The following is a 72,089-nucleotide window of genomic DNA, read 5'->3' on the forward strand; positions in this document are numbered from 1 at the left end:
TTGTTTTTGCAGGAATTACCTATGCTTGGCAAATGTTGTTTTTGCAGGAATTACCTATGTTGGGCAGATATTTTATTTCCGGGACTTTATGTCAGCAAATAGGAAGATCAAAAGATGGGGTCGAAAAATCAAACGACTATTGGACAATCTGGGAGACTTGGCATGCATGATATATATCTTCAACAGCTCATGGTATTTAAAAAATATATTTTGGCAAGCTCTTTGATAATTTCTCTTCCAAAATCAGGATAAATCAGGTTACAAAACTGGATACACAACACTGTTACAATAATTAAGGCCCCAAAGGCCAGAGGGGCCTTTTGATTGATTGAAGTAAAGAATATTTCCCTTCTCATATACCTGAGGTATGGATCCAGTTGTTTTGTAATCTCCCTTGGAACAGATCCGTTCTGATTCTGTTCCTCCACTTGGCTCTGTGAAATGACCTGACATAAAGAAAGAATGACCATGGTTTTATCAGGGATAAAATCTTGGAATCAAGAACATTCTATAACTATTTTACTGCTAAGGATTCATTTTCCATATTTTATGACTTCTTATTCTCTCTCTCTCTTTCTCTCTCTCTCTCTCAGGAATTCTGAAATTCTATTGACTCTTGCTTGGCATTGTTCCTATAAATTAGTATGGCGGACATATATTTGTGAAATTTAAGAGAAAAAGATTCATATCATATACAATAATCTGTGACAAAAATAAAATAAAAAGCATTTACCTTTGACTTATTTGCAAGGTCAATTAGGCTAAGTGTTTGAACTCCTTCAAAAATGTCAGATTTTCAAGGTGGTCCCTGTCATGGATATATATATATATATATATATATATATATATATATATATATATATATATATATATATATATATATATATTTCATTTAAAACCAATTATACCTTGTGATGAGTGTGAATGTGTGTGTACAGTTTCATGGCAACTTTCTCAGTAGTCTGGGCATGTGGAAGGAGTAACAATAATAAATTTGTACTACTGGACCATCACATAACTTCTTGTGTTCTCTGACAGGTAGAATTACTATGAGTTGACTGCAATAAAGTTGGTGCAGGATTTTTTTCAAATATCTCTGCTTGAAAAATATTAATTTATTAGCAAATATAATTAAAACCAAGAAGCTGTCAGAATAATTTAGTTTTAATTGATAGTGATGTTGGAAGGAATGTTTAGTTTCACATGAAAGAATGCTATAATGACAATGTTTCCCTTAATTTTTCATTCTTCCATACCATGGCTGGTCATGGGGGTGTCACTGATAACTGCAACAATCTCTCAATTTTGCCCTGTTCTCCGCTGCTTTTTGGGTATTTGCAAAGTCCATGCTTGTCTACTCAATGATGTTATCTCTTCTTCTGTCTGCCTCATTTTCTGAATGTGCCCTGTAGGATTATCTTTTTTGTGCAGGCATGAGAGGTGACCATACCATCTTAGTTTGAGCAGATCTTCATAACATCCAACCGCACCTTGTATTCTAATGTGCACCTCCTCGTTAGAGACATGGTCTAAGTATGAGATTTTCAGGATCTTCAACAACATCTCATCTCTAAGTCACTGATTTTTCTCTCTAGCTCTGCTGTCAGAGTCAATGTTTCACATGCACACAGGAATATGGACATGGCGAGGGAGCACATAAGCTTGATCTTGGACCAAATCATGATGTTGCAATCCTTTCAAACAGGCTTCAGCCAAGCCAGTGCAATTGTTGCCTGTACAATCCTGGAAAAGAAAATCTGGTTTTGAGCCTTGATTAGAGGTGATAGCACCTAGGTACTTGAAGCTGATTACTGTGCTCATCTTCTGTGCATTCACACTTATTTCCTTTAGGATGCCACTTGGATTCTTTGTCATTAGCTTGATCTTTTCTGCGCTGATCTCCATCCCATACTTTAGTAATACTTATTTGATATGGTTTACTAAGGTTTCCAGTTCTTGTTCATCTCCTGTTAAGTCATCATCATCAGCAAAGTGCAGGCTGGTGATTGCTCTGCCTCCAACACTGACACTGCCCTCATGGTCTTTCACGGTAGATGTTGAAAACAGTGAGCAAGCGAAGGCACCCCTGTTTGACTCTGTTGTTCTGAACCAATCTCCTATGTTACCATTAATGAGAACTTTGCTAGTCGCCTTGTTATACAGGTTTTCTATGATGCTGATTAGTTCTGCATTTATGTTGTATGCCTGCATGGTGGACAACAAAGCTGCATGCCAAAAGTTTTCAATTCTCTGAAGTCAATGAAGATATGATATAGGGCCTGTTGATGCTGCAGATATTTTTCACAGAGGATTTTAAGACTGAAGATCTGTTCTGTAGTGCAGTTATATGGTGCTAGAATCCTGCTCTTAAACCTGCCTGTTCTTCAGCAATGATGTGCTCTGCATGGGGTTTAAGTCAGTTGATGATAACCTTAAACATAACCTTGCATGGATGACTGATGAGGCTGATTGTTTGGTAGTTCTAGCATAGCTGTTGATTCCTCTTCTTAGGAATAGATACATGAGGTGTTTGCCAGATCTTATTGCAGATTGTTGTGAGACATCTATCATGGCAGTTCCTCCTGCTAGAACAAGTTGTGCTGGCATATTGTCTAACCCAGCTGACTTCCCTTTCTATAGTGCCTTTCCTGTAGCCTCTACTTCTTCCCTGATGATCAACCTCTGTTGTGGTCAGTGGTAAGTTTAATACAGCTAGGTCTCTATAAGTCTCAAGGTTGTAAAACTCTGAACATTATTCTGTTCATCTATTAAGAATCTTTGATCTTCTGGGAGACTCTTACAAGCTTTCTCCTTAATCATGGTTGATCTCCCCTGTTTCTCTGTTGTCAGGTCTTTCACCAACTGGTATGCCATTTTACTGTTATTCTAGTTAAGGCTTTTCTTGACTTCCTTACAAGGTCCTCTAACCTAAGCTTTTCTTAATCCTGTTGTTAATCTCCCTGTATTTTTTTTCCTGCTCCTTCAAGGTCTCTCCACTTCCTCTCTGGTGTAATTCTCATACAACAGAGATCAAGAAAAGAACTTATTTGATATGGCTTATGAATGCATCTTGGTCTGATGGCCTCGGTGTATTCCTACACCATATCAAATGCATTCAGCTGTGACCCAGGGCTACTTAATCCTTGTTGGCTGCACCTATTACTGACATGTTTAAGGTTATTGTTGTTGTTGTAGGGTTTAATGCCATTTTTCAGCACATGATAGGCTATACATGGCGGCCAGAATTAATGGTGGAGGAAGAACCCGGGAAAACCCCGGAAAGAACCACTGACCCACAAGAAGCTACTGGCAAGGCAATGACTTTGATTGTCCACTTGATTATATAATAAACTAATTCTATTATTTAAAACAGATCGGCTATTTAGACAAATATATTTGTGTATGAAATTCGGTGAAAGAATTTTTCCAAAAAGAAATGTATCTTCCTAATGTAATGTATTATCCCAGTTGTTTATGTAACTGAGTAAATGTTTTTGTTTTCCATGTATGGGGGCTCATGTCATTCTGTTCTATATATCTGCTCAGATTTCTATTCCATCTTTAATTTCACACTTTATTTTAATATTTACTCGATCTGGGCAACAATAACGAGGGCGATCACCCACTAGATAACGATAGCCAAATAAAGTGGACACCTTATAAGAAGGTACAACCTCATAATACCATACCACCAGTAGCACCGCTACACTTACAATGGCTCGGCCAGGAATTAAACCCAGGACCTCTTGCACATGAGGCCAATGATCTAGCTATTACACCAATGGACAGTGTTTGGTGACTTACAAATTTCACATTAGGTCTATAGTTGTATTCTATGCTGCATGCTGGTAAAATAAAAGCCTTATACTTCAACAAAATATATGACACCTTTTTTTATAATACATATTTTGGGCATCAACTGACTGTTAGAGTAATGGTTTCTTACTTCTTATTGTTGATGATGATGACACTCAATTCAGTTATCAGAAACTGGAAGTAGAGAGGGGCAACTCAAAAGTACTTTTGGTGGCTCAAATAGCTTATCTTTATCAAAATTAATCTCTCATCCTTTGTTGGGCACAGTAGTTTACTTTAGTCCTGAAATTGTTCTCTCTATAGCAGAGTGCTGCATTTGCAAGATACGAAAACTTGGGTTTAACTGTACTTCCTGTAGGTTTGCATGATTATAGACAAGAAGAATTTGAAAAATACATGTAAATTTAATGTTTGAGTCATCTGTGTGGAACTGTAAAATAATATCTATTGAGAACAATTTAAAAATTCAACATGGTGAGTACAATGCAGATCATTAAATATGAAGTAGAAATTTATAATATCTAAGCTATAACAATGTATGACAAAGAGAAGTATGACATTACTGAAAAACACTATTTTAATTCGTGAAATGTTTCATTTTGGTATATTAGCTACATACAAATTACTGGCTGATTAAAATATATAAGTGTAATCAACAGTGGCCATTATAAACACTAATTATCATTCAAACAACACATTCGTAAGAAAGTGATCTTGACAATAAGATGTTACAGTGTATAAAAGACATAACACAATATAACAAAATGTTCTTTTTTATAGAATCTCAAAGCTGAGTTAATACAATGAGTTGGTGCATGAATATGGTGAATGGCACATTACACTAGTCCATTGTTTAACAGTCCTCTACATGTATGTTGGTAACTGAATTTTTGTGCAGAAACCATTTTTCTTCTTTCAATCCATTCATCAAGTTTCATTATTCTAACATAAAGAGCACTCAATAAGTGGCCTTTAAATGCTTCCAAGGAAAACAAACATACTTACAAAACAGGGACTGAGATTAGCTGCATGCTACAAACCTAATTTACCAAAACTGTGCCAGAAATTTGGTACAGCTGTTTGCCACAGCCTTGCCACAAACAGTGTGTTGGAAGCAAAGAATGACATAATTAAAATTGCAAGTCTGCCGCATTTTCATGCTGATGTTTACTTTTCAGTAAGAGTTTTCTTCAATTCTTTTGAGCTTTTCGAATTTTTCTGAAAATCAGTTATCATAAGGTTTTCTATTTTACAAACAGCAGTCATATGGGATTGCAAAACATTATCAATGTTCAAACCTAAAATGCATTCATGACGTAATTCTGTCAAACATTGTTACAGTTTAAGCCATTTAAATATTTTATGTTATCAAACCATGTTGGATAGTACAGTTGCAAAGACTTGTAAGGCCTTTATGACAGGATGCTCTCTGACAAATTTGGTTTTTGAAAACATGATGTAAATAGTAAATGATGGTGGATGACACAGTACACATGATGATGCAGAACATGTATTGAAAGCTGCACATGTTCATTCTGCCTCATGGCTTGATGAGCTAAAATCTGGACTCCTCATTCCAGGATGAAATAAATATTCCAGAAAATCAAGATATGTAAAATGTGCCTCATGTTAAATGTGGCATGCAGTATTAGGGCTGAAAAGAACTGCTTTGGAATAAACTTTTATAAGAAATTCTAAATAGTATTGTTATCAATTTACATTTCACAGTGTTTCTTGCAGACGTTTAGGACAAACATTACAAGAATTGCTTGGAAATGTTACAAATACTAAAGGATTCTTTTAGGTACATACTTATAGTATAATAAACTATTCCTCTTTAAGATATTAATTTCTGTGATATCAGTTGTTCGAATATACTAAATTCAGGGTTTTCAATAAATGTGTACCCTCGGGTTTTGACTTGTGGAATTTAAACATGACCCATTTTTGACATGTTGAAATGAAGACGTGCATCATTCTAACGCACGTAGATTTGGGCTGAAGCATCAATCTTAACTAACCTTGATTTGCCTCCAGCTAAAGTTTCTTACTAAAAGTGTGCTGTCCCTAACAAATTTACTGTAGGAGACACTGATTGACATCTGCTCGATAACAGTTAACACCTTGATGGCCAATGATATCGCTCCATTGGAAGATATACATGAACTGGGTGGAACTAATGCTTGGGTGCAACTGAATTAGGTTGGATTGTTTTGAGATCACATTTGAAGAGCATAATATAGGAAGAGGAAATTATTAGTCAAACATTATCACTGGTATCTTTGGACATCAAATTATAATCAACTGGCCAGAATTGAAGAATATGGTGGCTCTCGAAGCCAGTTGTTAAGCGAAGTGGACCAACTTGAATAGTTTGATTGGGAATTAATTTGCTTAATTTGGTGGAATGCTTAAAAATTTTGAATCATTTATGACGTCACTGGGTTCTGATAAAATATTGGAGTTTGTTTGATTGCGCTTTTAATTATAATCAGTTAGACAAAACTGGAATATGTCTTCTCATGAAGCCAGTTTTCAGCATGGGATATTGTTTTATAGACAATTAATATGCTTCGGCAAAACATTTAAAACCTTGAGCATTTTAATTAATGGATCATTGAGAAAAAATTGAACTTTAAAGTCACAATTGCACAAATGTATAGTTTCTTTTCTATCTCTGTCTTGGAAATGACCTGCCAGTGATGAATTTTCTGAAACTTGAAACTGTAATAAAGTATAAACTAATCCTCTGTCTGTTTCATGTACAAAGTATACACACAGTAACTCAAAGAAAGAAATAGAAACACTTTTAAAAAATGAGATTGTATTTTTCTTACAAAATAAGGTACAAGTATTTCTCATTATTCAGCAAGAGACAAGAAATCTTAAGCATCATTTGTTTCCACCAATAACAAGGCATCACAGCTATGGGCTCATGACTGTTCAAAAGAATTGACTCTTGAGGTTTCAGTTTTGACTACTGAGATTTTAAAAAATTTTGGAGTCAAGGATCAACTGATTCTTCAGTTATGAAATCTATTGAGAACCCTGAAATAATCACTGACGACGTCATCTGCATTATATACTTGCATGACATCACAGAGGCTACATATACAGTTAGTTGTGATGACATTTACTTCCATGCTGAAAATAGCAAATTCCTTTTAATGTTATCACCAGACAGAGCATGCTTTATCTGTTTTCAAGTCAGAGTTCCAGTGAATTCATTTTCAACTGAAATCGTGAGAAACCTGACATACCTCTTGGTGCAAAAAATTGCATGGGTGAATTAAAAGCAAGCACAACTCATGGTCTGGATACAGTAGGTTATGTTTTGATTTTATGAAAATATCTAATGATAAAAAAGTCTTAGATATAGAGTACAGTGGTCCCGCTCATGTAAGTCCCCCTCCCCACATGGGGCCATCCACTTTTTACAGCCAGAATCCCTTGGCGCAGACGAGTATGTAGTCAAAAGTACCCATCAAAAAAGGCCACCCTTCCATCAAGAGCAGCGGCTAACATAGTAGCGCAAAAATGTAATATCTACCCCTCACCCCTCAACAAGCAACCACATTTTATTATTAACTTGTCCAGAAGCAGTATTTAAATCATGCAGTTAAGTAATCCGATTATCTTTCCTGTTGTGTGTTTCCCAATGTCAGATTTTTATTACTGAAAGAGATGTTGGGTAAAGTACATGTACCACTAATGTTAATATTATGTCATTAATGATGACGTTACAGGAAATGGGGTCAGCACTGTCTTGATAGAATTTCAGGCCTTACATGGGGCTTGAGTCTCTTTCTTTGATGATTATGACTGGATGTAATTATCAAGATCATAACATGGTCAGCATAGGCTAAATATAAATTTTGTCGATTAACCTTGAACAAAATAGGGTACTGGACAAAAAGGCTAAAAAAGCAGGTGAAAGTACATTTATAACTTCCTTTATAAATGAGACATTTTGTCTATTCTACAAAATTTTTGTCTGCATAATTAAATTGCAGTACTGTATGATTAGTAACATAGGAATAAATCATTACAAAACTTAACATATCATCACATAAGAGAATTAATACTTTAGAAGAAAAAGTAAAAGTTATTCAACTTGACGACAATGGGGAGAGTTCAATAGTTTTTGCCAAAAAGTTTTATGATGGGAAAACTTAAATAAAGATAACTGTAAATGGAGAATATTCTGCAGCAGTGGGAAAATGAAGTAAATGGAAAGAGAATTATTTATTTTAAATGGCAAACAATGTATGTATCAAAATTTAAATAATGTTTCTGAATGGTTTTGTAATGAGCATGCCAACAATACCCCAATGACATTTCAAGCTTAAGAATGGGAACTATTAATTTAGGATATCTTGAAAAGAACGTTCTTACAACAAGAACTTTTTAACAGTTAATGTTACTTTTAAATTAAGTTATTAAATGCTTTAAGTTATATGTAGCTTTCTTACTATATATACATACATATACATACAATTCTCACAAATACAGTCCCCCTCTGAAAAGGCCACCCATCTTATATGGCCACTTTCCTGGTGCAGAATGGGTGACCTACAAGAGGGGGACCACTGTATATAGTTTTGTGGTAAACACAAACTGAACTGATTTTCTAATGCTTTCCTATAATACTTACATTTTACCTCTGCAATATGATGGTGCCAAACAAAGTGGATCCACAAGATTTTGTAGAAAAAATTATATTTTTTCCCCAAAAGTTGGATGTTTCTTTACTTCATTTACATTCTCCATTGTTGATTCCTATCAAGGTATAGTTTCCATACTTTATATGCAGTGATCTAAAGACATTCCTTTTTAATCCCATGTCAATATTTGCAGGTAAAAACTAAAATCATGATAAAATCTGACTAAATTACTATCTGATTTTATCAAGATAATTCACAGTTTAATTTTCTCATTTCATTTCTCACCTTAGTGCCAGAGGCTTTGAGCTCCATGAGTGGTTCTTCCAAGGGAAGCCAATTAGCAGGTATTTCCTCTTTCAAATTTGAAGCAAATTCTAAAATCATTTTTTGCAGGTTCTTTAACTGAGGGTCAAAATGGGTGTTATCAACACCAATAAAATCCACCAAGTGAAGTTGGGTTGGTTTATCAACCAGAAAGTAACAAATATCTTCAAAACACTTGTTCATAATTTTTTCACGATCAGCCTAAAAAGAAAATGACATAATCTGGATAACAATGTACATCAAATTAATCCAGTCTGTTTCCTGGATATGAGTATACAACTGTTGCTGCCATTTTTTCTGTTGCTTAATATGCATCAAACAAATTAAAAATGCATCATTTATCATGATGTTTGGTAGTGTGACCCTGCTATAGCATGCTCTATTAAAACACCAGTTCGGATATAACATGAACGTAGCATGGCTCCTGATATTTCATATATATGGTGTGACCCTGCTACAACAGTAAATGGGAGCCATAGAACAGGACCATGTTATGGACCGAACCATATTATAAGCAACCAGGTCAATTAGCTGAAGAAAATGATGCATGTACCCCAAAAGATTTCCAGGGGTGGGTAATATATGTGGGTGCAAAAATATGTGCTACAGTTACCATCTTTAATCAATGCATATTAAATGAGAAATACACCTGTAGTGAAAACAGAGAAGGCTTATATAATATTTTACTTTATTCAGAGAACCACGTATTGGTACATATACATGTATACTGTTTATATATACATACCTAATGTATAGCATGAGTATATTATCAACACCATGTACTTACCCAGGAATCTCATCACATAGATTGAATCCACAGTACAAGTAATTCCATCGAAAATATGCAGATGCACAGATTTAAAATATCAAATTATTTTGTCACAGGTCATATTGGTCTGAATTCAGTGGGAAAAATAGCATAATCATGTAACGAATGATGAAGCACATTTACTTTTCAGTAAGTCCCAAGTCAAACTTTTCATCAAAGGAAGTCAGTACCAAACTTAAATAAAAGCAAAGGAATCTGATGGATTGCTGCATTTTCCAATGTGACTGAAACACGTTTATTGTGCTGTGAAATGTTCATTTTTGCAGGAAAAAATTATGCTTACTATTAGTTACCAATGGTGGCATAAAACGCAGATAAAATTTCTGATCTTTTGAATCCATAGATATCTGGCCGTCAGGTTAATTTTTGATGGGGTATCTTGCAAAGATATTAAACCTTTTAATTTGTACACTTTGCATTTCCTTAAGAACAGCTTCAATCCCCTGGGTAGCCTCAGCAAGATGATAGGTGTCTCCAGCTGACCAAAATTTAGGACAATTTAAGTACATGTATATGTAGCAAGTAAATGACTATAGCCATGTGCTACTTGCGAAAATTATTGTGAATTGTTTAGTGACAACCAGATAAAGATCAAAACGAGGACTACTATTTCTTACATATATGCTATTTATTTTTTCTAATGGGATGTGAGTCACACATAAAATTTATAACGTAATCTATATGTAAGTTGCCAATATACAGGTGTTTTTCAGACTAATTTTTCTTCATTTAATTAAGAAACACATGTTTTTGAGCTCATGTTCATTACACCCTCCCCATATTTTAGGTAAATGCATCATTTTCTTCAGCTGACTTGGTTTCCTATAACACGGTTTGGTCTTTAACACAGTTGGGTTTTATGGACCTCAACCACAGTGTTATAACAAGGTCACACTATACTAGGAGTAACTACAAGTAAAACCCCTTCTGCTTTACTTCACTGACAATCATGAGAAACTTAACCTAAATTGTTGATTTACTTCAAATGAATTATATAGCAATGAATTTTCCCCTCATAATATAACAAACTAAGAGCAAGACTCCATAACAATTAAAAAGTGAATGTGTATGTTGTTAACACTCACTCCATGCTTAGAACATTCAACAGTTACTAATTAATTCCTTAAGCATGGGACAGCATGATACAGTCTGTCTATACAAGTAGGCAAGTACATTTGTAAGATCCATGAACTGTAACCAAGTTAAAACTAAAAACATTAAACATAAGTCAATAATGTTCAATTTTACCTTGGATTTCCTTCTGATACGTGAAGTGTCTCCCTTGCATCCCATTTCTCAATTAAATCTCCCACAAGCTCAAAATTATTATTGCTTCCAATGTAGTATATTTACGGTGAAGATTTCTTGTGATCTTGTGACTGAACATTAATAACATACATGCATTTGGCCCAAAATATTTATCGAAGATCTTGATAACTTATGCCAAGATTGGTCAAAACTGGATCGGGGGCCCCAAGTGGCCAAGTGGTCTAACGTGCTCACCATTCCGAATCACTGCCATCTCACCTCTGTCTGCGTGGGTTTGAGTCTCAGGCTCAGCTAATGTGGGTATGTGAGAAAGCTTGCCAGTAGCTTCTCGTGGGTCGGTGGTTCTTCCTCCACCAGTTATACTGGCCACCATGTATAGCCTATCTTATGCCGAAAAATGGTGTTAAATACAGATCTTAAAGTGGTAACAAGTTCAACTAATCCCATGCTAGATCACCTTATTAACATGATCTCCTGCATTATGAAAATTATGTGAGATCTTGATCGCATAAGCCTATATTCCAAGTTGTATCACAATAAGATAACAAAAAGTTGGTTTCTAGAGTGGAATCAATTACAGTTAATCACCTCATTGATAACTGGTTTATGCTGCTTGAAATCAGCAAATGAATCATCTTGTCTTGTTTAAGCTGGTTTACAGTCACAGGCAGTGTTACCTTCAATATACACCTCTCCCTTGATAACTTGTGCAGTGTGGTCCAAAAACATAAACCACATTATAGGTGAGGTCACAAGTTAATGAGGAACCTCTAACAAAAGAAGGGGATGCCATCTCAGTTAGACATCAAAAACATGGTGGAGGGGTATAAGTGCTGTTTAATGGCTGAATGCTCATTTTGTAATCATGATGGGAATTGTTGTCAGTAAACAGCTTTATCTCATGAAATTGTTCACTTTTCAGTATAAATTACATTTATCTTCATGATGACCAATCTCTGAAAAATTTTGAAAAACAACTTGAAGAGGTTTCAACACACTATGTGTGGCCTCATTGTTTACCTGCAAAATGTTGTGTATTACATCCCTAACTTTTGTACAACAAAACAACATTCATTTTGTTCAAAAAGTAGAGACATTTACAGACCTGCCAACCCTAAAATGATCATCTCAGTAAGGCAGCTGATTTTTTTTCCCTGTTAGTTGACCAGTTAGGTGTAACAAAATATCATGTACTGCCATTGTCAAGTTGTAAAATGTGTACATGTCTGGTATTCCAAACTGAAGCATCAACAGTAAACATTATATTCAACAGAAAAGTTTGTAAAGTACACATATATCTTATTTACCACTACTACAGTTGCACAAACTCTAGTTCCAAACCCTATGCAGCTCAATGGCTTGCTGCTATCTCTCAACCTGACATAATTCTTGGAAACGTTTTCTTCATTTAACATGACAACAGCATTCATATCTCCTGCCATGTGACATACTCAAATCGACACATAATGTCCAACTAACGTAATTGTGGCCATTCCTGATTGTATTTGGAACAATCTGAATATTCCTTGATTATTCTTCTGATTATTAAACTTTTTAAGAGGCTTATTGTTTCCTTGAGCATATATTCATATCTGGACGCCAAACTTTTTAAAAATTCTATAATCAACACTTTGATCAAACAGACACTTTGCATGAAAAAAATATGTGCAGTTTAAAGTGTCTGCGGTACTAATGTAAAGTTAGTCTGGTTCAATCACTAATTATACTAATGCTTATATGAAACCCAGATCCAAATCAAACATGGATAAGCAAGTTATTGAGGGAGCAGTATACCACACTGGAAGCAAGGTTTGAAAATGAAGGAAAAGATATAAATTTAAATAATAATTTTGCAAACATGTAAGATTTCAGCGAGTTATGGGAGGCATGTATGTATCAACAATGTCTAAGATTTGGATCATGTAAGTTCAGTATTCCAAATCTGGTTGAAACTGGATTACTCCACAGTGGTAAAAAGCAATTGTTGATGGAGAGAAATAGGACAAAACACACGGAACCCAAGGCCATATCATATGCTGACTTTGTCTTATGGTCAGGTGCAAATATCTTAACCTGTTTACTGAAGAGGATTCAATCATGACTGATTATCAGCTTCCATTTCCTCTGTTCATCTATAAAGGGATCTAAATTCCTCATGCAAGAGTAGTGATATTCCTCTTAAATTTATTTTTGACAGCTTACAATGAACACTGGTGGCATGCATAATTTGGAATAACAAATGAAGGTTTTAAACACTACATCTTAGTAATTAATTTCTCATTATGTGCACCAAAATGAACCCCAAAATGTTTTCCTCTGAGAACTTCTGTATTTCAGCACACATGTTTATGTCTTATTTATCCTATGATAACAATTCTATGAAATTACACCACTGTATTGTGTGCTGTATGTAATTTACTTAGTAATTAAAACTCAAGAATATGAAGTCATTCATGGGAAATGATCAATCATTTGTATACCAAATTAATAAATAACTGAACTTTAAATGTTATATTACAGACACTTTTACTACCATCATGACATACCTTTGGAATCTTATCCAAATGTGTAAACACCAATATCACAGGAGGAATGCCAGGTTGAGAGGATGGTTCACAGGAATGTATGCAGTTCAGCCATATCTTAATCTGGTCTGAAGACAGAACATGCAACTAGTTTACACAGGTCTTTATGTAATAATATTCAAGACTACAGCTGAAAGAGTAATCCAGAGGTCAATAGGGAGACATTTGAAATTACAGGGAGACATATTTTAGGCTGAAAAATAATTTCCTATCTAAGGTTATATTTCAGCTTTGTTGTAACAAGATAACCAGGTGGGATTTCCGGATTCACAACAGAACACTTCTGATGATGATTTAAATACAATGTTTAATAATGAATGACTTGAATGCACAATTAGTTATGAATAATGTGTGCGTATATATAATCCAAAATATTGGATTAATTAACATAAGAACGCACAGACTTAATAATGAAAAAGACAAATAAATTACTTTACAAAATACAAAGTCAAGGGGTGAATGATTCACAGTGATTTCAAAATGAAGATATGGATATGGTTTACTCAACTAGTAAACAATGTAGAGTTTTACTCATGAAGTAAAATGAATTCCCTTAGATAGTGAAGTTATGCAAACAAAAAGGGACAGATATACAAACCATCTTTACAGTCCTGAAATATACAATGGGTTTTATGAACCCCAAAATTAGCCCACAGCTAAAAGATTATATGTAAGGAGATACACTCCGTCATCAGCACACTTTATTTCAGCTCCACGGCTGCTACAGTTCAGCTTCACAGCTGCTATGGTTAATTCCTGTGGTTGGCTTTACAGCTTGCACCACATCGACCCCGATCACTCCAATAACTTTGAACTCTCTGGTCACTCTAGACACTCTGGACAGCTCTACACAGATCTACACAGTTGAAAATATATCCAATACTGTGTACTATACATGACACGGGTAAAACGTAATGACGTTATGCACGGTAAGTTATACAGATTGGCACAATAACTACAAAACAATAGGTTCAGAATTAAACCTAACCCTGCTCGATAAGAATCCTACTATACTAAACATTTCTTAAAAATGTAGCTTTATATTACTAATATAAATCCCTTGCTAAGTTGCAAACAAGAATAGAAATATGTGCATTATACTGTGTAAACTACATAGCAAACATACAAAATAAAAGTGGTAGTACAATATTTATATCTTATATACAAGAAATTAATAAACTTACATACCTCTACAGCTGAAGATGTGCAAGTCCTTAAAGTAGACCACTGACTGACAAGACTATCCTCAATGTAAAGAGTTTTACCTATGGTGAGGTATTTATACACAGATATTGTCTGTGAACTGAAGGCATTCGGTTATTCCCATCGAAAGCACTTTGCACATGTGGCATGGGATGAACCAAACTCACTATTTCAAAATACAACACAATATACATAAATCACCCTTGGGTATCGTTGTACACACAAAAAAAAAAACAACCAGAGTACATGTATTTAATAAATAAAAGAATTTATACAATTCTGTGACATTCGTATGTATTATTGTATGTATTTGTATATCAATGTGTGTGTGTGTGTGTGATAATGCCTGGCTGGTTAAATTATGAATACATATCACTCGTCTTTTGTCACCTGTCCTGAGCAGCAAAATGCAAGAGCAGTTGGCCACAAAATCTGGCTCATCAGAATGCCTCAAGGTTTCTCCAGTTTTTTTATTATTCATCCATATCTGTTGACACATCGGCACATTTTGTCCATTACTGAAGGTCCCTATTCAAGGACAATTTGTGTCAAAATTGGTCAAATTCTTTTCAGAAGCTTTGGTACTAAAGTTCTGTAAATGCTTTCAACATTTAGAAGTGCACTGCCATCATTGTATAAAACTGAAAAACATCTATGCCATCTGCCAAAATTAGTTAAATTCTGGTGAACAGTTTTGAGAAGTTATAAGAAAGGTTTTTGAATTTTTTGAAACAGTGGCATTATATAAAGGGGAATCAGGTACCTCTTGTACAAATTTGAAAGGTCTTCATCCAAGAAAAAGAAAAATTGTTTAAAGTCTCTCAGATATATGTGATGGTACATCAGCCTAAGTTATTAGAATAAATATGAAAGGTCCTTGAGCCAGGAATCTTTCTGTCAGTAATTATTGAATTTTGTTTAACAGTTCCTGTGAAACTGTTTTAAGTTTCTTTTTCTGTTTTTATTAATGACTGACCTGCATCAGTTGTACCACTCTGAAGACCATCATATGCCCAGAAGATTTGTGTCATATTTGGTTCTGTTGAGCAGTTGTAAAGAAGAAATTTTAAATTTAGCTTTTTTAGTAGCAGCAGCCATATTTGGTTGCAGACCTATATCATTTACATACATTTGAAATTTCTTCATGCCAGGATGCTTAAAGTGAACTTTGGTAAAATTACATACTGCAGTTTTGAAGTTTTTATATTATTATTGTCAATAATGTAATGGCAGCTATAACAGATGGCATTATTTATACAAATCTGAAAGTTTTTCATGCCATCTGTCGTATGTGGTGAAATTCTGTTCATTTTGTAGGTTTGGAGAAGAAGGTAACTTAAGCTTTTACCTAGTTTTAATAACAGTGGTTGCATGTGATAGCAGGTCAGAATCATTCATTAAAAATTGAAGGGGTTTCATGCCAGGATGCTTCCTGTGAAGTCTGTTCAAATTCTATTCAGAGGATTTTGGAAGAAGGTAATTTAGTTGTTTACAATTTTGCAATGGCAGCCACATCTGATAATGGATAGGCATCACTCAAACCTGATATTCTTCATGTCAGGAGTCTTTCTGTAAAGTTTGGTCAAATTTTCTTATTCAATTTTGAGAAAGAATTTTTCTATTTTTGAGTGGTAGATTGTCTATTTTTAGTAACAGCAGCCATAACCCATGGTGCACTAACATCACATATAAAATAAGTGCAACTTGAAAAGGACTGATACTCTACAAGCCTACAAGAATTTCCTGGACTCAAAGATAAAGTCATTTTTTTCTTTTCAACTAAAATTCTTTGGTGACAAGATTTTCAAGATGCCACTATGTTCCCTGTCTCCAGTTTTAGGATGTCTACCATATCAGAGGTCATGACTTTGAGCAGCATAAGTAGGTCAGCCTCTATGTGGTATTATAGCAAGATACATGTGGTTGATCACAGTTTTGCTGGCTCCAACATTTCTGGCTGGATACACCTTTTGTAAGAGCTGGCAGGTGGAATTGTATTCTGGGAGATCATTGTGCTGGAGTGGGAGCTGGAGGTAGGGTAGTCTCTTTAGCTATTTCAGCAGTGTTCTGTCTGGCTCATCACTTGGAGGCCCTGGAAGGTGTTGCGGTGAACCTACCATCTCTCAGTAGTCTGTCTGTGTTAATCACCTCTCATTTTGTGGATCCTTCAAAGACTTGGTTTGATTCTTGCCTGCCCTTGTTAGTGATGGCTTTGGCTGTCACAGAGGGGCTGGTATGGGTAGATTAGACAGAAGCTTTAGATGCCTTTAGGTCAGTGTCTGTCATTTTGGAGTGACAGCCTTGCCCTGACAGCCAGTACGGTTTCCAGCATACCATCATATTCACTCTTAGAGATATGTCCCTCCTTGAACATTCATTTACTTGGTGCTAGGTAAGTACCTCGGGATATAGAGTTCTAAGATACACCACCTTTTTCTAAATGAAATTATTTTTACTGGTTGTTGCTAATAGAGGTCAAATCTTACTGATGATCCTAGTGTGTGATACAATGTATGGTATGATACCTAACCTTTTCTCTAAATGTAAACGTAGGACTGTTGCCTTCACTCACTCTGGGGTAAAGCTGGGATATGCCCTGGCTCCAGTGCTATCCTAACAGATGCATGTCACCTTGTGTGACATAGAGTCTGTTACTGTGTATGCTGTCAATCTACAAGTGCACAAGCCACACAGTGCTGTCTGTTATAAATAAAACAACTGTTACCTAAATGACTTGACACAAATATGCCTGTAAAATTTATTGCAGTGTTGCATATGTTAAGTCCAACATACATTTTAAATATCTTACTTTTTTTTGTACATATCTGTTATCTATAGATAGGCGTAAGAGTAAAATCTGATCTTTAGACAACATCCATTGCCTCCATTTTGGATAGTGGAGAATCTGACTCAGTTACTTTAAAAAGCAGATTATAGCTATATTTAAAATATCAACCATTTGATGTGACATGATGGCCATTTACCTCAATGTCCATGGTTTCCAATATGGGTTTTTCCCTGAAACCCAATATGTACAGTTAAGAATCCAAAAGTTTAAAATCAGGGAAGGAATACATATCTGCCATCATGAAAATGTGATGCTGTCAGCATGTCAGCTTTTGACAATGCATGGATATTGGATAACCCCAATACTTACATGGTGCATGTTAGGGGGTGATTCAGGCGAGACAGACACCTTAGAGTCTGTCATTTCACATAAACAGTCTCAGTATTTGTAGATCACTTCACCTTATATTGATTTTATAACATTACCTCCACCACATTGTATTTCAATGCAATGCATTAATAATGCAAATCAAATGTTGACTTTTATGTCACTTTTTCCATTTAAAGAGGAAGGTGGAAATTTATTACAGAAAAAGTCTTATGTTCTAAAGACAAATTTGGTCAATATATATAACTGGGATGAAGCAAAATGATAAAACTTGTAATACTTTAATAAACTTTTAACTTTTAATAATCAGAAATGAAAATATGCAATAATTTTGTGAAGTTTCAACTCCCATTTCTACTTACTTTCACCAACTTAGCCTATTCTGGCTGGAGATAATTTCATTGACAAATCAGGGTCCAGCTTATGGACCTGACTTATTATGATTAAATTCACTTAAAAGCAATGCCAAGCTTTTGTATGAGTATGAGGACATATGGTAAGGAAAATGAAAACTTACAGTTCCAATCCAGTGACACATGTAAATGAATGAAAATGAGGGAAAAGTTCTAACAAGCATGATTTACTAACATTATATTCAGATATTTAGAAATAAAAATAAGCTCTTAAGTCACCTGATTAATAAAGCAGAATCGTATCCATCGAGTACACCAAACATAACTACATAATTTTTTCCCTGTTTGTAAAGAAGTTGCATGTTTGGTAGTAATGTAGTAATAATAATAGTAGTAGTTGTAATGTTTCTTCATGTCAGAAACATTTTTTAACATGTCCTTAATTCAAGACTGAGTACTTGCAACCAACAAATGTATCTGTTCATTCATCTAAGGTTTAGTGTTAAAATGAATTGTTTTTTTACTCACAGGTGTTATTGGCATAAAGGTTTTAATATTATATGGCACCTTTGTTTGTTGAACACTGAACTAAAGTTATCATCTTTTCTACAGAATTAATTCTTCTTTACTAAGCAGATAAATTGATCAATCTAGAAAAAAACTGTAAAACCAACTTTCTTCAGAATAAAAAGCCACCAATGAAAGTCATAAAAGCATCATTCAGTTCATGCCAAACATATTATGTAGGTTTACACTAGCCCACATGATGCCAAGTACACTTTGCCAAATGAAATTTAGGTTTGTGTAATTTAAATGATTCTACAAGCATAAAATGCATCTCAGTAATTATCATTATACATTATTTTTCGTAAGCCTTTGGCTTCATATGTATAAATTAGCTTTTTCACCTAGGCACTTGCTTGATAGGCGCTTTTTAAAGACTTTAGAATCAAAATCACATGACATAGTCATATATAACTAGCTGTTTTTCCCTCCACATCATCTTTTCACTTGCGCTAGACAAGAGGTAGTAAGTATATATGCACTGACATTGAAAACAGCCGTGTAGTCTATATTTTATCATGTGTATTTGAAAATTAAAGTTAATTAAGCAGCTAACCTCGAACGCTGTTCAGGTCAAATTGCCCAAACTTTACAAATTTAGCACTATAGTTTATGGCTGCCGACATGGATTATGTCCTGTCAATTACCCCATCTGACTCCGAGATGTCAGACGTTTCGGGGTTTGATATCAATGATATTGGAGCAAATGTCAAATTTTCCTCTAAAAGGAAAGGAAATAAAACTGTCAAAATTGGGAAAGGAAAAAAAACAATGCCAAATAAGGCAATACCTATATCTAAGACGAAGTCCGTTGTTGTCAAACTGGCAAAAGCATGTTAAGGTAGATAATTCTTCCAAGAATGTTGTGGAAGGACCGTCCACTAGCAAGGTGGGGAAAGCGACTGAAAAAAGGTTGACAGGGCAGAATTTAGTTGACTTGAATAAGCTAACACCAGAAAATATCGCAGTTTTGCGTGAACTATTGGGTATTAACCCTAACCATGAAGACAATGGTGATAATACTGCTTTCACAGAAAATGATATTTGGGACAGGGACCAAAATGTGTCAATCGCTGTCCCTGAGAAATCTCGCACTCCACTGGGAGTTATTTCAAATGTATCCATGGCAGGAAATCTGAATGAAGCCCTTTTTGATACAGGGGATCTGGGGAGAATTGAACAAAAGGGTACAGTCTGCTGACAAGAATTTTCGAGACACACAGCTTTTGGTCACAGCCGCCATTATGCCCATAGTTAAACTTGCTGCTCTTGTAAAGGCGCAAATGTCCATTACTCCTGAGATTAAAGACTGCCTTTCAGATTCAATTACTTTAATGGGCCAAGTTCAATATAACATTTCTCTATGCAGATGATATATGTTAAGGCCCCACTTGAAAAAGAAGTATTCAAGTCTGTGTAATCTGAACACCCCCATCTCCTCTCTTCTCTTTGGTGATGACGTTGCCCAAGAAATAAAGAAATGCGAAACTGGACTTCGACTTAGACGAGATGAGTATGCTTTCAATTTCAATGCTAGAGGTAGGGGCTACTCTAGAGGGTGCCCAACCAGAACACAGAGGGGGAGAGGACTCAACAGATACCAACCATATAATAACCCTAATCAATATGGCCACATAAATACAAATCGTGGCAGGGGAAAGATGCACAAGTCTCAACAGGGAGATATTCAACATAACTGACAGGTAAATTCAGGGGTATCAAAAATAAGTAAATGTCTTGAAGTTGTTGACATCTGATAAGTGGATTTTACAAATGGTGGGTGGTTATAAGATTGAATTTGACAAAATTCCAAATCAAAACAAGAGTACCGAATGACATCAACTTTTCTAATGAACAAAAGACTGGTACAAAATGAAATAGATGAATTATTAAGGAAAAGAGCTATTAGACCTTCTTTTCATGAAAAGGGAGTTTTTTTCAAATTTGTTCATTGTACCTAAACCTAATGGAAAATTCAGACCAGCCATAAATCTGAAGGCTTTGAATGATTTTGTGACATACAAACATTTTAAACAGGAAACTTTTTCTTATGTTTTGGAACTAATACAGGAAAATATTTTTTCACATCTTTGATCTAAAAGATGCATATTTCATTGTTGCGATACTTACAAATTTTCAAAGATATCTAAAATTTCAATGGAATGGAATACTTTATAAATTTGTTTACCCTTTGGGATTTCCAGTGCAACAAGGGTCTTCACAAAATTTTTGAAACCACTGTATTCCTGCTTCAGGAAATTAGGTATTCGTTGCTCATACTACATTGATGACTCCATTAACATGAACACATGCCCCACTTTATGTCTTAAAATACAAATTTAATGCTCGAAAAGATAGTATCTCTAGGGTTTACTATTAGTTATGAGAAATCTCACCTTATCTCATCTCAGAAAATTATCTTTTTTTGATTTCTTATTGATTCAGTACAGTTTAAAGTCTTCCTTACAGAGGCTAAAGTCCAGAAAATTGTAAATACTGCCAATGACTTGTTGGTCAAGACATCCATTTACATAAGAGAGTTTGCATCATTTATTGGGTTACTTGTTAATGCTTTTCATGCAGTTTTAGAAGGGCCAATGCATTATCGCTATTTGGAAAGAGACAAAGTTCTCGGTCTTACATATTGCCAGAACTATGATGCACATATAATGCTGTCGGATAATAGTAAGTCTGAGCTACAATGGTGGTCTGAAAACATAGAAATATGTAATGGCAAACGTATCAGACCCTAACCAGTTGATTTTTTTTCTCCAGACAGATGCATCCACACTAGGGTGGGGTGCTGTTTCAACAGAATCCAATCAGTCTGTCGGGGTCATTGGTCAGTTGAAGAATCCAATTATCACCTCAATCATTTAGAACTTCTTGCTATCTTCCATGCCATGAGATCATTTTGTAGCCTAGTTATGAATAAGCATGTTTGTATTCAAACAGACTGTACAATCGAAAGAAATGGATGATCTTTCAAAATCTATTTGGGAATGTGCCTCAAAAGAGACATTACATTTCAGCCATTTACTTACCAGGAGTTGATAATACTTCTGCCGATTTCTTTTCTAGAAAATTTTCAGACTCTACTGAGTGGATGTTAAAAAGAGACATTTTTAGTGGCTTTGCACTCACTTTTTTCAACCAGACATTGATTTATTTGCTTCCAGGTTAAATTTTCAAATTGATAAATTTGTTTCATGGAATCCAGAACCAGAAGCATTTAAGTTTGATACTTTTTCCTTTTCATGGCATGAATTTCAACCTTATATTTTTCCACCTTTCCGCTTAATAGAAAAAATTGTGAATAAGATCACAAGTGACAAAGTTGACATAAAGTTCCATATTGGCCATCTCAGCCTTGGTTTCCATTACTTATGGCTTGTATTGTTGATATTCCTGCCAGGCTGCCTCGACACAAGGACCTGCTTATACTCCCACACTCCAGAGAAATTAATCCTCTAAAGGAAAAGTTGAAGTTGATAGGTGTGGTTGTATCAGGGCAAACCTCCAGAGTAGAAGACTTCCAGAGAAAGCTGTTGAACTTATCTGCAATTCCTGGGGTAAAGGCACACAAAAGCAGGATAACCTTGCATGGAGGAAAAAACAATCCCTATAATGCATCTGAAGAAATATAGTTGTGGCATACTTGAGTTATCTTGTATCCCTTGGTAAATCATATAGTGTTATAAACACTCCCAAGTCCATGTCGTTACAAACTCTACAATTACTAGGTCAGAACTGGTGTTATAAGCCACATTTAATTACAAGATGTATGAGAGGTATTTTCATTATGAATCCACCTCAAGCAAAGTATGCATTCACTTGGGATGTGGGACAAGTGATCAAATATTTAACTAAGTTGTTTCCCCTGCAGGATATAGATTTTAAGTTGCTGTTATTTAAAACTGTGGCTCTTCTAGCACTTTCTACAGCAGCAAGGGCACAAACATTGATTGCCATGAATATTCATAATATGTGTATATCAAACAAGGATATTCAGTTTTATTTCTCTACCCTACTTAAAAAGTTCCAGACAAAGGAAGAGGTTTTGTTTAAAAATCCCTCATTTTCCTGAGGAAAGGTATGTCTTATGCACACACTTTTACATTACCTTGATAGAACTCATGGTCTTAGGAAGTGTGATCAGTTAATTATGTCTTTTCGTACTTTTAAAGCAGTTACAAGTAGTACATTAGCAAGGTGGTTGAAAGCGGTGCTACAACTTTCAGGCATTGATGTCCAGTATTTTAAAGCTCATTCATATCATTCAGCTTCAACATCTGCAGCAAATAGGGGAGGTTGTTCCCTCCAAGAAATTCTTAGAACAGCGGATTGGTCCTTGACCAAGAATTTTCACAAATTCTACTTACGTGATATAATTTCAAATAAGACTTTTGTAAAAGCAGTTCTAAATATGGAATGAAAGTGTTGAATTTGACTGTTTTTGTTGTCTTTCTTTAAACACGCTAATTTATACATGTGAAGCAAAAGGCTTACGAAACATAATGGGCCCCCATCCAAGCATACTTTAGATGTGATGGATGGGGGGCATTATTGGAGTAAGCCAGACGCTGAGCATGTATAAACTCTCCCAGTGATATGTTCCCACCCTATTATGAGGTGCTAAAGCCAACAAAAACAGGGTCAAAATATGACGTTTAGGGAAAAACAGTTGGTTATATATGACTATGTCATGTGATTTTGTTTCTCTTTAAAAAGTGTCTCTCAAGCAAGCGCCTAGGTGAAAATGCAAATTTATACATGCTGAGCCTCCGGCTTACTCCAATAATGCCCCCCATCCATCACATCTAAAGTATGCTTGGATGGGGGCCCATTATTATTTATCAAAACATGTATTAAAAAAAATGACACAATACACATCCATCACTATAAAGGCAGGAGGACATGCCCATTACTCAAACATGGTGTTTGAATGTATTCCTTACCTTCCTTTGCAAAGAGCTGATATAATTAGTCACTTACACGTATAAAGAAAAAAATCAAGGATAGCATACTCCTTTATGTATCAGAGAAATTCAAATAATCAACATACACTATCAAAGATTATCCCTTTTATTCTCCTTAATACGTTTCCTTAGACATCAGTTTTGGTTTATGGCTCAGTGTAAGTAACCTTTGTACCTGGATAACTTATACCCCACTATCCTCCTTTTAGATCTTTCATGCAATTTTTAGACTTATGTTAGTTTGTAATATCTCATGTTGGCTCCTTAGGTCATTATATACTGATTTAAAGTACAACTTTGTTTGCTTTGACCTTGCAAAGGAAATCCTTCTATGCCATGCCCTTTCCAAAGCTAAATATGATGTACTTACCATAAAATTTACTTCCATCTGTATCATCTCTCAGTTGATTGAGATCTACGACCAAAAGATATACTGCATGACTCCTCCGAAAAATCAGAAAAGCAGAGTTGATTATATTCCGGCCTTCAAAGTCATACACTGTCAAGGATGCATATTTCATGCTACTTGTCACTATTTTGTCAGTATCATTCTTCACTGCCTCCTGATTATGAACATGCTTTGTAGGGAAATGATGCTGCTCTGAATCTGATTGGAATTGTATAAATAAAATAAATCTTAATGCTTGTTATGTTTTAAAGATAAAATGATATATAATACTATTTAAAAAGATTTGATGAAAAGGGCATTGGGACAGAGAAAGCTGGGGATATGTGACAATGGCTAAAGGTTAATCCTCCATTCTAGGATCTCTCACTTTTTATATTAAACTAATCATGGCCTCAGTATCATAATGCACTATAATTAAACACAAAAGTTAAGCTGCACAGTAAGCTGGTCTCATTTTTATTATGAAACTATACCGTCACTTGTATTTTATGCAATGTCTCTGAAATTTACAATGTCCATTTGTTTCCAATTTCTGTTACCAGGGCTGCAATGTAGACAAAATTTGTAAATGTGTAAATAAACATGCATTCGGCTCTCAAAGAGAATCAACTATCGAGTTCCAATTAAATTATGTTTCTACATATCTGCAAAAGCAATTAAGAGGATTGCTTCTTAAGATTTTTCTGTTTATTATATTCAGAAGGCATCTGTAAAAATACTTTTCATATCTATACAGCATAGTTCAGAACAAAATCTGAAACTGACATGTTGTTATTGTGGGATTTAACGACATTTGTCAGCACATGATAGGCTATGCATGGCGGCCAGTATTAATGGTGGAGAAAGAACCCAGGAAAACCCCGGGAAGAACCACCGACCCACGAGAAGCTACTGGCAAGCTTTCTTACATATCCACATTGGTCGAATGCTAGACTCGAACCCACGCAGACAGAGGTGAGATGGCAGTGATCCGTAACGGAGAGTGCTTTAGACCACTCAGCCACTCGGGGCCCCCTGAAACTGACATAACATTACCAGTTAAGTATGAATTACTAATAATACTAGCCTGATAAAAAAAATCCTTCAAACATTAGAAACCTGTCAACAATAACTGTGTTAACAAAATCTTGATTAGTAACATTTTATTTTACAGGAACACTGTTTCAAATTCAACAATGAAGCACATGTTATGACAAAATAATATGGTAGCTGTCAGTTAATTTAAAAATGGTAACATAATGACAATGCCTTGCCAACTGTATTAATAAATTGGAACATAGAGCTAACACTAAATGGGGGTGGGGTGGAGTCCAAAAATTAAGCAGGAAAATTGAAAATCTGTTGGAAAACTTCAGTAAATTTGGGTAATGCATTAAAGAATTCGGTACAGAGAAGACTTATTAGTATCTAGAGTGTGAGAGATGTGTCCTAGGTACAAGGAACAAACTGGAGTGGGTGGAAGAATTCTAAGGAAAGTCATTACAAGTAATCCATGGGATAGGATTGACTCGTAAAAGAATTGGATTTGAGAGCATTGAAAGATAAGATGATATCCTGGTGTATTTGCACATAGGCCACAAAACAAAATACATATGCGTTTCTTACTGCACTGGTTTCAAAATTAGGGTAGGCAATTGGTTTGTTTGGTGTTTTTTTAAACATTACAAATATTTCGTGTGATTCATTGTTTTACATGTTGGAAAAATATGCTAGGTTCGGCAATGATTAACAGGGTAGTCAACTGACTGGAAACACATACCACAGATAGTGTATATATTGGAACACAATAACATAAATATTTTATTCCTGTCCAAGAACTTAAGGTGAAACTTTTCTTTCCCAGAGATCATATGTCCTAAAATTTAGGAAATGAAACTGTTCAATTTGCACTGTATGTTATACTGAAATAAGATAAATAAAATGCTAATTTGTGGGGGTGAAATTATACATCTGTCCCATGTATCGATATGATTCACGAAACACAGCCCACAATATATACATTATCAATACAGAAGGTCTGTCATTGGCAGGTAGTGTGCCCTTTTAAGGGATATACTGGTTGTATTTCCAGTAAACAGATTACAGACAGACATATGCTTAGCATCTATTTCTATGTCATTCTTATCCATGACAAGGTAACAAAAATACTTTCAAACTGAATACTTCTTAGTTGTCAGTGAATTTTACTGAGCATTTTAGGCCATTTAATGCTGCTCCATTTGATCAGATGTATGGCTCACTTTTGCCACTGGGCAGAGGTATTTTGATCAAATAAATATCTTTAAACAGATGTCGCGACAAGTGCTACATTTACTGGTGCAACTAATGTCATGAAAAGCACTTTAAGTGTGAACAGTTAAATAAAATGTGTGTACTACGCCAAATACATTTTCATGTGCGTGACTTGCAATTAAGAGTTTTTGTACATCACAGCTCCAAGTGCACAAATTCATGCACCCTGGCAGCATCTCTGTTTACATACTTTATAGAACAATTAATGATCAACTTTTGCGGCAAATTTCTCTGTAGCTCTGGCAATACTTCATTACTTTATTGTCACACAGTGAATAATGTACCTTAAATGCTGATGGGTGGTTATTGTTTACCCTGGATCGAACAAACAATAACCAACAATAAGAATTAATTTTAATATATTTCACTGCACAGCACCACCAGTGTAGCATTTTAATTCAACCAAAGTAGGCAAGATACAAATCAGAAAAGAAATTTGCATAAAAATGCTAAGTGAAGGATTAGTAGAGTAATTGATTTGCCTGTAGAATATATTTGGAATGTCTCCTTTGTGCTCAACAAGCTGATTAGCACAGCATTGGCAGGGGTGAGCACTATAACAACCACATCACTTTGTGTTAATTTTGTTGACAGCAAATTAGTGTTATCATGTATTTTTTAATTTTACTAACAAAATTGATTGCCTGTGCATGTAACAGCTGTCTCTGATGAATTCTCAATTTAAAGAACAAGAAAGCAAACAAATTTTAATTATTGACTGCTAAAAATTAAAATAGCTTAAGTATCATTTTGTATCCATTTTCCACCTCTTGTACTGATATGTGTATCGGTACAGCCAAAGTACTGATACATCAACATATCATTCAATCATTTCACCCCATCTAATTTGAAAATAAAATGAAAGAAACTAACCTTGTTTTGTTATCACTGATTTTTTATTCTTCATGACTGAATAATTTATTAAAGGAAAAACATATATATAGCACATGCATTAACTGTGTATACTGCTTATGTCAGGTAACACGACACTGTTCACATACGTGAATAATTATATTTGGTTGTTCTCTAAGTTCTGATTATGTTATCAGATTGAAAACTGGATCCAGCAAATTCACAAATGAAGAGAGAGAGAGAGAGAGAGGGAAAGAAATATCAACAAATTCCTTTAAGGCACCTGCCATTTACACATGGTGGTTCAAGGTGCAAAATAACCAAGAATGTATTACATCCATACTAACAGTATAAAATACCTCACAAGTAAAAATCATTATTAGAAACTACATTCACTGTGAGTGCAAATTGCAATCTTTTTACTCGCATTGGTTACCAAAAAGTATTATTAAAGCAAGTTAATGTGTATACGGAGCAGACATCATGCCTGTTTGCATAAATTCTGATTACAGATACCAAACATATAGAAGTCCGGATGGTGGGAAGCAATAAACTCATTGTTTGAACTTACTAAGGGTAGAATGTCAAATACAAAGGTTAGTTTAATACAAAGCAAGCAACCTCCGAAGCCAAATTTGGATTCTTTTAAGTGTGCAGATTTGTTTTTATATATAATGTCAGCCAACATAGGGGAGCCTAGTTTGGTTTCTTTTTAATGGTAATCATGAGAATTCTGAAAATAAACTGAAACAATGGAACAGTTTTTAAGTGACCTAATCTAGTGCTTTGTGTGCAGACATCGATGGCTCAGCGTCTCTAGGAAGATTTGGAAGAAAATAAAATCATTCCATGAATTCATGAAGAAGAGAAGATGATTTCACTGACAATATCTGATCATTAACACGTATGAAACTTCAGTGTACACTGCTCCCTCGATAACTCGCACCCGGATAACTCGCGGTCCCGCTTATAACGTGGTGTCCGTCTTGGCTCCCGATTTTTTCCAGAGATAATGTATTTAAAATATCTTTAAAATATGCTGAACATGAAAAATCACGATAAGAACTAATAAATTAAACCTTGATACATTGCTCGTTTTATCATCGAAAATGGTGATTAATGCCCGTAAAAATATAACCCATATTTTGAAATTTGCATGTTCTAAAGAAGAATTAATTTCAGAGATCTCGAAAATGCTTAATTACGCATATTTGGATGCCAATTTTTGATTTGGAATGCAGAAAATCACTGAGGCGGGAGTCCTCCGTACGCATGTAATAGGTGTGCAGGAAAATTCAAAGATTTGCCGGTCCTGTTTCAGCCACCAGCTTTGTGGGAAAATGTGTTGATCAGTTAACTGTGCTGATATTTACAATGACAGAATTCAGTAACTGAAAGACTCTTTGATGTATTGTTGCCATTTTATGAGAGTACATTAAAAAAAAAAAAGAACATAATGCAACAACTAGGCGGCTAGTTCAAAGGCTTTGACTGGCAGCCGAGTGAGAAAATGTACTGATATTTAGTGATTGAATTCAGAGGCAGAAAGACCCAGTTTTAAAATCCTAGCGAGACGTCTGTTTAAAGATATCATATATTATATAAGTTTTTATGATAAATAGTTGTCAGTATACTGTAAATAAACAGTCTGGTGAAATAGCGATCAATGAAAACTTCTGGTAAATGCTAACAGGTGGCAACAGAGAATGAAATAAACACCAATTAAACGTCTTCCTGTGTGAAAGTCACTTTCTAATCCTTTAATTCCGTTTCAGTGTAAACATTATAATCACAACATATTCTGTTCATTGAAAACATGAAAAGAGTCAATCGACCGTCACATCGAAACCTGTGAGTACTTCTGTGAGAACCTAATTACATGCCAGCTTTGTTTTGATCAACAACTTGGGGAAGTGTTTGTTGCATTAAAAAAAATCGATTACAAGAGACCTGGGGTGCTGGATTAAGGGTCTTGGAGCTGCCTGTGACGTAAAGCAAAACAGTAACAGACAGCGACAATGATAGTGACTTCGAATGTTTCAGTGAAACTAATGTCATAAATGCCGAGGCTGTTTGGGAGAAATTCGTACAGACTCATGGTCCTGAGATGGGCGTTTCTCTTGATGATATGAGTAGTGGATTTGTGCTCACAATGATTGCCCCACAGCCGAATACATGTCAGATGAAACTATAATTAATTCTATAACGAACAAATTTGCATCAGAATACGATTCTAACTGGAGTAACACAAGTGTTGAAAGTGATGCAGACGCAGATGTTGCACCCCCCACCCCCCGTCTGCACAGGAAGCAATCAAATATTTTGATATTGCCATAAGGTGGCTGGAGACCCAAAATGTTGACTACATAAAGCTCATGCAGTTGAGAAATCTGAGGAATTTTGCTCGGCGGCAGAGAAACCAAGGAGTAACACACACAAAAAAATTAACTGATTTTTTCAAAAAGTGAATTGATATTTGGCAAGCGTGGCACAAACAGCAAGTATTAACTTGTTCTAATTTACGTTGTTTTAAATTTGTAGACCAATTAAATATGTTAGTACTGACTAACCCTTGTTTTTTTTTTTTCCATTTTACTTCTATCGCATTCATATCTATCTATCTATGTATCGTTCGATCGACACTTTTTCGAAAAGAGTCAATCTTTTGTATATAAAAAAACGTCTAATTTGGATCAAACAATAAAACTAGAATGTATCCAATTCAACATAAAAATTAGTGATGTAGTACACAATGTGTGAAGTGGTACACATGTTAAGCGAACGGAAACCACGTGGAATAATGTTTTCGATGATCGCCTCAATATATTGTAATTTATCCTGAAATTAATGTTGTCCTATGAGGAAATAATAAAGTACACTGTTATGAAGAGATATTTATTCACAGTTAATCTCAGAACGATTATAAAGTGAGTATTCAACAGTATAATCTGTCTACCCCCCCACCCCATTTTTCCATTAATCACTTTATTGGTTTTGGGCTTATTTTATAGGTCCCTCGATAACTCGTGCCTCACTTATAGTGCGGTCGATGTTTCTGGACCCCGATGTGCGCGAGTTATCGAAGGAGTGGTGTACTTTGATCTCATTCCTGGACAGACTGTTAATAAGAAGGGGGTTAAAAGGGTGAGAATTTGTACAACTGGGGCAGATAAAAAAAATCTAGCTTTAGTCCTTATAATTTCTGCGGTAGGGTGTGTGTTACCTCTAATGATAATTGTTCATGGTGTGAGAGAGGTAACAGATATCCAGGCACAGAAATGATGGATTGTAGTGTTGCTGGCAATTGGTTGGATTGATGAGGACGTGATGCTGCAGCGGATTAAAGAGATTTATCTCAAGTACACACTTTATTATTTTATTTAAAATAAAATTTAAGTTTGAATGCGTTTTTTGACATGTAACTTTTGAATGATTTAAAAGGTGTCCCACAACTTATGACTCAAAAAATTTTACGTGTCCTAGAACATACAGTACACAAAAGAATTACTTTAAAACTTAATTTATGGTGTCTCAACAAACACACTGTCCCAGGACATATGGTATATACAGAACACTTTTTTGGCCTTATTAAAATGTAATGAGCACTGATTTCTAGTCATACAAACTTAGACTTTCATTGCATTTGGTATGTTTTCATTAATTTGAATGAGGCAAGCAGCATGAATAATTACTTTATTAATTATGTCATAGATTACTTTATAGGAATATATCAACATTTAGATCATGTTACTGAATTGATAGAAGCAGTGGTTATTCTTATGTAGTGGGATACAACTGTATAAGTTATGTACATGGTTCCCACACTTTTCTAAAGATAAATTTCCAGGTCATTTTGAGGGTTTTTTTCAAAATGAAATTAATTTTTTCAAGGTTCACATATGACCAATACTGAATGGAATGAAAGAACATTTTAGATTAAAAAACATGCATTTTCTAAATCTAAAGATTTCAAGACCCTCCAAAACTTTTAAGTCAGAAAAGATTATCATGTACAAAGCTACAAAATGTATCACATGAAATAAGTTTGACCAATTTCCTATAAACTGGCATGCAAAGTCATTTCAATGTGCAGAATAAAAATTCTGACTTTGCTGAGCTGCATTATGTTGCTACATGGCAACAACATAATGAACATAAATTAGTATTGTTTCCTTTCAAACCTTAATTCTAAAGATCTCTATAGCAACGCACATGCATGCTATACAAAGTAAACGATTCCTATCACAGTATTTAAAAAAAACAATAAACATAAAGTATTTGAATCTTATCTTGTAACAAAAAAGTTTAACCCTGAATTTATCTGAGCAACAAAAAAAAAAAATCCCAAACAAGATTTTTCAAACAACCTCAACTAAGAAGATTTGGTTGAAAATCCATCATTTAAAAAAAATGTACGAAAGAATTGAATTAAATTTTGACAAAAGACCTTCAAAACAATGAACTGTTGTATAAACAAGGACTGAATTTTCTGGAAAATCAACTTGTCTTCTTGTAATTTGATAAATCAGTCCCCATACCTGTATTGATAGAGGAGCTCACATCTTTTTTATTATATAATACAAAGGACAACAATTTCCTATTTCTCCCGCGTTTTATTTTAGATCTGAAACCAACATTTCAAGCTACATCACTGTATAATAGTTTCGCACCATAGTTCAGTTCAGAGATTCGATATTTTGGACAAGAAATTTGGCTTAGAATAAATAGCAGTCCGTTTTCTAACTGGGTTTCCTCCAAATATTCCCATCCCATTTTTTAACATGGACATTCATATTGTGGTGTTGAATCAGAACAATTGCATATGAAAAATCTGGAACTTGCAGCCTCCATGTGGGAGCGACATAGGGTAGTCACTTACCAGTGGGCCTAGCAAATTTAAACAATGTTATATTGACTCATACTGGTGCCTGCATGAACTCAATAGGAAAATGGTATATTTTCTCAGAAATTGCAAGTACATGTATTATAATTGTTGTCTTTAGTACACTGACAGACTAGATGAAACTACAGCGCAGCTGCTACCCGACCCAGTACTCACCATTTGCCCTACTAGTCACATGACTCCACAAATCTCAAAGGACATTGGAATAGTTCAATAGTCATGTGATATCAACAACTCCTTTTTAATGTTACTGTACAAAAATTCAATTAATATAATGATTGTCAGATACCTTTTGTAAAAACCAGAAAGAACATATAATTCTCAACATGTTTATTTCAAGTACAATGACAAAAACATGTCACTGTCGCAGCAATCTGGCCAGTCAGATTCACAGGGGCTCGTTACAAAGAAAATTAGGAGTATCTGTCAATAACAATATTGTTACAGGTTAGACCCCTCAGCCCTCAATTCACTGACAGATACTCCTAGGTTTCTTTGTAATGAGCCCTGTGGTCAAAGTCATCAAGCTGAGAGCACATGTCAATGTGGTAATCACATGATACAACAAAACCGCAGTAGTTGTTCTCGGAATAAAGAGAGAATTTTGTGTTCTTTAGTTTTTGTATTTTTATTACAATCAGGATATGACTTTCCTTTAATATTTTGCATATTTAACAGCTGAAAATGTGGGTTGTGAAATTTGTGTACTCATGCGATTAGCAATGCAAATCGCAAGTACCTGGTTAAATTTCATCAACGCCATAGTTTTATATTGTCTTTCAGCAGATTCAAGACATAACAATTTTAGTACTCACAATATCTGAGAAAATTTTATATCGATTTCATGCAGGTATGACTCAGTTTAATGTTTAAGTTTTCTAAGACATCTGGTAAGCGGCTACACTTTGCCACCAATATGTTGGCCTCTTGTGATGCTAGACTGGTTTTTATACCCTCCACGTAAGGAAAGATACGGATATCAAGTTGTCTGTGAAAAAAGTCTTTGGGACAAATCTAATCCACTGAATGTTTGGATTGACTCATTATGTTCACAGCAAGCACCCAAGATCCATACTGCAACCTCTGAATATTCTGGTCAGAACTAGATAAATTACGTAACTGTAGTTACGACTCAATTGTGTAAATGTTTGGGGCGTCAAATGGTGGCGGGAAATTCCCAGGTTTTTCCCCGACTATAATCAATATTTGCAAAATTCAAGTACTTTTCATGGTCAGGAAAAAAAATGATCATTTCTCCCGATTTCCCGTAGCGTGGGAACCCTATATGTAAGGAAATTTGTATATTGGACCTTTTAAGGTTGGTCACCCATTAATCGGATGAAAAATCTGTGAGAGAAGTAGATTGGTTATCTAATGGCAGAAAAGGGGTACAACAGATTATGTCCCTTGTCTTATTCCTTCAGGAAGCCCTCAGGGTGCCAGTGAATGAGCAGCCCAGAGTAAGAAGGAAGAATGGGATGACAGAAAGGGAAAGAAATGAGGGAGAGGAATGACAAAAAGAGAAAGAAAGGAAGGAGCTAAGGTGGAAAGAAGGATAGTAGGAGAAGAAGGATAAGAGCGGAAAGAAGGAGAAACAAATGAGTACAGAGACGACCCAAGAACTCTCACAAACAAATCATAGACTTCACATCATGTGATAAACTGTTAAATGGAGTTTGACCAACTAGGTCAAATGCAATGAGAATATTACTGAGTAGAGACTGCGAACTTGTGTTATTCTACTTACTAAACAGATTCTTTATATTTCTTAAAAAATATTACATCTGTTGAGTCTTGTGTTATTATATATGCTTAGAGTATAGGCTTAAGCTAACTTGGGCCTTGTAAATATTAATTTACACCTGTCTGCAGTATTATTCATAATACTGTAGCCAGGTGTAACAGTTCCTAATAGATAACTTACACACTTTCTCAACCAACTGTCACATGAATGAAGCACTTGAGAGAGAATGAATAAGTATTCTTTGATGAATGGAATTTATAAATTAGTTTGTGTGTGTGTGTGTCTGTTTGTTTAAGGAAACAAAAACATCCGACAAAAAATTACTTACTCTTCTTTGTCCACTCTCCAGTTACCAAGGAAACTTTACAGCATTCTACATGAACATCTATCCCTTCAATGCTATGTCTCTCAGACAACTTTACATCTTTTCCAAAAAGGTGATTGGTCAGTGATGTTTTTCCCACCCCTTTTTGCCCCACCACAATGACACTGATATCAAAAGAGGTTGCATCCATTTTAAGGACCTCTGCAGGGTCTGGATCTGAAGTCAAATGATCAGCACATTGTAGATGAAGACATCATACAAATTCATACATGTAACACTCCAAAAAGCTCAAATCAGTTGAGATTTCAGTTGGAAATGGAAGGTATACAAAAAAATAATGCAAAAAACATATCAATATTTAAACTGAATGGGTTGTATATCAAACCCATTCAGAATTCAAGATAAAATTACTAGTAAGTGTCTGTGCACAGTATACTATGCAACTTTCATTACTTTTTATCAGGAACATAGGGAAGGAGTTTAATTTTAGTTCCAGTTTCTGTGTAACATGCCAAAATCTCTACTTACTCGTTAAAAATATATCATCACGTTTCACATGTGTGTGTATGTGTGTGCACATGTTGTTGTGTACGTCGATACTAATGGTAAACTTCAAAGGTATATTTTAATTCACTCATTAAAGTTGTTTTGTCCCCTTTCCCAACTTCCATACATGATTCAGGACAGTCAGAAAATGTTAATGTAAAACCTATTTTATAAAGGGTGAAAAATGTTATGCCTAGAATTCAGAGTTTAATCTGTACCAGGGGTGTTAAAGCCTAATAGATGACCTAAGCAAACTTTATCAGAAGCAAACCGCACATTGCCAAAATAAGTGGCATATTGTTCTTGCTATGTCACTGTATGATCAACACAGATTCACTTTGCTATTTAATCCCTTTGTATAAATAGAAGAACAATGCATCACCGTTACAATTTCATTTTTGTGGAATGGTTGGCATGTAAAAGAAGACGATAAAAAATCTATACTTTCATGACATTTGCATGATTGATAGAATTTTATCACTGGTTTTGTCTCCCATTATTTAAAATCTAGCCGTTATAGCTGTATGTATCTTGCATGGTTATGTTCCGACTTCAACTTTCATGAGCAACTGAGCATCTGTACCACAACTCCGCTGCTTATTATGTATATTTGGCTGCTCACTTTACTAAAAGTAGCATGGATTTAATATTGTACAAGATGCTGATGACAATATTTTTAAATTTACAAAAGTCTGCAAGAAGAGAACAAGGTATGGTTTGAAAACTGTAAGGCATAAAAGAATCAAATTCCCAGCTGGACTGTAACAGTACCAGGTAAGTGATTTTAGAGATCAGAGGTGGGGTATAAATCATAGCACCAGAGGTGGGTATGGATAGTATCAGAAGGCTTTTAGTGAAATTCACATAGTGACATCCAATCATGAATAGCAACAAAATTTTCAAAACTGCCATTATGGTTGCCATATTGGATGTCCAAGAAGCATGATTCTTCTCACTTAACACGAACTACCCCTCAAGATGAATGCCATGTAAAGTTTCAGGCCATCCTTCAAAACAGTTCAAAAGGAGCAGCAATAACAATCTTATGCTACCACAAGATCAATGGCAGATGAAAAAAGGAGAACTACAATCCCACAACAAATTTTATCTAGTGCTACTGCATGATCAATGGCAGATGAAAAAAGTAGAACTAAAAACACATAACACATTTCAGACCACTTCAATAATTCTGAAAGATTTTATTTTATCCTGCATTGCATGTTTACTATCTTGTCTGTCATAAACTGTGATACAAGTGCAAGACACTTGAACAATTGTCAGAGTGTTGTCCAAACTCAAAAATGTCTCCTTTTTATCTCTGAAAGTGTGAGATGGGTTTTAAACCTTGAAGGGAGGAAGGGAAATGAGTTGAAATCATTCCTTATTCTAAAACAAATGATGTTATGTAGTTTCATTGTCCTGTCAGATCCAAGTTTATGTAACTAAAATAAAAAAATATTGATTTACCTGGTTGATGTAACTTCAGTCTGTATTGAGTGATCTTATTACTCAAATTACTTGTGGTGAACAGAACTTCATGCTTTTCATCAAAGAATATATCAGAGGATGGTGACTGCACTGTGTGGATGGCCATTAGTTCACCTCCATGTGTCAGCTGATAAATACTGGACTTCCCATTATATCCATTACATACAAATATAAACCTTGTGTCCACAGTTAAACCCCAGGGTAACTTCAAGTCTTTATGTTGATATAGAAACTTCAGCATACAGGAATTATCAATATCATATGCATACACACCAGCATTATTAGAGGAGTGACGTACATCACTACATGAAATATAAACAGAATTGTTTTTAGTAGCCAAGTGACTAACCATGCTCCCTTCACAAATCTTGTGAAATGGTTCTATTTGTCCACCTTTATGGGACACAAAACAATAGTACATACTCCTGTCCTGTTTCTGCCCGCTGACAATAAGTTTGTCCACTGACTCTGCTTTTCCCACTGCATAACATTTATCAAATCCTGTTATATCTAATGTACTGACCAGTTTCATGTCACCTGTAGGTTGAAATGACATTATTTTTATTTTGGAATCCTTTAGAATAACAGCAAATTCAGCATTGCTAATAACACACACACCCATGGGATTAGACTGCAGTTTTTCTGATGTAGCCAGGAGCTTCCCATCATGATTGTATATTTGGACATTCATATCACTGTAATGTATGACCATCAACATCTCTGCAAACAAGGCAAGACCCCTGTAGTCAGCAGAACGGCTAGCTGTGGAGAAAAGTGATAAATATCGGGATATGTCCAATACTAGACTATACACAAAATATTGGCATATATACTTCTATACAAACAATGCAAAATAACTTCCATACATTTCCATATTAAGAACTTGAAAATAATTTATATCTCACGATCTTCATTCTATTTCTGACTTTAGAGGATATTCTCTTCTCTGAACTGGAACGACCATCATCCTAACACCACTACCAACTAATTTATTATTATTATTATTATTATTATTACATATTAAGATTTAGGAAATAATACATTCATTAAAAAGTATTATTATCACCATATTATTGGCTGTGAATAAGCATTTTTAATAATAATAATAATAAATTAAAGTAGAAATATATATTTTCTTCTCTTCTTCTTAATTGTTTTTTTTTTTTAAAGAAACATGGTGGGGGGAGGGGAAGGGGATACATATGTACAACAATTGTTTCATTTTTATCATGATCAAGAGGTAATGATAAAGTGGTTAGGGGTGATTTTACACAAATTTCACAAGAGGCCTGACTTGTATTTCTCACAGCTGAGAACTGCAATGTTTGATCAATGGCACAGACAAGAATAGTTCATACTCTGAGGTCTATCCCTAACTCCCAAAACACTTAGCCACTGGCTAATTGCATACAAACTATTTAATAGACAAAAGACAAATGTATGCATGTACTGGGTCATGCATTATTTCTTTACAGACTGATGCATATAACTGACATTGACCCCAGGGACCACAGCTACCCTTAGAGTTTTAGCTTTTCAATTATAACTTGTAAACTATTGAATTCCCCACATTTAAACCATATCTACATTTAATGGGCTTGCAGAGGTCAATGTAGATATATATACAACTGTATCTGACCCCAGTCATTCCCTTCCCCCAGAGACTGAACCTATGTGTCACAACTAAGAAATCCTTGAGATCTACATATTATAAGCGTGCATATACTTAGCTGCCTTGAATAGACAAATTAATACATGCTGATGTCACCCACAGCATCTGTCTTTGCTAAAAACTCAGTGTTCGGAAATTATTCATGTTTGATAATCAATGGTGAACTATGGTACTTAAGTTGGTAGAGCTTCGAACTCTTAGTCTAAACCTCAGTGTGCCTTTGGGAAGGTATTTAGTTCCAATTTCCTAAGCATGTTAGAGCCATTAGTGTAACAATTAATATGAAGAAAGGTTGTAGGAATCATTTTGACACATATATTTCCAATATATCCTACTTGTATTTCTTACCCTTCTTTTTCCTTTGAAAGCATTAAAATAGAGGTGTAGTACCCTAACTGGGCATAAAAGTCTATTTTTATAATCTCCAGCACAGACTCAACTGAGACTGAGAATCTCTATGCTAGGTAACCATGGAACTATCAAAGGTAACTGATTTTTTGCTAAAAATCCTGCTTCACAAAGGAGAGAAACAGATTTGAATTCCCATTAAATTGTAGACATCCAGAGCTGCATCTCTTTAGATGCCAGGTGAAGAAAAAAAAAGTCGTGTGTGAGGTCCTGTAAGGAAGCCTCACTCAAAGGTCCATTGGGTTTTGATTAAACGCCATAAAACACAATATACATTCCATCAAGGCATATAAGAGTAGGAGTCCGGTCTCTGGAGCTTAAAATTCATTAATAAGATCAACAAGGTGTGAATCTGAACCAACTGCCATGCCCTTAGAGAATGTATGTCTGTTGGAAATGGCAACCCTATAGCCATTTGTCAGATACTGAACATCTGTTGTACTCAAAAAAGAAAAAAAAGAAATCAGCAATTAAGTTACAGTGGGACACCTAGAATCAGTGTGTTTGCTACTGCACCAGTCACAGAAGGTTCTCCAACTGGCATCATAAACCTTGGATGTTGAAAATCTCCCAGGCTAAATAATGCAACTGGTCACCTAACCCAAAAACTTGTTCTGGCAGATAGAGCCCAGTATGAAGGTGCAGAAAGTATGGGCTGTTGTGTAGGAGTGGGCTCCTGAGCTGCAACAGAAAATGCCTCTTGTGAGGTAGAGACCTGGGTTGATCAATCGACAGGACTAGAAGATCACTGAACCATGATCATGGTGCCAAAGTGGGGCTATGAGAATTATCTGGGCAGTGGAAGTTCAGACTTTTGGCACAGCTTTGTGGTAGCATTCAGAACGGTGGGAAGACATATGCAAACAGATGATCCCACTGGAAGCTGGATGTGTCCACTGCCCAGTGTTCTCTGGTCTGTGGCTGGACAAATGTAAAAGGGAAATCTGTTGATAAGCCTGATTGACAAGTCCACTCGAGTCTTTCCCCAATGTGAGAAAATGGGCTCAGTTATGGACCAGTGGCCCTGCATTCTGCAAGGACTATTTAAAACAACAGGGTCAGACTGGTAATAAGACTTTACCATATATACTGTACATATTATTGCTTCCAATTAATTCATTGATAATCCTGCATTTTGGTTTTGACACAGCCCTCATTTTCTCATATCAACTTACTTTAGGCCATTTTCTATATAGGTTGGAAGCATCTAACTCAAATGTATTTTTGTATTGTCTTCTAATAATTCTTTCTCCATATTCTTGATCAAATTAATCCCATTTTTACAGGCTTATTTTCCACTAAACACATTTCTTCTTCTGGGATGTAAGTTTCCACCAATCCCAAAGTTTATATGGAATCATGAGATTCTACAGCAACAGGCACAGTTGTTCATATATATATACATTATTTCCATGTGCTATTTATTCAAATCAAAAATGATGTTGCTACTTTTCAAATCTGGAATACTGAGTTATATTATCTATGTAAGTCCAAATGATTGACATGAAATTTATGGGTCAGAAAATTGTGCTATTACAAGGATAACACTCTTTATGAGTTATCTGGAATTTTACATTTTATCACATTATGCAGCGGTGCTCCTGTATGAAAGACATAACACAAATTCTGCACAGTGTGTTGATTTTTGTTGTTGTTGTTGTTATAGGGTTTAACGCCATTTTTCAGCACACGATAGGCTATATATGGCGGCCAGTATTAATGGTGGAGGAAGAACCCGGGAAAGCACAGTGTGTTGAACTTAATTACATCCAAAAAGGTATTTATAAAAATTTGTTTTGTCCATCCCCTATTTCCCATACACAAGCACAATAACTGTAAAAACACAAGGCCAAAAAAAAGATTAAATACTGGCATCTGGTACACCTTGTGTTTGTGGAAGGAAGTGAGTCAACAGAGATGCAAATTATGATTGATAACAAGGACATTCATGTTCACATTGAGGTTATAAAGAGGTGCTGAGTTCCATATCAGGGTGTAAAGCTTCAGGCAGAAAAGGTTAGAGAACAATTTTGACACAATTTGCATTCTTCAGACCTGGTACCTAATATTCACACATTTAAACTCCTCTGCCAGGCTATCTAATTGTGGTGGTGGTATGCATGTGAGATGAGTGAAATAATGTATATATTCAGCTTCTTGGTAAGCTTAGAATGCAACAAAAAAAAAAAAAGAAAAGCATTGGTTATGGCTTGTTAAAAAGCAAATGCGTTTGATACAAAACTTGTATATGACTTACTGTCTCCTAATGCCAGAGTAGAGTCTTCATCCAGTCTCCAGGCAACTGCTTTCTGTCCTCCCGTGGCCATGGTATTGTTTTAAGGGAGACTTTGTTTTATAGTTATTGACTCCAAATAAAGCTTTTGTCACCCTAACACAATGCTGGGCTGCAAGAAATAGGGAGCACAATTAAAATCACATCCATGTCATGCAAATACATGTAACTACCGTTAATTTATAAATCACTGTAGAGATGTTAGCTTGTTTGGCAAAGATATAGCAAGTAAAATATATTCCATAAAGAACTTGGAAAATAAAAGCAGCCTTCATTTTGTGGAACAGCAAATAGAGTCACCATGTGCTAAGTGTTCAACTGACATTATCAATGCAATTTTGTTAACCTCTAATATAATTATCCAGTGCACCGCCAACACTTGAGAAGTTAACTAAATGTAAAATATGACAAAAGTCACATTATGTGTAGGAATCATACAGTTGGTTTTGTAACATCTGAGAGAGGAAGGTAGTAATTATTGATTTAGACTTAAGAAATCACTACTGTGCAAATGGTTAATAAACTATGTATTCCATATCAGCATACAGTTATTAATTACACCAGCTAGTGGTATTTATCCTCAGCCAATTCACTACCTTTAGTTACTCACTTGTGCATTAGAAAATTAGATCAATAACATTAGTAAGTCTGTATATTCATACAATTTATTTATCATTAAATCAGGAAGCCATCTTACCAATTTTATGTCACTGTAGTGGTGTCATTTTAGTGAGTCGTGTTATATTACAGTGTAGTGTGATCTCATTGGAGTTATGTCATCTTAATGGTCTTGTGTCATCATCAAAGTTCATAATTACAGTGACGGGACAAAACAATGCAAACTATGTTTACATGTGTTAAATTACATTAACAGGACAAAACAACACTGACTTTGTGTATATGTGTTAGGGGAGTTGGTGGCAGGTGCATATGTGTATATGTGTTAGGGGAGTTTGTGGCAGGTGTATAAATAGTGTGGATGTTAAGTTAGTGGTGGTTTCGAATAGTACACATAATAAAAATAATGATAATGAAGACTTTGTATAGCGCCTAATCTTTAGAAGCTCTAAGCGCTTTATAACATTATACAACACCTACAAGATAAAAAACATATAATGATATGATTACAAAAACAAACACCATGAAATTAGAAAACATTAAAGAAACATGCTGAGAATATTTAAGGTAGGAAACATTATCAGGTCTTTAAGTTTGTTCTTGCATGGGTAGGTTGGCGGTGGGTACAAATACTGTGCATGACAAGGTTGGTGATATGTGTTGACCAAGATGTTAGTGGTGATGTAAATATTGTGGATGGGCAGGCTAATGGTGGTGTCAACACTGAACGAACAGGTTAGTGGTCAGTATAACTGCTGTGGTTGGAGAGGTTAGTGGTGGTTTAAATACTGTGGATGAGGTCAGTGGTGAGCATAAATACTTTAGATGGGGTGGCTAGTGGTAACTAGAAATTATGAACGGGGAGGTTGGTTGTTATTAATTCTGCAGATGGGTTGTTTATCGGTGAGTGTAAATACTGTAGATGGGGAGTTTAGGGTGGACATAGTGTAGATGCAGATTTGTTGCAGGTATAAATGTGTTTTGGGGAGGAAAGTGTTTGGTACAAATAGTGTAGAGGAGGAGTAAGTGGTGGTATAAATAATGTGTAAAAGAGATGGGGTAGTGGTATTTGTATGTTGATGGTAAGTTTATGGCACCACCACTAATGTTAGACAAACAGGCAGAGAATACCTTGCTGGTCTAGGAAGGTTAATAACAGCTAAAAATTATGTTGATCTATAAAGCTTCATCTATCTTTCTACTGTTTAAAATTTAATTGCTTTATCAGTGCTGTATACTGAATGTCACCTCAGGAGTTTGCCAGAATTTTCTTTGTTTTTGTTAAATTTTTAAAAAAATATGCTCACAGCCTTCCATTAGTGATGCCGATCCATATCTATGCTGGTACTAGCAAAGTCACATAAAACCTGAACAATGGCAACAATTATCTGCTTTAAAACAATATATCTTGCAAAGAAAACCATCAAGGTTTATAGTAGTTGGCTTAGTTTCAATGTAAAATATTCAACAGGTGTTAGTGTAACATATTTTCAAGATTTAGTCTGTAATTTAAATAATGACAGAAAAGACTACATTTATGCAAACACTTAATTTGTCATTTAATATATGACTTGTTAGTTTGAAAAGAAAAGTCATTCAGCAAACATAGCTATCATATATATCAATACTAAAGCTGTCAAAAGTTTAGAAATTTTTTACCTGGTGGCCGTCGATCATAATGATCAGTTACCCAAATACCCGACCAAGTCAAGTCCACATTGTTTAAAAAAATTCACATCAGCCAATAAATATTACTACCTAATGTCATCTGGTACAAAGTCCAAGAAATCATCCTTAATGTCTGACAAAGTTCTAATATCCTCCATTGTCATCTAGTAAATCGTCGTAGTCATCATAAATATCATCCGACTCCCTTTCCTTGGCCTCACTGTCATGCTTACTTAGAATCTGAGCTTGAGCTTTGTAACTAACACTTTGATTATACAATATGCAAAATCTGTTCAAGGTTGCATCTGAACACGTCAATGTTCGGCATTATCGAATAACCACCCTCTGTTACTTGCCACTGTACCACACTTGCAGCACAAGTAAAGAGTTGTCATGTGGGAAAACGAGCAATAGGATTAAGGTCAATTATTTACTGGAAGAAGCAAAACTCTGCTTGGCACTGAAAAAGTATATGTATTTTTGCAGTGCAAAACAAAAGGTACGGTGACCAAGATAAGCCCTGCACCTGATCAAATGGAGCAGTCTGAAGTGACATAAAAGACTGAATAAAAATCACTGACAACTAACAGGTGGTCTGTTTGGATGTAATTTTGTGCACCTCGTCAAGAATGAAAATGGCATAGGAACAGATGATAAGCCTATGCCTGTCTAAACTGCAAAGTAGAAACACAACTAATTATGTCACCACATGGAAAACTACCACCTTAATAATGAGAGATGAAAACACAATCAAGCTAATATGTGTAACAATAATGTGTCATTTTATAGATTGTGTATGATGAATCTTATTGATACATGGCAAAGGCATAGTGCTTCATCAGTTATAGATGTACCTATTTTTACTTTTCACTTGATGCACATTAGGCTGCTCCATCTACTAAAAACAGAAATTCTGTAACACCAGTGACTTTATTTTTCCAAATGAAAAGAGTTTGCACTGACGGAACAACGCTTCATTTGAAATTTGTAAGGTATGAAGGGATTAAATAATCCATAGCTAGACTGTAACTGCAGCAGGTAAATACTTTTGCAGACAGAAGGCTGGACATGTTTCACAACTGAACTGCATCAGACTATATTGTCAACCATCCTAACTTAATGTCTACCCTTAATTTGTTGCTCCGGACATCACGCATTTGTTTTGATATTCTGATGCCACCAACTGGGTTACTAGTGCTCATGTGTGATGATTAATAAATATTTGACAAAATAAGATTTAAATACATGCTACAATTCAAATCAAAGGAAATCCACTGAAATATTAAATTTAACCAATGCCATATATACTACAAGTTTGTGACCCTGGCATGAGTGTTGGCTGTTCAAGCCAGGTATGAAACATGTTGGTTTGCTTACCTTTTTATTAGCAGGAAACCCAAGACAAAGATTTCTGAGATGAAAAAGGCAAGGTAACAACTTGGCTATTATAACATGCAATTTTTATATCCAATGAAAATCATATCCTATGTCAATTAATTAATTTTAAAAAAATTAAAAATGCATCATATTTAAGTTCTTTTGCTGTAGTGGGTGGAGATGTTTGCTGATATTTTTGTCATCATTGTTTATAAGTGTCTTATTTCAGTCAACATGTCTTTGAAAACAATGAAATATATTACAGATACAAATATTAATAAACCTATTTGTTTACACTCCGAAAATGACTTTTTGTTGTGCACATGTGGACTGATTGGCAAGAAACGGGTAAAGAAGTTGAATGTATTCCTGGAACAAAATTGTTTCACAAGTTCCTGCACAAAAGTGTAATATTTGAGAGAAATGGGTGTGAATAATGATTGACCCTATTTGTCAAAAATGAAGAAAATCATAATCAAAATTGGTTACTGAAATCTTCATAATTATATTGATCATTTTATCGTCGAAAACGTTAGAAAGGACCTGGAAATCTGAAACAAACATTGTGAATTTCTCAACTTTTAATAAGAAGTCATATATTTTGTTACATTTTCTTTCTAAACAACATTCATAGTACACCATAAATAACAATATTCAAAAAAATGTGATCAATGCAAATGCCACATTGCTCATTGGAGGCAGCACTTTAATAAATAAATACCAATTAAATACATTAACTGAGCAAAATTCGTGTTTTAGTTCAATCATTAGTTTGGTTTAAGTGTAATCATCATAAATGCAATGTATTCAAACAAGAAATATGTTTATCTACTGTAATAGTTATGTCTGCAAACATTTCTGCTAAAGCCTAACTGAGTGCTAACTGTGTTTTGATCTCTGAATGGCAAAAGTTTTTTGTTGTATTGCTGCAGTGAATTAAAAACAGACCTGCTTTGTATTATCATGTTAATTATGCCATTTGGTTTGTATCAAATGGAGGTGGTGGAATAGAGGAAAACTTTTAAAAAGAATGTAAAAACTACTTGCGTGAGAGGCAGCCCCAACAATAGTTCAGTTTGACTCATTTCAATTCATCAAAAAATATTCTTGTGAATGTAATATATCTAGCCTACTCATTCACAAATGTGATCATATTTAGCAAGACAACCAAGAGAAACAAATATATGTATTTGATGAGGCAAAAAGCTTTGCTTCAAAGGTACTGTTCATTGTGGAGAAGGCAAATTTAAGAGTTTGTAGTTAACTTAAAATTCTTTGATTGGCATTTATAGATTTCCATAAGGATGTGAAAAATGCACTAATACTTGCAATGAAATCCCAGCATCAATATTTTACTTGGAGAACAATTTTGTAAAAAATGAGTTGCAACGTTGACAGCTGTTATAGAAAAAAAATGTCCATAGTTTTTGCAAAAAAGGAATCTTGTTTTGTTTAAATCAACAAGTAGTTTTGTTTAAAGCTTTGTTTGCTCCTTTTATTGCAATGACCTTCTGAAGCATGGAACCAAACTTATCAACAACACCAAAATGCAATAACGTAATACACAATGTTTTTGTATACACGTGAAAGTTGTTGAAACCAGGTGGACTCAGATCACAATTAATTTTCGTATATAGTCTCTACATTTGTTTATCAGTACTGAAATTTCCACTATCTCCAAATGAATCTAAAATACCTTCAACGATGACTTCATGGTGAACTTCTTGACATAGGTTCACCCACATTTCTTTGAGAGGCTGGACCATAAAGAAAAGCAATGTGCAATGGAGTGCAAATTTCACTTTCAGATCATCATCAAGGCCTTATTACTCACTGTGTACTATTGCCAAAAAACGCACAGACAACAAAAGAATAAACAATTATCTTTAAATCCATACAAAGAATTCCTAAATCCAACTCTTGTATCACAACCAAAATGAGAGAGGAAAAAATGCTCTATAAATAGACTAGGACTACATTTGTGGGTACTGAACTGGAAGTTCTAAGTCTGACCTGATTCCTAACAGGGTTAGAAATTTTCACCTGAATGGAGAAAAAAAAGCTGTTATCTGTGATAAAAAAATATGTGTCTGAAAAACTGCTGCAAAGTTTCAAGGAATCTGATCCACGAATATTACAGTTTGAAGCTTTTATCCGGCACCACTGTAACAGAAACACAAGGAAGTTCAAAATGGCCAACTGTCAAAAATGCACAAAACTTGAAAGTTGTGATTTAATTAATCAACATAAACTCTTGAAATGAACTGTAATTAGTTTTTAGTCGTAACATAAATCTGGAAATTACTAGAAATTAAACTTGACTGTTAAACTTTACTAGAAAATTCAATTTTAATATACGATACATATTTTTTTATGAAAATTTTAACTTAAATTTCATTTTCATGAAAACTGAAAAACTGAAGTAAAACAATTTTATTAGCAACATGTCTCCATTCCCTTATCATGAACAGTCAATGGTTTTCCTCATCAGGTGTGAAGTAATTAAACCAGGGTCTGTCAATAATACTTAACACCTGAAATCTGGTGGCATCTAGATATGCTAGTTAGGGGAACTAACCAATGTAGTGATGTCAATTTCACTCATCAAAAGGAGGAACTCTCAGCTGTTAGGCTTCCAATAGTATTAAAGAGTTGGTGAAGTTCTTTGAAAACCAAGTTATCATGCCTCTTCCTAGTTATACAAGTGAGAGAAAGGATACTTGTACTTTATATGCAGATATTGTAAGTGAAACCATGTAAGGGTACACATAAGGAGAAAATATATTTTTAAACTTGGATATATTCCACATAACAAAGGTGTCAGATATCTAACTGATGATACTCTTCCAAGTTCCAGTGCTGCATCTGTTCCAATGACCAGAAGAATGGATGCAGACAAGTTCTCTCATAGCAGTGACAAAGCTGACAAATGTGGGTCTCCAGTCAGTTGTGGCACCAGACTGTAATGGCACACCTGGGTCTGTTAGAATTTTATGGCCATCATTCAAAGCAAAACTGGACCTGAAAGAGATGCAAGTGAATCAGCATGATGGGACACTTATAATTTGTACGAAACAAAATGCTGAAATGTGGAACAATATCATTCATTGCCATGGCAATGAAGACAACATGTGAGAGACCCGAGTTCCAAATTATCAGTGAAAGAAAATGGGCACTTGCTTGGAAGCATACTATGATGTGTAAAAAACTGCAGCTATAGGTCACCAGAGTAAAAGTTGTACGAGGAGATAAAAACAAATCAACCTGTGGGCCTAATACAATCAGAACTTTTGGTCCTAATCTTGAGTAATTTACTTGCAACTTAGAGCCCTGTTATATCCCAACTTCATAGTTTGGGTACTAACATGAGCCTATATGTATCAATGGAGCAGTCAGGTCTGATTAACATCACATGCCTTTGAGCATATTGTCAAAATGTTTTAAGATGTTTGTTAGGACTCTATGGTCTTACACTAAGTAACGAAACGAAGCAAAACCAATGAGATTTGTAAAATTAAACAGTTTATTTCTCCTGATTACAAAGTGAAAATTTAAAAGACACAGTATCATGAATTAAATCATAAATAATCCTAAATGTTCTATTACATCTCCAAAAGTATTGAATGTTCCAAATGAATTTCAGTACTGAATATGATGATGTACCAATTGTCTTGAATGTGTTCATGAACTAATAGTCTTGATGTATCACAATGATATAATCCAGAATGTCTTTGAATGAATTCACAATAATCACCAAAATTATGTTTTAGTGGAAACAAAATGGACACACTGATTCCAATGAAAAATTTAAATGTTTCCTCTCAAATTATATCTGAACACAACAGTAAATCATTCCATGACATGCAAGCATTATGCAACAATTGGAATGTGCCCCATAGCTGTGAAATATAATTCTGTGGTGCAATAATAACAACCACTTGAGATCTTTAAAATCTTCCAAATATTCATTTTCTGCTACAATTCCCCTCGAGACCTTTCCTATCTGTACAATGGTCTTTACATGATTAAATTTCCAAACATTGTGTACATACATTGTGCAATAAATCCCTTGTAAAGTACAAGTCTATGGGGCAATAGTAACCAATCTTAGATGTTTTAATATCTTCCATATATTCTTTCTTTGCAATAACTCATGGAATACCTTTCCTTTAAATAATTACATTTTCAAAAATTGCATACAGACATCATGAAACGACTTGGAATAATCTTCATGACTGCGAAATATAGCTGTGGGATGGGTGGAACAATCCTTTTAGACCATGAATACATTCCAAATATACTTTTCTCTGTAAGACATCATGCAACAATTTGTAGTAGGCTTCATATCCAGGAAACTTTCATAATGATCCCATTAGATATTTTTCCTACCTACAGTCTATTCTACCATGACTCAAGTCTGGAAATTTGTACAAGACATCATCAAACAGGTGTAACCTTCATTACTGTGACTATGCCCCATCCATCAGAAAAATTTCCTCAGTGACTATCTACCTAATTTACAAATAGTTCTGTGCAACATTCTTATATATATATTCAGTCTTCTTAGCAACAAAGAAGGAATCACACTTGTTACAAAGATAACAAAAAATAAACCCATAATATTAATTGTTAAATAAATAAAGAATAATAAATTAAATAATAAATAATCAAATCAAAATTTAACTAGATTATTTTATTAAATATATCAACTGTTAAATATACATTTCAAGTGCAATTATTTAATTATTTGTTTAAATTAAACCATAGAAGAAAAATATATATATATATATATATATATATATATATATATATATATATATATATATATATATATATACACACTCTTAAATAAATATATAACTATTTGAAAACAAGTATGAAATAATTTGATAGCTGTTATTAGTACTAAGAATTTATTATGCATAGATAATTTATGTTCACTTATGTAATTTAAAAGTACAGAGCATGCATGCATATATATATATATATATATATATATATATATATATATATATATATATATATATATATATAAATAAAAGATAAGAATTCCTTTTTTCAGACTACAAAGTCCATACCTCAAAATAAAATATAATTATAAAGTAAAAACATTGTAAACATAAAAGAACATATATATCATACATACAAGTATACAAATACATCTACAACAATTAATTGTGCCATGCATTGTTAAGATTAAAATTAAATGGCACAATTAAAGAGTAATTTGTTCCATCTACTAATATGAGAATTTAAAGAATGTCAATGTTCCAAAGAGATTTCAATACACAGTTTTTACTATCAGATATTCTTGTCATCATTGAGAAAACATACTTTCTCATTACTTCATCAAAACTGAATACATTATAATTTACAAACATGTTGGAGGCACTGTTACACCTAGGAAGACCTAATAGAAAATGAAGACTATTATTATAACCAATAACTAGTTTTCTTTTCAAACATTCACATAAGTTTGTTCACAGAGGTTCACAAAAGTGCAGCAATAAGATTTAAAACATTTAATTTTGATATTCAATGAACAATTCTTCAATTTATGTAGAAGCGTGTTTGTTCGAGTACACAAAAATTGGTAATGTCTCATCATATCATCATTATCCGACTGATTGGATTTCAAAATATGACCCAAATAGGTATAACTGTTGACATGTGCAAGAGCATTGCCGTTAAGATGTACAGGGGGAGGAGATGGTAATTTGAAAGACCATGCATACTGATTTTTAAAAATTATAGATGATATCATTCTCAAAAGCATATTGTTCTTTAAAATTTTTCTTAAACCTGTGATAGAAGGACTTTTCAATGACATATCATCAGCAAAACTAAAATTGTTAAGAAACAACGCATTTGGTGGCAGACGTAACCCCACATAACACTGACTGAGCCTATGATTTAACTCATGTATATAATATATATATATATATATATATATATATATATATATATATATATATATATATATATATATATATATATATATATTACACACACGCACACCAAGAAACCTTCTGGACTCGGATCACAATTAATTTTCGTATATCATCTCTACATTTGTTTATAGTACTGAACTGTCCACTGTGTCCCAATCAATACAAATCATATTAATCTAAAACACCTTCAAAGATGACTTCTCATATGTTAACCAGCCGCGCTGTAAACAAAACAATGTGCAATGGAACAGATTTTACTTCCAGATTACTCACTGTGCACTGTTGCTGAAAACAACACAGTCAACCACATCATCAGCTCATATTAAAATGAATAAACAATTACTGTTAAATCCATACAGTACCAAGGATGCCTATCTCTAGCTCTTGTATCACCACCAAAATGAGAGAGAAAAAAATGCTCTAAAAATAGACTGGGACTACATTCGTGGGTACTGAACTGTAATGATTTCTTCTGATAAAGTCGGTCTTTCACGAACATCCAATTTCTTGAGAAAGGGTGCAACAATTTGGAATTTCAAGTCGTTACGCGCAATATCTGGAAATGGCCTATTCCAAGTTGTAACAGGATAAAAATAGATCCAGCTAACTAGTATGCGTGCGCATCGTATGCAAGTCGAGGGAAGACTGGGACACAAATTAAATAAGTCGGTAGTACATGTACAGAGGATATCATAAATAATTGATCCATTTCGACACCTTGGCCTACATTCCAGTCTTACGTCATGGGGTCACGAGCATCAACAACATACGAACTTATCGAAATAAGACAATTTTTCGACTGATTCGAGAAAAATAAATATAAAAAGCTTATAAAGTTGTATCGCTGAACAAGTTAAGTAGATATCGCTTAACAGGATATACTGTATGGTGATTAAAAGTTTTTCGCTTTATAATGCAAGCGCTGAATATTATGTTTAAGACATAAAGAATTGGCGCGCGAAGATAATTTGCGTGACACACATAGTAAACCCACATAGATTTATCCTAAATAACATAAATAGTAGACTTGTACTCACTCAGTATATATAAATCCCTTAAAATATGTTTCCCAAGTTAACTCGGAGACATAACAATCAAGTTAATTTCTCTCTTGGGCTCCAACTTGGAATAGGCCATTTCTGGAGAAATTGCGCGCAACAACTCGGAATTCCAAATTGTTGCACTCTTTCTCGAGAAATTGCATTGGAATAGCCATTTATCGAGTAATTGCGCGCAACAACTTGGAATTCCAAATTAATCGCTAGTTTTCAAAAATTTATATATTTATCTAAAATCTTTATATTTATTTAATCTTATTTTCTTTTTGATGGCATTTTTTTATATAATTGTACTTGAAATCTGTTTCGGAAAATATTGATATTTGAAATATATATTTGAAACAATAATTGTACTTGAAATGTTTGTAAAAATATTTAGTAAAATAACATATTTATAATTTGACTGATTGATTGATTGATTTAACCACTAATATTATTTCTTTGTATTATATTTGTAATAAGTTTGATTTAGTGTTGCTGGATATGATTGAATCAAAGCATTTTGTTTGAATGTTGTACAGAACTATTTGCAAAATAGATAGTCACAATGAAACTTTTTCTCTGATGGTAGGGAAATATTTCACAGTAATGAAGGTTACACCTATCTGTCCAATGATATCTTGGGGAAATTTTCTGACTTTAGTCCTAAAGGAATAGCATGATTGTAGGAAAGCTCTAATTGGACCATTGCAAAGTTTCACCAGTATGAAACCTACTACAAACTGTTGCCTGATGTCCTAACAAGAGTCATTTCATGAAACATATATCTGGAATGTATTAAAGATCTAAAGGGATTATTACTATCCCCTAAAGAGTTATATTTCACAGTCATGAAGATTTTTTCCAAGTTGTTACATGATGCCTGCATGCCATTTTGGTAAATTAATCATTTAAAGACCATTTTAAAGGTAAGAAATGGTATTCAAGGTATTTGATGCAGAGAAAGAATATACGTGTATGGAAGATATTAAGAGGTCTAAAGGGATTTTCACAATTGCCCTATGGAGTTATATTTCACTGTTATGGGGGTTATTCCAAGTTGTTGTATGATGCTGGCATCCAACATTTTGGAATTTAGTCCTGGAAAGATAGATTTAAAGGTAGGAAAGGTCTTCAAGGGAGATGTAGCATAAAATTAATAATTGTACATATTAAAACTCTCAGGGGACTATTACTGTTGCCCCCCTAGGGTTATATTTCACAGCCTAGGGTGTTTATTTGAAGAAGCTGCATTATACCGGGCTACTTTTTTTAATACAAATTTAGTTCTATGAAGACTATTTTCATGGTAGGGGAGACCTGGAGGGGAGATGTTGCATAAAATGAATAGTAGGAAGATATTAGTATCATAACTTACACGGGCCAGCATGTATAGCCTATCATGTACAATTACACAGGCCAGCATGTATAGCCTATCATGTACACTTATACAGGCCAGCATGTATAGCCTATCATGTACACTTATCCTGGCCAGCATGTATAGCCTATCATGTACACTTACACAGGCCAGCATGTATAGCCTCTCATGTACACTTACACAGGCATGCATGTATAGCCTATCATGTACATTTATACAGGCCAGCATGTATAGCCTATCATGCACACTTACACAGGCCAACATGTATAGCCTATCATGTACACTTATACTGGTCAGCATGTTTAGCCTATCATGTACTCTTATACAGGCCAGCATGTATAGCCTATCATGTACTCTTATACAGGCCAGCATGTATAGCGTATCATGTACACTTACACAGGCCAGCATGTATAGCCTATCATGTACACTTACACAGACCAGCAGTATAGCTTATTATGTAAACTTATATTGGTCAGCATACATAGCCTATCATGTACACTTACACAGGCATGCATGTATAGCCTATCATGTACATTTATACAGGCCAGCATGTATAGCCTATCATGTACTATTACACAGGCCAGCATGTATAGCCTATCATGTACACTTATAATGGCCAGCATGTATAGCCTATCATGTGCACTCAGACTGGCCAGTATGTGTAGCCTATCATGTACACTTATACTGGCCAGCATGTATAAGCCTATCATGTACACTTACACAGGCCAGCATGTATAGCCTATTATGTACACTTATACAGGCCAGCATGTATAGCCTATCATGTACACTTATAATGGCCAGCATGTATAGCCTATCATGTGCACTCAGACTGGCCAGTATGTGTAGCCTATCATGTACACTTATACTGGCCAGCATGTATAAGCCTATCATTTACACTTACACAGGCCAGCATGTATAGCCTATCATGTACATTTATACTGGCCAGCATGTATAGCCTATCATGTACTGAAACAAGTGGCATTAAGCCCAAAACTAAAACAGCTATAAGGCATGGGTGGTCCAATGGTCTAAATTATTATTTTACAGGAGAGGGACTAGAGGGAATTGGTTATAACATGAACATTTACTCAGCAATATTTGAGGTGACCACCATGATCCCATTACTGACCAACTGGCTTGTGGCAAAAGATGCTCATTATTAATGCCATCTGCATTCTAAAAATAAATGGATAGATTAATAAGGAGTCAGAATCTGTAACATCTATTATGCCTCCCCCCCCACACACACATTGAACAATACCATTAATTCATTTGTAATGAGACCCTGTGGCTCACCATTATGTATTGTTCTAAACTGGATATAGAAACTGCTCTGTTTGCTCTATTTCTATGTAAACACAGCAATGTATACAAACGTTTTATCAATGGGTGAAGACAGTAGATAGTCACAGAAATTATTGCAAAATCTTCAACAGTGAGTCTACCATTTGCACCTTATATTACTTTTATTTTTATTTTTCATGTCATGCATAGTGAAGTGCTATTTTACGATGAAGAAACTCCTTCAGACTCAGCAAACATCCCACTATGTCATTAATATACTCAGGAAACATCCCACTATGTCATTAATATACTCAGGAAACATCCCACTATGTCATTAATATATGCAGGAAACATCCCACTATGTCATTAATATACTCAGGAAACATCCCACTATTTCATTAATATATGCAGGAAACATCCCATTATGTCATTAATATACTCAGGAAACATCCCACTATGTCATTAATATATGCAGGAAACATCCCACTATGTCATTAATATACTCAACAAACATCTCATTATGTCATTAATATACTCAGTAAAGACCCCACTATGTCATCAGTATACTCAGGAAACATCCCACTTTATCATTTATATAACTAGTTTGAATGGCTTTTTAGTAACATGCTTAATTATGAAATAAGATTTCTTTAGCTTGTTTCATTTTCAGTGATGTATTTATTTCTGAAATACGATTTTAATTTGTAGAAGTAATATCTTAGTCTAACATAGTATTTACAATTTTAGTCCAATATGCAAGTTATAATTTTGGTCTAAAACATTTTTTAATTTTACCTAATAGAGAAATTTTATTTTAGTCATATGACATTTTTAATTTAGTCTAATGTAGATTTTTAAAAAAATATTCTAATATATAATTTTTATTTAATCTAATATAGTATTTAAAGTTTTACTCGAATATAGAAGTTACAGTTTAGTCTAATATATACTTTTTAATTTTACCTAATAAAGAAATTTTATTTCAGTCATATAAAAGTTTTAATTTTAGTCTATTAAATATATCATTTTTAATTTAGTCTAATGTAGAATTTTTCAAAAATATTCTAATGTATAATTTTTTATTTAGTCTAATATAGAACTTAAATATTAGTCTATATTTAATATTTGTCTAATATAGAATTTATAATTTAGTCAAATATATCATTTTGAATTTTAGTCTAATACAGATTTTTATATTTGAGTTTATTATAGATATAGTTTTTTATTTAGTCTGATATAGAATTAATAATTTAGGCTAATAGAGAATTTGTAATTTCAGCCTAATACAGGAATTTTATTTTAATCATAGATCAAGTTTTAATTGATGTCTAATACAGATTTTTAAATTTTAGTCTAATAAATATATCATTTAAAATTTAGTCTAATACAGAATTTCTAACATTAGTCAAACATTCAAGTTTTAATTTTGTTTAGTCTAATATCAAATTTCAACTTTAGTGTCATAGTGAATTTTTAATTTATTCTACTATCAAATTTTTAATTTAGTCACATAAAGCATTTTTAATTTTAGTCTAATATAGATTTTAAATTCTAGTCTAATATATAAATTTTAATTTAATCTAATATACAATTTGTAATATTAGTCTAATACAGAAATTTGAATATTAGTCTAATATAGAATTTATAATTTAGTCTAATAGAGAATGTTTACTTTTAGTCTAATACAGAAATTTTAATATTATTCTAAAAAAGAATTTATAATTTATTCTAATACAGATTGTATAATTGAGTCTAGTATAGAATTTTTAAATTAGTTGAACAGAATTTGTAATTTTAGTTTATTTATATAACTTTTTAAGTTTTAGTCTAATATATAATTTTTACTTTTAGTCTAATATAGAGTGTTTAATTAGATAGTAGCTGTTGAAGGAGACCTGGATTCAAAGGAATACCTGGAAGATTTCTGAATGGTTTCCCCAGACTGACCTGACTCAGAAACACTAACGTTCACATAACTGAATTCCAATGGGGGAAAAGTCATATAAGGAAGATATCTCAAAAACAAAAAATTATATTTCAATTTCTTGGTAGGTGTACATGCATACTTTATTAGCTCTACTGATGTTGACTCCATTCAAGACCTTTCCTCCATTTAAGTCAGTCTTTCTATGGCTAAATTCCCCAAAATGGCATGCAAGCATCATGCAACAATTTAGAAGAACCCCCATAACTGTGAAATATAACCCTGCTGTCCCTTGAGACTTATAATATCTTCCAAATAGTCATTTTATGTAAAAACTCCCTTCTGGATCTTTCATATCTTTAAGTCAGTCTTTCTTTTACTAAATTCCAAAATATGGCATACAGCAACTTGGAATAATCTCCATAGAGAAATATAACTCTATAGAGTAATAGCTACAACACATATTGACCTTTAATATCTTAACGATATTCTTTATATGCAACAACTACCTTGAAGACTTTTCCTGGATTTATACATGTATTCAAAACGATTAATTATTTTAAAAAATAGCATGTATACATCATACAACATCCATTAAAATAAGCCCCCATAATTGTGAAGTACAATAAAAATCTATGTATGGGGCAATAATAAAATTCACTTTAGACATATCATATGGCTATACATGATGGCCTATCTAAGTTATTATAACACTAATATCTTCCTACTATTCATTTTATGCAACATCTCTCCTCTAGGTCTCCCCCACCATGAAAATAGTCTTCATAGAACTAAATTTGTAAAAGAAAAGGTATGCCAGCATAATGCAGTAACTTGAAATAAACACCATAGGCTGTGAAATATAACTCTATGGGGCAACAGTAATAGTCAGAATATTTCAGTTCTTATTGATGTATTTATTTCTGAAATAAGATTTTAATTTGTAGAAGTAATATTGATGATAAGCTATACATGCTGGCCTGTGTAAGTGTACATGATAGGCTAGACATGCTGGCCTGTGTAAGTGTACATGATAGGCTAGACATGCTGGCCTGTGTAAGTGTACATGATAGGCTACACATGCTGGCCTGTGGAAGTGTACATGATAGGCTATACATGCTGGCCTGTGTAAGTGTACATGATAGGCTATACATGCTGGCCTGTGTAAGTGTACATGATAGGCTATACATGGATGCCTGTGTAAGTGTACATGATAGGCTATACATGCTGGCTACTATAAGTGTACATGATAGGCTACACATGCTGCCAGTATAAGTGTACATGATAGGCTATAGTGAAACAATCCTGACTACCTGTCAACTTGTATTCTTATAAAGTGCATTTGCACATATCATTAATGTTGGAGATAATTTATAATCTCCATTTATTGTTTACATTCCCTTCATGTTGGAAAGTCGTACCTCTGTTTCCAATGCAAATAACAGTAACTGTAGTAACAGTTTTTGATATATGACACTTGCACAAAGGAAAAATAATTTGATACAATATGAAAATCATATAACAATGATTTGTTTAATTATTTATCATCTGGGTAAAGATTTTTGAAGCCCAGTGTGTACACGACAGGATTATAAACCGTCATCACTTACATTCTATTTTGAGAGAGAAATAGGCAATTGTATCTATTTTTCTCCAGGATTAAGGTAAGACTAATTTTTCGTCACCAGTGTGATGAAACTGTTCATCATCAATGTTGAATCTTTGTATAATTTATTGTGAAATAATTGCTATTTTTGTCATTTGAAATCGGACGCCATATTTACTACTGTGTGTATTGGGCGCTCAGATTTCCACTAGGAGGCGCTCAGGTTAATCTTTCCGAATTCTTCCATATTTAGTCATATTCGTGAAAACTTTGTCATGAATTTCCCGAGTGTGTTCCCAAAACCTATAAATAGGGGTGAGCTCCGCCGTTTTGGCAGTTGTGGTTCTACTGGATTCCAGTAAAGGTCTTAAGACCAAGCAAAAAGTCTCAACTGATAATTTCAAGCCTTAATAACAAGGTAGACTAGTTACTACCGACACATTAAATTTAGTACTCATAATGACTACTATAAAGTTTCTCTGAAATTGTTTCAACGTTTATTTACTCGTTATATCAGATAAAAACTCCCATAGAGGTATTTAGCTGACGACACTGTCACTGTGTAGTCATCCACACAGCCGTCTGCTATCCATTGGAAATTTAGTATTCCGATTGGCATTATCGAATTTCCTACTCAGTTTCATGTATCATTTTGAAATCACAAATGTCCATCCAGTTTGAAATGGTTGTGTCATTTAGCTGTCGAAATAATATACCCGACAAAACGACACACTTTGTTGCTACAAAACGACACACATTGTCGCATTCAACTCGAGCGACACACTATCGACATCCGGTTTCAGACTGTGTCGCTGAAAACGACACATTGTGTCTCAGCCAACAAGGGGGCGCTCACCAATTAATATGTACTTTAGAGAGAGTGACGTATGTAAGGTGAAGTAGTTTGCATTTAAAACATGCTCAATGGAAAGAATGTTGGCATACCTATATGCTACAGTAATGTAATGTGGATGATATTTCTTTGGATATTGTACTTTTGGAAATTTTACATGATTTAAGCACACTGCTAACTAAAATGACTGCTCCCTTGTGTTAAAAAATCAGCCTGAATGAGTCTAAAGTACACTATACATAGCAGCTATTAAAATAGGGAAAATGAATTTTGCCAGACTAGACAATACCAGCTTCTAAAAGTGCAATGAATGAATTACCAAATATGTAAAATGTAAAAAAAAGTTATCGGCTCTTTTTTATACAATTTACCTCTGAAGTTCAGGAAGTGAAAATGACCAAGTAGAGCTAGCACTTTTTTGAAAGATTCACATTTGAAGTAAGGCCAAGCTGTATACTCTATAACCCATAGTACACCCATCAATCATACATCAAAATAAAGGGAATTAAACGTTCTTTGAATTATGCCTTATACAAGTTCTTTTTCAAATAGCCAGTATAACCAGTGAGGAAAGCCGGGGAAATTCTTTTTCTTTAAAATCTTACCCTATGCAAAATGCGAAACTGTATAGCGCCACCAAAACGCGGAGGTATAATAGCAACTCATTTCTGGCGATCAGCCTCGAGCGATCAGCCTTAGCAAGATTTGTCTCGCGAGTTCTCGTATTGGCTGAGGGACCGATCATTCTAGCTTAATAATCTGCATAGATAAGAAGCTTCTTTTGAGATAACTAATATACATAATGCACCGGCGAACGTACTAAGGAAACGGAAGAATAATAAGAAGAAGAATGCATTTGTAACAATGAGTAAACAATTATTTGCAACTATCCAAACATGATACAACAAGAAACATATATTGAATTACCACTGAACATTACTTTTTTCTTGTAACCTTACATCAGTATCACTATGTATCATGATATCACCTTCTTTCTTTAAATTTAATTAGTAAACTAAAATAATTAAATGACATTAATAATTAATATGCTGACATATATCAAGAATGCTGACTTTAAAAAAGCTATATTCAAAAATCAAATTTAAAATTATTTACAATCAACTTGAAATTAAATATTTACATTCATTTAAACATGTTCAATTTTAATAATTTTAAAATTGTAGACTGAAATAAAATAAGTTGACTTACTGGTTTGCGATTTGTCTCACAGGATAACATTCAATGATAACAAAAGAGTAAGTATTAAAGCTGCATTACTCATTAACAAGTCCTAAAACAATATTTATCATTTTGTACATGAGGAGGTTACTGTAATTAAAAGGTTGCATGAAGAAACAACATGGGAATTTCATAAGGTGCAAACATGTAACATGTCTAATTAAGGTGAGTGAAGACATTTGTATAATCTTTATTATCACTTGTTTATAAATAAAATTATCATGCTTTAAACATGAAACAATTATTCCTCTTTTTAATCCACTTTAATTGAATTTGTTTGCTTTTGATGTCAGGACAAGTAGGATCAATTAGGAAATAAATAATTAAAATCACTTGTTATGAATAAATACCCTTAACGTATTTGTAGTATAAATTATATATTTTTTAATGAAATTATGTTGTTATTATTATTATTAATTAATTAATTAATTAATTAAAACATATGAGATTAGTTAGGATTGGATTAATTAAATGCGGAATGAATTGCCCACTGAACTTAGACACAAAGACACAGTGATCACATTCAAGAGTGCTCTCAAAACTCACTTATTTCGACTGCAAGAACAAACTTAAAGACCTAATAATGTTTCCTACTTTAAATATTCTCAGCATGGTTTTTTTTATATTTTCTATTTTCATGGTGTTTGTTTTTGTGATCATATCATTATGTTTTTTATCTTATAGTTGTTGTCTAATGTTGTAAAGCACTTAGAGCTTCTAAAGATTAGGTGCTATACAAAGTCCTCATTATTAATATTATTATTATTATTATTATTATTATTATTACTGAATATAATCACTTGGGATAATGGAGAAATTCTGCCAGTCATTAAATATTCATTTATGCAAATATGCAAATGAATTTGGTTGAAACTTTTGTTTTCATTGGACATTGTGGTTTTTTAAAAATAACGTTGACATTGAGACTTGTGCTTCTAGAAATTTAGTATTATGTTATCAGACCGGTAGTGTATATACTTTAACCGTTACTAATAATTCCATTGTAGGTTTCATTTCAGCGCTGGTTATTACATTTTATTTTGTTTACTGTTACAATTTTTAAAGTACTATTTGAAATTAGACCGCCATTGGTGGCGTTATCAATTTTCGTGGATTGGTTGAATTGCAAGGTTTATTTCGCTAGTAGTTTTATTATAATTATTATATATTATTATAACCGTATCTATGAATTCTTTGTATATTTATATTTTTTAAAAGACACGTTTTTAAATTAGAATTGAAATTAAACGATACATCATTATACGCCTCATACCCATTTATTACCGTTATCAGTTTTCGTGGTTTAGTAATAAGATCGCATTATTTTATCTGCACGGCATTACTCGTAATAGTATCTATACTGACACCGTACTAAGATATAAGTTTCATTTTATTTGGGTTCTAGCAATTATATTTCTTTCCTATTAATGCACTTTAAGTTTATTACCGTTATTAGTTTTCGTTTATTACCGTTATTAGTTTTCGAGGACTGGTATAAAAAAAATAGTCATTAAAACCCGCAGGGGCTTGTATCATTACTTGCAATTGACCTGTCATACATGTGCTATATAGTAGTTATTATTATACACCCCAGCATCAATATCCAAATATCAAAATGGGGTGACAAGGGTCAGAGGAAATTCTGACTAATAGTACATGTATGACAGGTCAGTTGTAAGCAGCGATACGAGCCCCTGTGGAAACACCAATATGGTGTGGCCTAGCTTCCGACGATATTGGTTCTATGGTATCTCGATATTTGAACGTTTCGGTAGGTATTTATTTCATCTATTGCACCAAATATCATGTACTTATATATACTACGTGAGCAGCAGAGGGGGTGAACAGACCACTTAAGGGAATGGTCACCTTGTGTTTAGACCCCCCAAAAATAGTGACCCTTCATAGAGGTCAATACCACGTCTACGATTATTGTTTGTTCCAAACAGAATTGTAGACGAACCCCTCTGCTGCTATCAATATTGGGAATCCTGGGAATTTGTTTTATGTTTCAAGTAATATTCAAGTTCTGATGGTGGTTTTTCTATTTTTGGATTTATGTTTTTTCTTTTTCTGTAATATGTCATCAAACTTCTGTATCGATCTCCACCGCAATTTTTGCAAATCTGATATAATCCTCTAACGCCGTTGTTACATCCAACACATCTTCGTGAACCAGCATGAGGATTTTTCTTTATAAGATAATTATGTTTTTTGCAATATTCTCCACGACATTTTTTATCACATTTGTTAGTGGTTCCTTGACGCAGCCACGTACAATTGTTCATTATATGAATGATATCAGTTTAATTTTATCATCACCCTGTTATCCAAATATTTTATCAAGTCCAATACGATATCTTGTTCTAGGATCGTGCAAATTTATTGTTATAAACCCGTGCGGAGTAGTTTGCGCTCGTGAAAAGAAGTTTCTGAATTTAATTATATCCATGTCACCGCTGCACCAGGTTTGATGAATATTTCGCAACGTGTGTGTGTCTACGCCATTAAACACAACTAAAATATTACAGTTATCTCTGATCACTTTTGGTATTTGTGTGTATCGTTGAGTAACATAAATAACATTGGTATTTTTATGTCTACCACGGGAAAAAATCCTAGCTGGATTTGACTGTTTATCTAGCATCACATCATCATATACAACTAAATTATTAATAAATCCGTTTAAAACATCAACGGACGGTGCTTCATCAATATCTGTTATAAACTCTATAACATCATTATTTTCGTCCAGTAATCGCGCGTTTTCGTTAAAATCTTTAAGTACTTCATAACATCGTTGATCATCAGCGGATGGTGCTACCAAATACAACTTATCCCATTTCAACCATCTCATTATCAGATTAAGTAATAATTGCGTCTTACCCGATCCAGATGGTCCTATGATAATCATTCTGATGGAATTCGATAGTGCAGGATGGTGCTTAACTCGCTGTCGCTGCCGAGTTGCTGAGAAATCAATTATATCCATATATATTATAACATGAATTTATATTGTTTACGCTGTAAAGTTAAAACTCCAACCACTGATTTAGCTACGGTTATAACAAAAAATAAAAAAATAGCGTATGATGGAAAATGTTCTGTATGCGGTAGAAAGAAATTTTCGTTTTTACCTAATAGGCGCGGTGGTGATATTGCTAATTTGATGTCAAAGTTTCCAGGTGCTCCATGGGCTAAATACAGCGGAGAAAAACATCTACCAGGATATAATTATTGTGGTCCTGGTACTCGACTCGATATCAGGCTTGATAATCAGGATCAACCAAAACCAGGCGAGGAACCAATAAACGCTATTGATCGAGCTTGTCATGTTCATGATGTAGCTTATAAGAGTAAAATCTACAAGATAGGCATATTGCAGATGTGAAATTAAATCATGCATTAAATTCCATAAAAAATAAAAATATCAGAGAATCATTAGCTAATTGGTTAGTAAGATCTGCGATGAAAAGTAAATTAGCGCTAGGGGCTGGTAATATTTTAATGGAATCGATTTATTATTCACCAGTTGGATACTGGAAGGGTAAAGCAGCAATTAGTAAACTCGCTGATGCAGCAGCGGTTAAACATTCTACTGCTAAAACGTGGTTGTCCAGGCAGGCAATATGGCAAATTTATCTACCACGTCCTAAACAAATTCAGTACGCGTATTTCAGTGTCAGAGTTCCTAATGAAGTTCATCAAGCTGATATTTTATTTTTACCATATGATACTGTACGTAGAAAAACGTACAAATACGCGCTAACTGTTGTTGATGTTGCAAGTAGATATAAAGAAGCAGAACCGTTAGCGACTAAAACAGCTGCTGAAGTAGCCGACGCATTTAAACGAATTTATCAACGAGGACCATTACGATGGCCACAGCTGCTACAGGTTGATCCTGGCAAGGAATTTCTTGGTCCAGTATCATCGTTGATGAAACAACATAATACCAAAATACGACGAGGACATACTGCAATTCATCGTGATCAGGCAATTGTTGAGCGATTTAATCGAACACTCGCTGAGCGGTTATTTGGATATCAATACGCGAAGGAATTGATTCAGGATACGAGATCTCGTGAATGGGTGGTAAGATTACCAAATGTGATAGCAGCATTGAATAATGAAGTAACTCGAACGACAAACATGAAACCTATTAAAGCAATTGCAAGCGCGCACATACCTACACAACGACGTGATTTAGCACAACCATTATTGGGTAATATCACTGTAAGGTATTTATATGAGCCCGGCGAACTTGAAGGCGGTAAAAAAAGAGCGACTGATCCTATTTGGAGTGTTACCACGCATAAGATATCCACCGTAACTAGATCCTCAGGTAGACCCGCAATCTACAGACTAGATTCGGCTGCTCCTCAACGCGGATTTGTACGTGAACAATTACAAGTAATCCCCACGGATACACAATTACCACCCAAATCGCTTAACTAGCACCAGCGCCTCTACGTCGATTACATTCAAGACAGGTCAACATGTTATTTTCTCGTGTATCACCAAGATTGTTATTTTTTCTATCTATGGTAAATTGTCTTGGATCATTTTTCAGATACCGCCATAACATTATACAATTACAACTTGCACAATGATTATTCTGTTGTTGTTTCAGCGCATTAATAAAATCAACATCAAGATCAAAATTGCGTTCATTTTTTTTATCACACTGTTTATAACCAGATAATTTTTTTCTTATTATATCACCGTCAACATCATCACTGATCACTGACGAGTCCATGACGATCCGTCTCAATTGAGATATTTTTCTAACTCGAGACACTGCAAGATAAACCAAGTTCGACCATTCGATGTGATCATCAACGATCCAAACAACTGTATCAGTAATAGTTAATCCCTGAGATGAATGAATCGTCATCGCGTATCCGAGCGTCCACGGGGATTTATCAGCAGGTAGAGCATCTTCAACAACATCAACGTCGACGGCAACAATATCATTCAATACAAGATTCTGTTTCCTCTTTGACTCTCCTGGTATATCAACGTCGATATTTTGCCGTCGCGTATCTGCTGGTCGATAACATAGTGGAACTGACAACGTTGGAAACTTTTCTCGTTGTAACTGAAACAACTCCCGCTGAAGTGTATCACGAACTATCTTTCTACTTGCAACTATCAAATCGTTTGGTCGCCACGTTTGCATAAAGTCTTTCATGGGTGTTTCTGAAATTATCTCGCGCATTATTTCACATTGAATTTTATTCGGTTGTAGTCTGATTAATTTTTTAAATTCCTTCAACGCTGCATCAAGTGCTCTATGATCATCAGATACTTCTTCAGCGTGGTCAACGAAATTTTTCAGCCAATCATGTGGAGATGGTCCAGCTACAGGTGGTGGTTGACCGTGATCGCCGCACATTATCACAGCAGTATTTCTTGTTAACAACCAATCAAGAAATGTTTTTAATGTTTCTAGCGGTACAGTGCATATTTCATCCCATATTATAATCCTTGGAATGTATTTCTCGCCCATCCTTAAAGATGTCCATGTATCACCCTTCCATCGAAAAAAGCTGTGACAAGTACAGGAATTAACACCGCGTTGTTTCATCTCTCGCGCGAGTCTATGCGTGGGTGTTAGCACGATCATATCCTAGTTCTGAAATAGTTCGATAGCTCGAGTGGTTTTACCACTGCCGCCAGGTCCGTTTAGATAAACCGTTTTGTGTCTAGTTATTGGATCGTATACCGATGGTAACAACGAAGTTGTCAACGTTTGATATTTTTTACAGTAAATATCTTTAACCGCAACATCAGCGGATTCGGAATAATCGAGCATATATTCCTTTTTTATTCTCCACGAACCCCACGATGCATAAGTGCCTATGTTTAATTTTTCTAACAGCATTGAATGTTTTTTACTTATATAAAACGAATCAGTAGCAACTCTGACGGCATGCGTAGAAACCTTATTTATCATCGATAATAGATTTATTGAAACATACGCAAGCATCGATGATCTTAAATGAGTATACTCAGGTGACTCACCGTCCATGTAGTTCACAATGGTACCTAGTTTATTTCCATTTGACAAGAAAGCTGTTTCGCGACTCACAAACGTGTTCTTGTTCGTTGTATCAGCGATTATAAAATCTAACTCAGCGTCGTCCATGATCAATCTTGTACAATGTTGTCTGTGATCAAAAGCTGCTCCTTGGGTAAATTTGCCAATTATTTTTCTACCAAGATCCTTCGAATCGGTTTCATCCGAATGTGGTAACCAAACTTCGGTTTGTTTTCGATATGATATAATTGCTTCGCTGATCGTCAGCGATATTAACATCGTGCAATCAAGCATATACCGTAATAGTACTATTGGTGTCCACATTTTTTCTGAAAAATGTTTTCCAAACCAAACATAACAAATTGCATGGAGTCCTTTAGACATTTCGAATGACTCGATACAAGCAAATCCAGTCAGGTCAAAATCCGGTAATGGTCCATTTATCGATACTCGCGTCATTTCGTGCGTGGGATGACCGAATCGCTCAAAATACACAGAACAATCTCCGTATCCAAGAAAACTTCCCGGATAACACGCAAACATATCAACTGAAATAACATCTCTGTGATCGTATTTAGTATTCCATAGTCCGCCGTGTCCATATTCGACACAACTGGATACTATGTCATTGAGAAAATCAAACCGAGTTGGTTTCCACGAATTTTTCTTTCTAGCAAAATGAGCCGCAACTGACGGAACAGTAAAGCAGTTGGTCAATAATTCGTCAGTGTCATCAGTGTATTGCAGTGCAAGATTTTTCATTTTCTCGTAAAGAAAATTTGTTCGATAAATAACGCCATTTGGTCTCACAAACTGATCAAATTGATTATTTTCTTCCACACAAGACTGAAATAACCATACTGACACAGGATCGTTTTTACTTATTTCGTTAATAAAATCAAACATATCTCCGGGATAACATTTAACAGTTCGATCTCGTGGAAATATTGTTACTGCGTTAGTCCACGCGTGTGCGTTATGATCAATAATTTCGATCGAAGCTCCTTTTGATCTATATTTTGATTCATACAAAATTTCTCCTGTTATCGTCACTACGGTTATTGGAAATTTTAATCTTTTTCCTAACTCAGCGACATCTTTCATAGACGCACCAGTATCATTAACCATTTCTCCCCACGTGTTTATTATTTTACGTCTCTTATCCGTTAGACCGTTTCCACGAGTCAAAACGGTAAAATGTTCTGTTACTCGTTCAGCTACACAATTTATTTTTGAAAATTTCATCGGCGCTAGTTTATCAACTTAGGTTTTTCATTCATCACATAGATTCCATAAATAACCGCGGTCACAGGATATACTCGTTCATAATACGGTTTGTCAATGCCAGTCAATAGACCTGGTTTGGAATCTTTACTTAGTACGACAGTTTTTTTATTAGCATGGACAGGATCATATTTGTCACGGATAATCCAATCATTTGTTTCTGTCAACACGACGAATTTTATTCTGAAAAGATACTTGCGATTACCTTGATGAATATCAAAGAGGTAGTTAATGATAATTGCTGCTCGTTTGTCGTTCATCATAGCGTTAATGATATTTTTGTCGCGTAAAATCTTGAACGTTGACCAGACATGAGATGCACCATCTGTGTGAAATTCTTTCTTGGCGTCGTGAATTTTATTAATCAAACTTTTATTTTTCGGATCAACCAGATCTCGTACTGGTAAGTCTGGAGATATTCTGTCGAGGTTGAATTTATCCACGCTCCAGGGCTTTATTCGGGATAATCTATCGAATTCGTTCATGCTATATTTCAGACAAGTATTTAAATTAAAATATTATGTATACAATGTCTCAATGCAGATGGCTCATGGTGGGTTCATTGAATCGTTGTAATAAATCCTGTAAAAAGGAATTCTGCGGACAACACATGCAGTGCGTTAACCGTGGAAGCTTAGGACCAATACCATGTCTGCGATGTGGTACAGGAGTGCGAGGAAAAACAGAATTATGTGGAAAGTGCGGTGGTAAACGATACAGAGAGCTTAAAAGATATTATGACAAAAAAAATAATAATAGTGAAAATGCTATAAAATCCGTGGAGGATTATCTAACTAAGTTTTCAGACAAACAATGATTTAAACAAATAATATTATCATATATGGAACAAAATGAATTTGTCCAACATCCTACAATAACAAACTACGAATCAAATATTTATGGTATGATCAGAAATTGTCGATTGAAAAAACAAGTTGGTTTTATTAATAATCATGGTTATCTCATATTTACTGTTGGGAAGAAACATTATCGCTGTCATAGATTTATTTTCGAGTGTCACAACGGATTGATCAAAGACGGTCTTGTGATCGATCACTTTGACGGGAACCCTCAGAACAATAATTTATCCAATCTTCGAGCTGTCATACAAAGCGAGAACTCTGCATGTGGTAATACTGGAAGATGTAAGACAGTTTCTAGAAGGGTGATCAAGGCTACAAACACAGAAACTGGCGAAGTAATTATATTTCGTTCGATGTGTGCTGCTGCGAAATATTTTAATATTTGCCCGCATTCAGTACAAAAAGTAGCAGAAAATATATACAGATCTGCTTTCTCAAAAGTATATAAACAGAAAATCACCTTTCAATATTGTTAACTATCATCACCACCTCGAATTATATTTACTAACTATCATAACCACCTCGAATTATATTAGTCGCTGTATGTCCCCTTTATACTACTGAATTTTTAATTATGCAAAGGGAGATTACTTTGTAATATATAGTTTTCTTCGTAAATTTCCGATTTTTATGGTCAGATTAACCATTTACGTCGTAATTAATTACTCGTAGAAGTATATTTATGGTTTCTAACTTACAAAATAGAAATTTCCCATCATACAACATAGCGAGAAACTGAGGTAACTTGACCGTTATTGATCCGCACGTAGCTGTATATGCTGCATTTACAAACCGTTGTTATGCACAAATCGATATGCAGGTGATTCATACCGCACGCAGGTTTATATTTGCAGTCTGTTACGAAAAACACTGTTATATTCAGAAACCGTTGTTATAATACAGATATATTCAGAAACCGTCATTTTAATGTAGAAACAGTTATTTAAATGTAGAAACTATTCCGCTGTTTAAATTCAGAAATGCTGTAGCTATATATTAACTTCCGAAACATATAGTGTTAGATGAATTCGATAGCTCAATCCGTATCGTATTGGACTGTGACGCTCGCGGTCCATGATCGAATCCCATGACTGACAATTGGTCGGGTGGTTACGCATATTAGCGATTTTTATAATTAATTGGGGCACCGCGAGCCTCTCTCCGCTCTCAAAACCATCCAAACTACATATCACCGGTGGTTAATACATGTTTTGTATTACCTACGGGTTGATTATTGGGGTAGGTGGTTCTGTTGAGCGGAGAAAATGGCCTCATTCATTCATTTCATCTCATTATATATATTTCATTTCATACTTAATGAACCTGCTAAAAGACTCGAATAGAGGTTCATCCATAATATATGTTTGTGCCGTTCCCCTTCTTGGGCCTCTAAACCGTTGTTTGACGGGTTAGAAGCTCTCGTAGAAGGAATATTTCGTGTACCTGTTGAACTTGATAGAATGCGATGGCAAGCTATGAGTTCTTGGTTGTACTGTCTTTCATTCATTTCATAATATATGTTTGTGCTAAACACTCGCTAGGGGTTCTATAGGGATAACTTTTTTATTTTAAATATATATATACTAAATAATGAACTACGAAAATATCAATGATGTAATTGTTGCTATTAAAAAATTGGAAAAAGATGAAATTAATATATCTAATGAACTAAATCCTGAAAAAATAGTTTCTGATTTTGAGATTTTACAAGAACGTAAAAACCAAGGAATACACACACTATCATCTGAATATAAGCTCATGAAACGGATTCAGGCGGCAATGTTTCAGTCGCTAGCTACCGTAGAAGATAATCAGGTGAAGGAGTTCGTTCCTCTCTCTGCCGCAGTGGAAAAAATTAGATCGCTGTTATCCCGCGAGTACGAGGCAAAGAAAACGATTAGTACTCGTATAAGACAATTAAGAAAAATTATGTTAGCGAGTAACCCCGTTCAAAGTAGTAATTCCGATGAAGATGACTGAGATCTTTGATGGGTTAGTTGGTACTTAGATTTATGCAATTTTGATGGGTGAGTTGGTGCTCAGATTTATGTAATTTTGATGGGTGAATTGGTACTCAGATTTATTATTTATTCTGAATTATTATGTTTATTCTGAAATTGATGGGTTGGTTGGTACTCAGAATCATGCAAACCAATCAATTTCGTAATTTTGATGGGTTAGTTGGTACTTGGATTTATGTAAAATGATCAATTTCGTAATTTTGATAGGTTAGTTGGTACTTGGATTTATGTAAAATGATCAATTTCGTAATTTTGATAGGTTAGTTGGTACTTGGATTTATTATTTATTTTATTTTTTCTGAATTATTTTATTTATTCTGAATTATTATTTATTTTTTCTGAATTATTTTATTTATTCTGAATTATTATTTATTTCTGAAATTGATGGGTTAGTTGGTACTCAGATTTATGTAAAATGATCAAATTTTCAGAAAAAAAATAAAATATTTCAACATTTGTCAGTGAAAATTGATGAATTTTCCATTATCATTCGGGTCAAACCTCAAGCGGTTCTCTAATTGATTTATCGATAAATCGTCAAAAATCAGTAAAATTAGCTCAAAAAATGAGATTTTTCATGCGATTTTTGTTAATTTTTCTGGTAGTTTTCGAAAAAAAATGAGGGTTTTTGACGATTTATCGATAAATCAATTAGAGAACCGCTTGAAGTTTGACCTGACGAAAAACTGTAATTTGACAAATTTTCCCTGATAAATCGACTAAAATACCCATCAAAAACACGAAATTTGTTGATTTTTCACTGAAATTCAGAAAAAAAAATATTTCTGATAAAATAAAATAAAATAAAATATTTCTTAATCCGCTCCTTATTTTATTCATTCTGGAATATTATTTTTTTAAGTTGATCGACTTTAATGCAGGAATGTGCCTGATCTCTGCTACAAATGATCTCTCTCGACGGAGTTCATCTAATTGTTCTTGTGTTAATAAGAAATCCTCGTTTCCGTGGCTAAATTGTTCTATGTTTTGTGAAAACGCGCGTTTTCAAGTGTATAAAAACCCTCACGTGCTGGATCTTTCTACGATTTCACATACAGATTTATTACAAGCTCTTCTCCACGTAGGTCAATTAAGCGATTAAGGTGGTCTGTGAGTTTGAAATTTATTCGTGACAAATACTGATTATGTGTGCGTAGATAAACAGGATTGGTTGGTACTTGTACGATCAAATCGCCAGGGGGAACTTGTGGTGTGAACGTGTATAAGATGTATCCTTGCTGAGCCTGATTTGATTTTCGAAGATCTATTTGATAATTGCCTTCGATTACGTCACAAACTAGATTAACCGCGATCGTCGATGTTATATTAACGATTCCCGGAGATATATGTCTGCCGCCGCCGAGTGGATCATTATTATGTCTGAGAACAGTTGCTGGTGGGGCTATTTTTGTCCATGCATCAAGTATTTTAGGAAAGTTTTTCGCGACAAGATCATTGAGTGATCTTATCAATTCGCCAGTTTCAAATCCTGGTAGTGTAAAATTTAACAAATCTGCTTCAGTTATTTTATAATGATCAATGTATGCTTGTTTGATACTTTTTCTTCCTGAATCTATATAATTATTAGCATTTATTACCTCAATAATGGTCTGATTAAAATATTTAAGATCTAATACAATTTGATTTAAATGTTGTATCGTTGCAATGATCTGATGTCTTAGATCGTCATTAGGATACTCCAGGATATAGTTTTTAAACAACTGTGCTAGTGTCGTTAATGTAGTTGTGTATTCAGTTTTAATTTCGCTAGCCTTTGATCTGAAATCTCTTTCATAAACAATATTAGATGATGTTTTTGCATCAAAATCAATGATAGAAAACGGTGTCATAGGATAATATTTTCCATCACCATTAATAATACGAAAATCCATACCATTCCATGGATACAAATTTCGGTATTTTGGAGTTGTTATAAACCCGGAATTGTCAGTGATAAAATCAATTAATTTTGGTTCTGGTGGTATCTGTGTTGTCGAGGGTGATATTTCAGGCCATCCTAGTACGGATCTTATCGTGGACTGATAAATATCAACGACGTAATCAGGCGAGTTTATTTCAATCGTCGAGGACAGGGTCGGCTCATGAACATTAATCGATATTTTTGCTTCTTTTCCTGTTATTGATTTTATTCTACGAGCAAATTCATCATTGATTTGTTCGACCTCATAACTACCAGTTGGTATTCCAACAACAACCCAGTCAGGTGTTCCATCGGGTTTGTTTTTATCA

At 34.4% G+C, this 72,089-nt stretch overlaps 1 protein-coding gene across 1 annotated transcript; it reads right to left on the reverse strand.

Moving 5' to 3' along the window:
• Positions 1 to 24,090: 24,090 nt before the first annotated feature.
• LOC149787069 (uncharacterized) lies at positions 24,091 to 41,020 on the reverse strand. Its single transcript, XM_089976037.1, has 4 exons — positions 40,658 to 41,020; positions 36,300 to 37,082; positions 34,290 to 34,502; positions 24,091 to 24,368 (listed from the first exon to the last, which is right to left on the reverse strand). Exons 1-4 carry the CDS (start codon positions 40,725 to 40,727, stop codon positions 24,091 to 24,093), a joined length of 1,344 nt encoding a protein of 447 aa, XP_089832163.1. The 5' UTR covers positions 40,728 to 41,020.
• Positions 41,021 to 72,089: the final 31,069 nt, after the last annotated feature.

This window comes from Sinohyriopsis cumingii, chromosome 12 (genome assembly GCF_028554795.1).
Source record: "Sinohyriopsis cumingii isolate HCF-2022 chromosome 12, ASM2855479v2, whole genome shotgun sequence".
In the NCBI taxonomy this organism is placed as follows: Eukaryota; Metazoa; Mollusca; class Bivalvia; order Unionida; family Unionidae; genus Sinohyriopsis; species Sinohyriopsis cumingii.

What these genes read in the sequence shown, in the direction of transcription:
- LOC149787069 (XM_089976037.1), bottom strand. Translation starts at nt 40,727, where the DNA reads ATGGCCACGGGAGGACAGAAAGCAGTTGCCTGGAGACTGGATGAAGAC. An exon ending in TACTCTGGCATTAGGAGACA is followed by an intron (nt 37,083 to 40,657) that starts GTAAGTCATATA and finishes TTTTCTCCACAG; the next exon opens with CTAGCCGTTCTGCTGACTAC. An exon ending in TGGAGAGTGGACAAAGAAGA is followed by an intron (nt 24,369 to 34,289) that starts GTAAGTAATTTT and finishes AATTCCAATCAG; the next exon opens with ATTCAGAGCAGCATCATTTC.